At 43.4% G+C, this 60,948-nt stretch overlaps 4 protein-coding genes across 14 annotated transcripts; 3 read left to right on the top strand and 1 right to left on the bottom strand.

Annotated features, from left to right (window-relative positions):
- The first annotated feature begins 3,666 nt into the window (after nucleotides 1–3,666).
- Nucleotides 3,667–6,783, top strand: tmem129 (transmembrane protein 129, E3 ubiquitin protein ligase). The gene is given in 4 exon segments (NM_001173774.1): nucleotides 3,667–3,948; nucleotides 4,203–4,677; nucleotides 4,911–5,070; nucleotides 5,635–6,783. Coding segments are annotated over 4 exon segments (1,089 nt in total). The 5' UTR covers nucleotides 3,667–3,743; the 3' UTR covers nucleotides 5,884–6,783.
- A 1,591-nt stretch (nucleotides 6,784–8,374) lies between these two features.
- On the top strand, nucleotides 8,375–11,959 carry slbp (stem-loop histone mRNA binding protein). Of its 4 annotated transcripts, none has more exons than XM_014212672.2 (8): nucleotides 8,375–8,680; nucleotides 9,451–9,579; nucleotides 10,052–10,156; nucleotides 10,244–10,300; nucleotides 10,512–10,646; nucleotides 10,735–10,884; nucleotides 11,132–11,243; nucleotides 11,411–11,959. In XM_014212672.2, the coding sequence occupies exons 1-8, from the start codon at nucleotides 8,622–8,624 to the stop codon at nucleotides 11,477–11,479; spliced, it is 816 nt and encodes a 271-aa protein (XP_014068147.1). In that variant the 5' UTR covers nucleotides 8,375–8,621; the 3' UTR covers nucleotides 11,480–11,959. The 4 variants fall into 4 exon arrangements, with proteins under 4 accessions (XP_014068147.1, NP_001265953.1, XP_045579277.1 ...); NM_001279024.2 differs by having other exon boundaries at nucleotides 8,533–8,680; nucleotides 10,238–10,300; nucleotides 11,411–11,943; XM_045723321.1 differs by lacking the exon at nucleotides 8,375–8,680 and adding an exon at nucleotides 8,771–8,862.
- A 103-nt stretch (nucleotides 11,960–12,062) lies between these two features.
- On the top strand, nucleotides 12,063–18,587 carry ccdc142 (coiled-coil domain containing 142). 2 transcript variants are annotated; one of them, XM_014212766.2, is made up of 13 exons: nucleotides 12,063–12,631; nucleotides 13,179–13,239; nucleotides 13,366–13,427; nucleotides 13,544–13,598; nucleotides 13,729–15,327; nucleotides 15,407–15,493; nucleotides 15,644–15,808; nucleotides 16,148–16,311; nucleotides 16,555–16,674; nucleotides 16,802–16,916; nucleotides 17,066–17,243; nucleotides 17,495–17,706; nucleotides 17,884–18,587. In XM_014212766.2, the coding sequence occupies exons 5-13, from the start codon at nucleotides 13,842–13,844 to the stop codon at nucleotides 18,132–18,134; spliced, it is 2,778 nt and encodes a 925-aa protein (XP_014068241.2). In that variant the 5' UTR covers nucleotides 12,063–12,631; nucleotides 13,179–13,239; nucleotides 13,366–13,427; nucleotides 13,544–13,598; nucleotides 13,729–13,841; the 3' UTR covers nucleotides 18,135–18,587. The 2 variants fall into 2 exon arrangements, with proteins under 2 accessions (XP_014068241.2, XP_045580024.1); XM_045724068.1 differs by having other exon boundaries at nucleotides 13,102–13,239.
- On the bottom strand, nucleotides 18,397–25,993 carry al3a2 (Fatty aldehyde dehydrogenase). 7 transcript variants are annotated; one of them, XM_045723261.1, is made up of 11 exons: nucleotides 25,961–25,979; nucleotides 22,623–22,702; nucleotides 22,201–22,381; nucleotides 21,133–21,364; nucleotides 20,692–20,777; nucleotides 20,381–20,589; nucleotides 20,157–20,274; nucleotides 19,794–19,935; nucleotides 19,418–19,584; nucleotides 19,222–19,321; nucleotides 18,397–19,103 (listed from the first exon to the last, which is right to left on the bottom strand). In XM_045723261.1, the coding sequence occupies exons 3-11, from the start codon at nucleotides 22,366–22,368 to the stop codon at nucleotides 18,829–18,831; spliced, it is 1,497 nt and encodes a 498-aa protein (XP_045579217.1). In that variant the 5' UTR covers nucleotides 22,369–22,381; nucleotides 22,623–22,702; nucleotides 25,961–25,979; the 3' UTR covers nucleotides 18,397–18,828. The 7 variants fall into 7 exon arrangements, with proteins under 7 accessions (XP_045579217.1, XP_014068136.1, XP_045579216.1 ...); XM_014212661.2 differs by lacking the exon at nucleotides 25,961–25,979 and adding an exon at nucleotides 23,327–23,497; XM_045723260.1 differs by lacking the exon at nucleotides 25,961–25,979 and adding an exon at nucleotides 23,207–23,225.
- Nucleotides 25,994–60,948: the final 34,955 nt, after the last annotated feature.

Genomic DNA, 60,948 nt, shown 5'->3' with positions numbered 1-60,948 from the left:
CCAGGAGCCAGTTGCACAGGGCAGGGTTCAGACCCAGGGCCCCAAGCTTATTGATGAGTTGGATGGTACTATGGTGTTGAATGCTGAGCTATAGTCAATGAACAGCATTCTTACATAGGTATTCCTCTTGTCAGATGGGTTAGGGCAGTGTGCAGTGCGATGGTGATTGCATCGTCTGTGGATCTATTGGGGCGGTAAGCAAATTGAAGTGGGTCTAGTGTGTCAGGTAAGGTAGAGGTGATATGATCCTTAACTAGTCTCTCAAAGCATTTCATGATGACAGAAGTGAGTGCTAGGGGGCGCTAGTCATTTAGTTCAGTTACCTTTGTTTCTTGGGTACAGGAACAATGGTGGACATCTTGAAGCAAGTGGGGACAGCAGACTGGGATAGGGTGAGATTGAATATGTCCATAAACACTTCAGCCAGCTGGTCAGCACATGCTTTGAGTATGTGGCTAGGGATGCCGTCTGGGCTGGCAGCCTTGCGATGGTTAACACGCTTAAATGTCTTACTCACATCGGCCACAGAGAAGGAGAGTCCACAGTCCTTGGTTGCGGGCTGCGTCGGTGTCTCTGTGTTGTCCTCAAAGCGGGCGAAGAAGGTTTTTAGCTTGTCCGGAAGTCTCTCTCATGTAGGCCCCTTTCTGCCTGAAATGTGAATTTCATATTTGAAGGTATTACGAAATAGATCAGTTGGTTGGTACACACAAAGAAGTCCAAAAAAGATTTTGAACAAATACAGCCTTTCATGTAATCCAAGATATCTGTTTAATACATAAAAAATGTAGGCAGTGACCTTATATATAGACAGGCTTTAATGTTCTAAACATTTTCGGGAGCAAAGAGATCTAAACAGGCTTGGGCTCTTCTTTATTTTCTTTTTAACACAAAGGCCTCCAGTTGTTCCTGGGCAGAGTGCCAGCCGCTGAGCGACCTGCTGCTGCTTCCTCCTGATATTAAATTCCTCTGGCATGTACTCTGCCCTGGCTGACGCCAGGCCGCCACCAGGTCTCGAGTAAATATTTCCAGCTGGCACTGTTGCTGTGCTGCTCTGGTGAGGTAATTCATCGTTTTTTTGTAAGGATCGTACTGTTAAAATATAGTTTTCATCATACTCATTTGGAGGCACATCTGTTTTGTTAATTTCTTTTCCTCTTTCCAACAAATACTATATTAACTGTTACTTTGTCACATTACACTGGATTATCTTTTATTGGACTATTGTTGAACAGGAGTGGATCTTGAACCAGCATTACAAAGTGTCATAAAGGTCAAGATCACTTGGCAGACAGGTTGTAATAAACTTAAAGTAGACTATTCTGTCTCACTTTTTTGACCATGAGATTACCTTTTTAAAAATACATTATTTTTCATTTTACATACTGAAAGAATATATTGTGGCGTTTACGGGGTTATTAACCACTCAAAGTTGGCCTTAGTGCGGGAGTGACCTACTCTGGCCCGTGGTCTGCTCACCCTACCCCAGAAGGGTCACTACAATATTTATTCACCATAACGTTTATGAACGCAGATTGGTTCTTGGTTTGGTTTTGCTAATTTATAATGCTACAGCTGCAGTGATAGGTTGACTAGACTCAACAAAATAACCTGATAAGGCTCACGTGGTTGGGAAATTTACTTGAGAACAAACTATTCAAAAAGCAGCTGATTGGATTACCAATTTTAAAGAATCCATTTGATATATCCAAACTGGTGGAGAGAGTGCTGGGTAAAGTGAAGGCTGTGAGGATCACGAGAGGCGGGCTTGTTTAGATGTTTTGTTCTTCTGAGGATCAGAGGGAGCGTTACCTCAACATCAGAGTGTTGCCTCTCACCCGATTTGAGAAGTTTGATGTGTCCTGTGTGCCTCTTCGGAACAGGGCATCCCTCAAGTGGGTAATATCTTGCAGTCATGAAAAATATTCCTGGAGTAAATGATGCTTGTCGGATGAATCGTGTGGTGAATGAAGAAAAAGTGTAGACTATCTGTTCTTTTGTTTTTTAATATGGAGTCTCTCACTACTCAAGTGCATTTGGGATATATAAACTACCAAGCCAGAACATCTGTTCCAAGACCATCATTGTAAAGCTTTTGGATATGTTTCAAGTGTTTGCAGAATGGAGAAGCCGAGATGTTCAAGTTGTGGAAAAGATCAAATGTGTTTTAAAAGTGATGAAAATGTGACATGTTGCAATTGTGGTGGGAACCATGAAGCCATGTCTTTGGAATGCCCAACAAGGGTGAAAGAGAATGAGGTGTCCAAAGTCAGGGCTGTTCAGAGCGTTTCATATGCAGTGCCTGTTAAAAGGGTTGAGGGTTCAAATGGTTCTCCTGAAGAGTCCATGGTGGTGGATAGGCCTTCACTGAAGGCTGCAGGGGTTGCCCTTCAACAGCAGGACCCAGATATGTTCAAGGTTAAGCAGGTGGACTTTGTGGTATTTATAGCTATGGTGATTAATGGCACTGCCAAGGTGGAGAGAAAGTCCAGGAAAATAGATATTGTGGATGCGGCGGAACGGTTCCTGGCTCTGAAAGACTTCTCGGCGGAGGAGTTGCATGGAGTGTTGTCACAAGCCGTACCACCCTCTCAGGTCATAGAGCCTGAGAAGGAAGATATGGAGATTTGAAGGAAGGAAGAAATGGGAGTTTGGGGTTTTTGTTTTGTCAATGTGTTTTTTTGTTTTATTTGGGGTTGATTAAGTTACTTTTCCCTATCACACTTGGGTTTTATTTTACCATGGTTTTTTCAACCCAGTACACCTTTTTGGTTTGTAGTGTGCCATAAAATGTACAGAAGAACCCAGGCTGCCGTCCAAACTCATGGTTGTCAGCGCTAAACCCTCAGCCTTTGAATAACGTTTTACATCGTCACGTCCGAGTGTACCTTAAATGTCCCTTGCCGAAGCAATTAAAAAAAAAAAAGTAACCTTTATTTAGCTAGGCAAGTCAGTTAAGAACAAATTCTTATTTACAAGAACAGCCTACCCCGGCTAAAGGTTGGGCCAATTGGCCGCCGCCCTATGATACTCCCAATCACAGCCGGATGTGATGCAGCCTGGATTCAAACTAAGGACTGCAGCGACGCCTCTTGCTCTGAGACGCAGTGCCTTAGACCACTGTGCCACTAGGGAGCCCTTAAAGTAAGGGAGAGTGGTGATCAGAGAGGCAAGGTTCTTGGTGGAAATCTTGGAAGTTGAGCTTAAAAACAACCAACTTAAAACTATGAATGTAGCTAGCACCCGTGTCAGGCAGCTAGCTACAGTTACCCATAGCAGGCTAGCTAGTTTTTTAGTTTGGTCATTTATTCCAATACATTTTAGTATTCCTAAAAGCTAGCTAGGTTGATTAAATGCCACTTCGCGGCCACCGAAGTATGACGCTCAACTACAGTTTGCATTAAATTGTGGGTCATATCAACCACAAGTGGTCTAACTTCGTCACTCGCTCCCTTGAGCTAAATCGAGGGCCGTGGGGGCAAAGTTAGTGAATTGGACCTTCACTTAAGATGGAAATCAAACTGCATCCGGTTTCGACGGGGATTCCCCTAAATGAAAGGGTAGAAATAACTTGTTTGGACTGCAGCACCTGACTTTTATTTTGAAAATTCAGGGGATAGCGAAAGTCGTGGCACAGGATGTTGTCATTTTTTGGTCTGGTTTCTTCCTATTCAGTTCTAGCTACCTAATGTGTTAATAAAATTAGCTAGACTGTTAGCTTCACTAGATATAAATACATTGGTAACATGGATCGGCCAGAAGTAACGTTTTCTTTAGCCTACATAGTATTAGCGTTTTGCTTTGTATTTACACCAAATGAATTTCGATCAGCTGGTTTCACCGTGCAAAATCTGTTTTCAGGATGGCTCGGAAGTGAAGATATTGGTTTCATTCAATATCATGTGAGGAGAACGAGCGTCACTTTACTAGTTCATTCAACTTTGCCACTTGGTAAGTCACTTAGCTAGCAGCTAACTAGCTGTCAGGGGCCTAGTGAAAAATAGCTAATGACATGCAATACCCACATTAATCACTGTCCTGTCAAGTGATCATTCATACTAACTGATTTAATTGTTGTTTTTTTACTATAGTTTAGCTCGTCTCAATTTTATCTGTGATAAGTCTGCCTAGCTAGTAGCTAGCGACATCATTCAAACATCAATTCTATTGACATTTGAGCAAACTTTCTGTTCCGTATCCAACAGGTTACTACATGGGAATGTGCATAGCTGCTCCAGAAAAGTATCTGGCCTATGTTCACTTAATAAGTGATGGCTGGAGGGCTTTCTTTACATTGTCACTGGCTCTTCAGCTCTTTAGCTGGGTGCTCGTCATCTACTGGTCTCGGCACAAATGGGGAAATCATCCAATATCAAAGAACCTTAAAGCCCATGCATTGCCCCAGTCCGGCTGGGGGGCAGTTGCCTCCTCTGTCAACACAGAATTTCGCCGCATTGACAAGTTTGCAACGGGTGCTCCTGGTGCAAGGGTTCTCATCACTGACACCTGGATCATGAAGGTCACTACCTATTATGTACATATTGCACTGCAGCAAGACACTCACTTGACAGTCACAGACTCAAGGCAACACCAGCTCTCCCCTGACTCAGCTACTCCTGTTCAGATCCTGACACTCCGGGTCGCTAGCATCAACCCCAGCGTCAAGCCCTTTGACATAAGGTACAGTAGCTAACACGTGCTATAGGTTAAGTTATAGGCTAAGCTTGCTGTTGTCCTGTCAGCTCATTTGAGAAGTAAACCGTAAACGCCAACCCCTTTCAAAACCTTAAATAGAACTACCATATTTCTTTCACATCGTAACACCTGTTTAATGCAAATATTTTTTTTCTGATGCATAATGCTGTTGTACTATGTATGTGAAATACTCTGTTCTGAATTATGCACCTGTGTAGGCTCAATTCAACAGAATATGCAGAACTGCGAGAGAAGCTGCATGCACCAATCAGGAACGCTGCCAACGTGGTCATTCACCAGACTATGAGTGACCTCTTCTTGGAAACATTCAAATCCCAGGTGGAAATGAACCAAGTCTACCAGCTGACAAGCGGACAGGTGCACCCATGTTATATTGTCTATGGGTGAACCATTTAATGTATTCAACATTAAAGGTAGACTCAGCGATATGATGCAGAAACTAAACGACACAGCGTGAAGTGAACCTGTGCACATACTGTGTGTGGTAGCCTAGTGGTTAGAGCGTTGGGCCAGTTCCCGAAAGGTTGGTTGATCTTATCCCCGAGCTGACAAGGTAAATATCTGTTGTTCTGCTCCTGAGCAAGGCAGTTATCCCACTGTTCCTTGGGTGCCGAAGACGTGGATGTCGATTAAGGCAGCCCTCTGCACCTCTCTGATTCAGAGGGGTTGGGTTAAATGTGGAAGACACATTTCAGTTGAAGGCATTGTTGTACAACTGATTTGGTATCCCCCTTTGACTGTGTGAGCGCAAAGCGCTCACCTCAATCTCCGGTGTTGCTCGTGACAACATCATTTTGCTGAGTCTACCTTTAAATGAATTCTCCCAACATGCTTGATAAATGGTCATGAAAAAATGTGTTCTGCTCAGTGTAGTAGAAACTAGAAATATCATGCCCAATATTTCTCTGCCTCTGTTCTTAGGAGCTGGAGTCCTGCATTGGTTGCATGCAGGTCCCCGCCAACACCAAACTGTTACGGCTATGCCAGGAGGAGGGTGAAGGAGAGTGCCAGCAGTGCTACTGTAGACCCATGTGGTGTCTCACCTGTATGGGCAAATGGTTTGCCAGCCGCCAGGACCAGCAGAAACCTGAGACCTGGTTGGGCAACAGAGTGCCTTGCCCCACTTGTAGGGCCAAGTTCTGCATCCTGGATGTCTGCATTGTCCCCTGATCACTCAATACTGTTTTCTTCTCAGTCAATTCTAAAGATATGCATAGGAATCTGCTGGTGGCCTGGTGCGATGTGCATCAAATTGCCCTTGTGATTACTTTTCTAATTGTGCCTTGTCTCTGTTGCATCATTAGTGCCATTACTCTGCTATGGGAAACCTTGGCATATTGTAGTTTTGTTCCAACTTTGCTCTTCATGATTTTGATTTGATCAAATATTTTCCCCAGCACAATATGGCTACAACATGAACTTTGAAGCTGAGTAGATTGCTAAGTAGAGGTTAAATTTAGTCTCAGCAAAATGACATTGCCATGAGCAGCACCAAAGATATTGCGAGATGCAAGACTCGCACAGTATCTGTGCATGTGCACGTGTTCGGGTCACACTGTTAGAGTGGTAGCTACGGGACCAAAACAGCTGAGAAGTTTAGCCTCGCGAGTCAATGCTCGTAGTTTTGTGGAAATCATCCCACTATGGCGTTTACTTTGTGCACCTACGTCATATCGCTGAGTCACTTATGCCTAAATGTTTGTCTGCCCCTTGAGTTACCTTGTTGCCTTGTGTGGTTTTCAACATATTCCACTTGATCGTACTGATGAGAGTCAAATGGGGCAAAATTTAGTCGGATCTGGACAGTACGGCACAACATATCTTTACTCTGTTTTACTGTCTCTTTCAAGGGTGCTGTAATGGAAACATTTTGTTTACCTTTGTGTTATCAGTCTTTCATCGGTCTGTTATGCAATTATGGAACTTTGTCAATTAGGGCTATGAAAATATATTAAATGAAGTAGTCAGTTGATGAAATGGGGAAATCTGATGTGGTACATGGTATATAAAATTGCCATATCTAATTTCACAATAATTATGTTACCTTTATTAAAATATAGCTACCCTCTATTTGTTTTGTTTGTTGCTGAATGTCCACTGCGTGATACCACATTTCGATGAGGATTTGTCAACAGAAAATGAACTAACCTGACCTGGGAACAAAAAGGTTAAGAATTGTTGTGTGAGAATTGCCACAAAACATGTTTTTAACAATACCGAGAATGGATGACGAAATTACTGAACTACATTGATCAGTAGGCCTAGTGATCCACCATGATGGTCTTGGGTGCCTCTTTGTGGCAATCAACCGTAATGGCGCATTCACTAGGAACTTTGGGACAAATCACGACGTCAGTGATATTCAAGTCAGAAAGTCGGAGTACTAGAAAGATGCCGGAGTTTCCGACTTGGATGAACATTCAAAATGATTTTCTCAGTTGGTGCTCGTTTTTTTCGAGAGTTTCTAGTTGTCTTGAACGCACTGAAGTTGGAAGTGACAGATTTCCGAGTTCCCCGTTTTATTTGAACGCGGCACCATTTGGTTTTTGTCAACGAAATTTATAAGCACAACATGTGTTAGCGCCGCGTTTCTAACAATTTTGAACTCGGAAATGTCCGTCTTCAGTGTGTTCAAGACAACTGGGAGCTCGATTTAAAAAAACGAGCTCATACTGGGAAAAATATTTTTAACCATAGAGAATGATAGAGCCCTCTTGCGGACGAAGTGCAGTTATCAGCATGGGCAGCGCCATTGGTTCTTCCACCATTTTAATGTAGTCAACAGGGCGAGACATCCAACTTCATTGGCTAATCTCTCCTGGTGACCCTGCTGGAGTCATGTCCAATCGGGTCATCAGGAGGGATCAGCCAATCGTACAGAATACATGTTACTACTCATTGGCGCTTCCCATGCTGTCACAGATGCAAAGACGATTCAGCATTCACGTGGTACTCGGATTTAGAAAACTCTGAAATGTATGCATAAGTATCTAATTCCCAATTAAGTGGGAGTTTCATGTCGAAAACTCTGGCATTTCTGTAGACCTCTAACTTTCTGACCAGAAGATCACTGACATGATTTGACCCCGTTTTTTTCAGAGGTCCCAGTTGTCATGAATGCACCAATAGACAGTTGGGCCAATGCGGTTTCTGCATTATGACGTATTAACGACACTTCAACATTCTATGTTATGCCGCGACATTTCCGACTTGCTGATTTGTTGAACGCAGCACGTGTATAACTACTACCCGTTAAAAAGTTGGACATTTCGGAGTTTCCTAGTTCCGAATAACACATGGGCGTGGCGTTAGCTCCACATTAACAGTACATGGGGAAGAAAACATTTGTCTATAAAACTGAATGTCTAGAATGAGCATTATGACGCAGTTACATGACACTACAACATTCTATGGCAGCCATGTTAGCTCCCCATTACCATTACATGGGGAATATTTAAACAATGCGATGTAACAGAATGTATAAATTAGAACAATATTCAAAATTCTAAAAGTTTGCCTAGCTCCCTAAATATATGGCTATATTTATAACTAAACCACTCACTGTTCTATCTCCTAGCTTTGTTCTATCTGTGGTTTTGTAAACAAGCGAGACAAATCCCTCCCCTTCTGTCAGGTGACAGAATAACGTGAATAACGGGCATGTTCGTTTGCACATGGCACGGTGCCCCGGAACAGCAGAGGTTGCGAAATTAGACCATTCCATTGGTCCTTAAGCGATATCTCTACACTCCATGGGCACCGGGCCATGCGAAATGAATTCTCCAATTGTTGACTGACGTCAATGAAGCGCCATTCTTTAGCTTTGGCGCGTTTACATCAAAATCAAAAGATCTCTGCTTAAAGGAAGTAGCTACAAGTCCTTCGTTCCTCTGTAAGTATAGAAGAAAATGTCTTTTCGCCACAAATCCAGACGCACCGATGCTGAATATAACGGAGATGAAAATAGGTGAGTTGTCATGAATTTGTAAGTGTAATTTAAAAATATATTTAAAAATATATTTTGCTAGTTCGCTTTCTCGCGCCAGTCTTCTCCCGCGAAATCAGGAATTGTTGCTGCTCTGGTTAGCTAGCTGGCTAACTGTTTCTAGATACATTAGCTGGAAAAGCGTATGTTTCCTATCGTGTTAAGTATGTGAACATTTATTGCGTTGCTGGCTTATGCATGTTTGACTAGTTTTGCTACGTACAGTAACGTAGTGTTTGCTTTATTTTGATCAGATGTTAGCTAGCTAAGTTTACTGCTGGATAGCTAATCAGCTAACGTTAGCTTGCTAACTTGCCTTAACTAGTTACAGTAGCTAAATAGAAAGTGTAAACCATTTGTTTATCCAACTAACGTTAGCTAGCCAGCCAACTTTATAACTAATTTCCCTCAAAATGTAGCTAGCTAATGTAACTGGTTTGAACGCAACAGCTAACTAGCTACTAACGTTAGCTTGCTAACTATATTAACGTTGGTTGGCTAGCATATTTCGCGCTCATGCATTGTATGGCGCCGAAGCAGCTATTGTACTGTGCTTGAAATATCTCATAAATAGTCAACTAGTGTACCTACTAGTGTCTCCACTGAGTCTGTAGTGATTGACAATAATCAACTAAAACAAAGGGAACAAGGCATTTTTAATGCTGTTATAGTGTTAAGTTCTTCGGGAAAATGATGTTCTTGACAATGGTATGATCTTTCAGTCTTGTTGATCCATATATCATTGTTTCTAGGAATAGGGGCCCTTCAAGGTGGTCCAACTGCAGGAAACGGGGAGCTGATGGCAGTATGAGATCAAATGGGGACTTGGACTCGACCGGTACCAGTGATCTGAAGATTAACCCTAACCACAGACCTGTTAGGTAAGATAAGATTCAGACTGCTCACTTGGGAGTTATCAAACGAATATTTTAGGTTGATTTTCTGTTGAGCCCTTTCTTGCGTCCCAAATTGCACCCAATTCCCTACATAGTGCACTACTTTTGACCAGAGCCCTATTGTTTCTTTATAGTGCACTTTATAGGGACACGCCATTTGGGATGCAGACCTTGACAGCCATAAATGAGGTAGACTGTCCTGTGACACATGTAATTGAGCTGTAAATGAGGGAAGCGTTTGAGAACAATAGCTAGGTTGGCAGATGGTTGCTAAATGCAGATATACCACATGTATGTCACCCTGAATAATGCTGGTAAAAACAAGCAATGAAAATGTATTAAAATAGGTGGTGTTTAATGTCTTTTTCACACCATCAGCCATCTCCAATTTAAGGTGTTTTGAGACATCTTCTGGAGAGGAGGCTCATAATAACTGTACATTTCATTCCTCTTTCAGTTTTACCACTCCTGAAAGTGAAGGTCCAGTTCCCAGATGCGCGGATTGGGGGAGTGAAGTGGAGACTGACGAAAGGCGCTCAAGTGTCCGTCGTGATATGCAACGGTCAGCAGTCACTGCAGTTTCCCCTTTTAGTTAAATGTGCTTGTAAAAGCTTTCAATTGCATATGGTATTGTTTCTTTTAGTTACAGGCGGAGGATACTAACATCAGATTTTGGTCCAAGGGAACGAAAGAACTCTTCTGGAAGGTATATTTCAAAATTGATGTCTCATACTGTGTTTTGCATGAGAGCCTAGTCCCAGATTTTTGTGGTCTTGCCAACTCCATTGCTCGCTCATTGTCAAGCCAAACAAACAATGTGCATGACAAGGAGTTGGCATGATAGCACAGACAGACTGGCACTCAGACTACATCCATTCATTGCATTTCATTCATTAAGCTGTTTCCTGTTTCTTCAGCTCAGAGTCCAGAGACTCTCCTGTCCCTGGTGAGGTCATGGAGGAGGACGAGGAAGTCCTGATGAGGAGGCAGAAACAGATCACCTACGGGAAGAACACACTCGCCTACGACAGATATATCAAGGAAGTACCCAAGTGAGTAAAATAGTGTTGGTTTTCATTCAGCTACCACCCTAATAGATCAAAGCTAATATTACCCCATTTGTTTCCATTGTTTTGCCAGGCACTTGAGGCAGCCGGGAGTTCATCCTAAGACTCCCAACAAGTTTAAGAAGTACAGCCGGCGCTCATGGGACCAGCAGATTAAGCTGTGGAAGGTGAAGATTCACGCGTGGGATCCCCCAGCCCTGGAAGGCAGTGAGCTGCAGGCCATGTAAGCCCCTCAAATATCCTGCCATTTAAAACGATCGAGTAAAAAAAATATATTGAACTTGAACTTTATATATTGAACTTTATACTCCCTTTGCTATAGTCCTTCAATTGTAAGCACAAGTTGTTTTCCTAAAATTGGATTTTGGAAATGTGTTAAAGCCATCCTGTCGGAATTTTTTTTATCTAGCTAGTCTCTGGGTATATCCTGGTGGCTTACTCAAACCAAGTTTGTTTCATCTATCATTTAGAGAGGAGGTTGACTTGGACGATGTCATGGATATTGAGCTGGACTTCCCTGAGCTGGATTCAGACTCAAGCGCACAGCCTCTTAAAGTCAGCAAGGCCTCTTCGTCTCAACCGGTTTGTTCTTTAACCAGTCTTGGCATGTTTGAAGACAACTATTGGTCCATGTTCAAAAGCAATTTTGTGAAGCTCTGTTGGACTCTTACCAAACACAATTGGAGTGACTTTGTGCTGCATTTTGTCAGTATAAAACTAATCTTCATTTTTTTTTTTTTATGTTGTAGGAATCCTGCCAAGGAACTCCCAGCAAGATGATGAAAATAGATGCATCAGTTGATCTTGACATGGCCTAACTGTTGTGTATTGAAAGACAATCCATGGTTATCACCCCAGAAGGGAAAAAAATGATTGAATGCTTAATTAAAATTCCAGGATAAATTCATGATAGATTAAGTTCAAGTCAGTGACCTGAATTGTATATAGTTACAATTTTCTTACGTTGTGCTGTGAATGCTTGCATTTCATAATTGTTAATGCCTTTATATGTTAAGAAAACAAATTTATTGTGAGCAGTTGGGAGTGTGTAAATTTGACTGCGTTTAGACAGGCAGTCCAAATCAGATCTTGTTTTCTTCTCTATCAGATCAGCTCTGAAAAAGGTCTGATGTGGTTGGTAAAATGACCAATTAGAAAAAAATATCAAAATTGGGCTGCCTGTGTAAACTGTTTTGAAATACAATGTTGTACTGTATTTTGAAGGGTTATGTTGACATTGGGATTTGTATAGGCAGTTTTTAAAAATTAAACAAATGAGAAGTTATGCTTCAAGGTTATTTTAGTCTATGATCAGTTTTCTGTATATGCATTCTTAGCGTTCTGCCTGGCTGTAGCTGAGAAATGTATATGTTTTTCATAGTACATTAATGCTTACTACTTAAGAGAACATTTCGTTTATAATCGGTAGCTGTGATTGATAAATTGTGTAGGTCGGAAGCATGGATGAGCAATAGATATATCTGGACGAGCGCCATAGCTCCGCCCCGTATTAGGCATAACAACAAGGGACGCTCTCTTTTCATTGGCTGTTTGTATCTCATGACGGTTACCTAGCTTTGAGCTAGCAATGCTATTCGTGGACCAAGCCCGCTACTTTCGTGAGCACTAGGATTAAAACTCAAAATAGGATTGGCTAAATTACTAACAGTTGACTGCTGTAATCCTCACAGCAAGTGTTGATGTGAAACACGGAAGTATTCAAGTACAAATGTGATGTATTACCTTTAACGGTAGCTAGCAACAATGGATGCTAATTTCCTGTTTTGCCATAGCTTGTTAACTAGAAAATATTAGCTTTCTAGCTCGAGTCGTGGCAAGCAACTTGGAGTAAAAAGTAATGTTGATACATTAACTTGCCGACGCTAGGTGTCAAGAAGAGGAAGCAGATTTACGAGCCAGCTAAATGGGGTTCTCTTACTGGGCCTTTACGTCGGATACTGATTTCACAGGTATTGTGTTATTGCCGTTTTATTATGGCAGTAAATCGCCTATACTTTTCAGATGGCCAACGCGTCAGCTACCATGTTAGGGTGTGTGTCACTGTGGGATAGAGTTGCTATGAATCTCACTAGAGTTTGGCAATGACAAGCAACTGTGAAATCGTTTTCAAATAGACACCTGTACTAGTTATGTGAACGGTGGCTATTTTTGCTTTGCTATACGATAGTCCACTATCAGCGACCGCACATATGGAGTATTTGGTGTATATTTGGTGGCGACAGCTTGTAAAGGAATACTATCAGAAAACATCAGCAGGCGAGCTTGACCTCATCCCTAAAGTTTAAGAGCTAGACGTGACCTGAATATGAAATCTAAAGAGGGTGATCATGTTACCTTGAGTAACGTTAAAGTGCTGTTTCCTGGAAATGTGTTCATTTATTCTGACTATAAGGGCATTTAATAACTTTATTTCCAACAGCAATGTGAGCCATTTTGGGGAAGACCTCTGAATGCTGCGTCCTGTTTGATATGGCTCAGATTTTATGTACCCACCAGGAGACCCAGAATGGGACCGCTCTGGAAGTAGAGGGGCAGGGAGGTTTGGACAAGGCAGGAGGTAACCTTCTCTGTTCCCTAACGTCTACACTGACATTGTGAATAAGTAGTTTATTGTTACTTCGTGTTCTGTTTCAGAATAGAAACACTGTTGCGTGGTTTGATACTACTCTTTGTCTCCATCCAGATAAAACAGAGACATCCCCTGTGAATGAGAACCCAGAACCCTTTTCTTCTGAAGATGAACAGGTAAGTGACTAACATTCTCAATGAAATATTTTGTGGTAAGTCGATGTAAATTTTTTTAAAAAAAAAAGTAAGTTATGATTTTATTATTGACCATTCTCTGAACCATCTTATTTCAGAAGAGACTAAATACTTTGTCAGATGATGACTTTCTTTCAAAGGACAAGCTTGATGGTATGGGCAACGCCTTCTTTGTTACTGTTTTGATAGTTAACACCTGAGCTATGTAATTAGAAACAAATTGATAAGAGGACCATGCTGTTTGTGTGGCATTACAGTAGCACTATACTCCTGTCATCTTCAGCTTCTTGGTCCCAGAGTTGCCCCTTCACCAAGTCTCTGCAGAAGGCGGAGGCCCTGCTGAGGACTCGCTTCAACCCCAGCCTGAGGTGGCTACTGAGGCAGAAAAGTGATGATATGTGGGAATTTGAGAACCGGGATAACTTTGTAGCGTGCCAGAACCTCACCTCTCAGTCGTCTAGCAGGCTGCAGCGGCTAGACCAGGGCATGCTGGGTCTCAGTCCACAGTGCCAAGTGTTGCGGGGGCCACGGACAGGCCAGCTGCAGAGTTGCGTCAGGTGCCTCGCTACAGAGGGCAGTTTCTACCACCACCCTCCAGCCGCTACCCTCAGCCAGCACTATGGGCAGCTGCAGTACCTACTGGAACAGCGGGCTCAGCTCCTTTTCCTCCATGAGTATGCTCGGCGCACCAGAATCACCACTGTGTACGTTGACAAACTGACGAGCCTGCTGGAGCGGGAGCTAGGTTTGTTGATGGACAGGAGTCGAGTCCTGGAGCGACCAAACTCTGCCTGGAGCTTTGGGATGGGAGCCCTGTGCCAGGAACTACGTATCCACGTGAGCCATTGGGATGCTCTATGTGCCAAAGCCCAGTCTGACGTCTGGCTGAGAACTGTTCTGTTCCAGAGGACAGAGACCCTTGCTGTCATGCGGCAGACACTGAGAGTGCTGGGACTGCAGGCCCTGGTTCTGATGGAACGTTGTATCTATACAGCCCTCTCCGCTGTGGCCTCAGCTCAGCTGGCCAGGGTGCCTAGAGACGCCTTAGAGGACCTGCTGGCTGGGGCAGAGGTCTTTAACCAGGTACTGGAGGAGCAGAGAGTCCAGCATAGAGGCTCGCGGTGGAGGACTCAGACCCTACAGCTGTCTGACTGGCCTGGGCTGTCTAGTAGGCAGCCCACCCGGAGGGGTAGCCTTCCTGCACCGTTCCCAGTGGTTGAACTGATGAGGATACTGGCAGAGCATAGGGGGCAGATCGCGGCAGAGCAGCTGTACCAATGGGCTTCCCAACAGAGCTTCCTCCACTCCCAGGCCCTGCACACTGGAGCCCCAGCCCCTACGTGGGAGAAATTAGAACTGTTATTCCCACTGCTTTCCCCTCTACACCCATCAGAGCCCAGTCCTGATGGGCTCACACTGGATAACCTCCCTGGGCCCTCTTCAGATGAATCCAGGTTGGGAAAGCCCTGTCCCTGGTCCTCTGATCTCCCCTTTACAGCCTTCATCCGTCAGGACCGAAAGTCTCTAGAGATTCTCTTCCAGGCCCTGGTGTCCTCCACAGACCTGCTGGTTCCACACATCCCCAACAGACCCAGGCCGGAGTGGACCAACAACCCAGAACATTCTCCCAGGTGCTGTGAGGGAGAGTCCTCACCCACAGATGAGGCCAGGCAAGAGATAAAGAGACCCAAGTCAGTCCAGTCTGGGGCCTGTGTGGAGCTCTTTGGTCATTACAGGACAATGCTGTGGAGGGAGTTTGGCAAAGCCGTCATCCAGCGCTTCCACCAGCCACCAAAGAGAGACCCTTTGGGCAGTGTTAACCAGTGGAACGACCAGATGGTTTTCCAGCTTGTGATGTGGCTCAACCATGGCTGTAGAGGAGGTAACAAATGCTGCCTGTTTTTAATCAGTTGATGTGTGACTGTCACACTTTCAATAAATAATAGTTGAATGCCTTGCAGAGCTCGTCCCTGAGGAGTGTAGAGGAGTGGTTGATGACTTCAGCTTACAGCTCCTGTCCAACACTGCTTTTAGGCACTGGGATGAGGGTCAGTTTCTGTGTTTAAAACATCCTTAATCCAGTGTAATTTGACACCCATCTGCATCATGTAGTTGTAGTAATATAACAACACAATGTTTTTGGTTTCTGTTAAGGTATTGCCTCTAATCTTTGTGTGTGTTTTTTTTCTCTCTTGCAGTGATGTGTGCATCACTGGGCTCAGGACTGAAAGATAAATGTCTTCCAGGAGTTGAGCGTGAGAACTGCATGGTGATGACATGTACAATGGAGAGACTCCTGCAGCTGTCCCCTCCACTCCTCACAGTGCTGCAGTGTCTTCAAACTTCAGCCCACCTGGTCCAAGGTAACCCCTATATCAGCCCACCTGGTCCAAGGTAACCCCTATATCAGCCCACCTGGTCCAAGGTAACCCTATATCAGCCCACCTGGTCCAAGGTAACCCTATTCGCCTGTCATATTATCAGCCCACCTGGTCCAGGTACCCCTATATCAGCCCACCTGGTCCAAGGTAACCCATCACCATAACCCTATCATCCCCGGTCCGTAACCCTATATCCATATGATTTAAATGCTTATTAATCTGGAAATCACCTCCAAATATCCCTAGGTCATTCTCCTTCTCTACCTCTTAAACATTCTACCAGGCCACACGGTAGTCATCTTGCTTTTCATAATTCATCAGGTGACAGTAATGCTCGGACTATGAGGTCCCTTCACATAGGATCGCTGAGCAGAGCGGTGGCATCCGTCCGATCCTCTACCTTCTGGGTCATGAGAAAGGCCTACCAGTTCCTTTCCTCCTGGTCCCTCAACAAGTTCCTGCTCGTCACCCTAGGAGACCTCAAGGTGAGGATTCACTCTGACATGCTTCCCAAATGGCTTCCTACATAGTGCACTACTTTGAACTAGAGCTCTGGTCTAAAGCAGTGCACTATATAGGGAATAGGGTGACATCTGGGACACACTTCTTCTATTTCCCTATTGAATATATGTTGGCCTTGCTTCAGGTGGTCTCCATCTTGTCTTTAGTGAGAAATCCTATGTTGACATTGAGGGATGCACCTACATAAGTGTGTTCTGTGCTTTAAGGTGCTGAGAGCATCAGTGGTGAGGCTACTGCAGCATGTGGAGGCCCTGAGTGTGAATGAAAATCATTATCTCCTCAAGCTGCTGGCTGCACAGCTTACTCAGGGAGTCACAGATCTACAGGTGAGGGACAACATAATGGTTGATCTCCTGTTAATTTCTAGACCAATGTTCCACTTGTCTTCTCTTATAACCGATTAGAGTTTATTACTCAAATAAACTCAGTTCTATTATGTCTGCATTGTTGAAGGTATTCTCTGAACTGGTGCTCAGAATCTTCTCCATGGACTGTAAGAGGATGTCTGAGGAGATCTTTTTGCAGACCATGCCCTCAGCAAAGCACTGGAGAGTGAACTATAAAACAGGTAAATTACAGACTGATGGAACTGAAATATCCTATATTCTAAACATGAGAAACATGTCCACTATTTGAGTTTTTGTTCTGTTGTACTTTGTGTATGGCGCCAATGTAATTGATACTTGTTTTTTTTCCTTCATCTTATTGTATCTGCAGAGTTCCCCAGCAGCCCTAGTGATTACGCTGCTACTGCAGCTCAGAGTGTAATAGGACAGGTACTGGAGGGGGTGCAGCCCCTGCCTGAGGAGGCTCGGATCCCCGCCCTGACAGAGGCCATGACGGCCTTTATGGAGGCCTGGATGGAGCACATCCTCAAGCAGAAGATCAAGTTCAGGTATGTGTACAGTATTCTCTGATTTTAGATTAGCAAATACAACCGTGCTGAATACCATAGAAATACAATTACTAGAATGGGCATAGAATCTCTGACTTGGGAAGCCCATACTAGTGATTCTATTTCTGTGATTATACTGATTATCATTACTGTTCTCCTAACATGGCACTAGTAAGGGGAGTGATAGACACACCCACTCACCAACCATTCTGTTCCTCTCTCTCTCTGTCTCTCTCTCTCTCTCTCTGCAGTATCCAGGGGGCTCTACAGCTGAAGCAAGACTTTGACCTGATCCGGAACCTGATACGCTCGGAGGAATACAGCCTGTCAGAGGAGATCCACCAGAGGCTGCTCTCCCTCCGGGTCTTCCACCAGGTGGACAACGCCATCGTGTGCCTGCTGCAGCAGCCCATGGCCAAGCCCTACATGCCTTCGCGGGGCTGGGAGCCCTTCAGACGCTGCTGTAAGTGTCCACCAGGGGGGGTGCCTTCATCATTGATAACATGATGTTTAGTTCAATCCCATCATAGTGGAATTATAAAAGTAAGCCACACAGGCAAGTCAGACGTACCACAACACTTTACAGCATTGTATTTGGCCTGTTTCTCCTGTTGACAATCATGTGATTCCTACCCGTCAGGTCCAAGTAGTGCCAATATGGTGGACCAATCGTCTAGCAGTCTGAATAACTTTGAAAGCATGGACCTCCAGTCTGCGTGTCAACAGGCCCTGGCCCAGGCAGAGGGCTCTATGAGCCCTGATCTGCTGGCCTCCACCCCGCAGGAGTCCTACCTGGTCGTGGCACAGCAAGAGTGGCTGGACCTGCGCATACACAATGGAAACCGCTGGAAGCTCCCTGGGCTGCAGTGCCTGACAAGGTCAGAGCCCTAACCCTCAGGTATTCTATCTAGAAACTCATTCCTCCTCCAGACCAGACACTGGAAATTAACAGCCTTTTGGCCTAAAGGCTGTCCTACACGGCTGCTCATCTGGAAGCCATTTTGCTCGTTGAATTAATAAATGTGTCAATGCGCTAGGGCCAGACAGCAAAATGATGGATGGTTAGTTTACTAGGTTATGAAGTTACTAGGAACATTTGGATGTTACATTTCCTAGGACTTCATCTGAACAAATCAAAGCCATGTCAATAGACTATTATGGAAGTTATTTATGTTATCATTAGCTACAAAAGGTACAAAGCAATAACGTTACTGAAAAGTATTTTTGTTTCTTTTCAAAACAAAATTTCAAATATTGTGTGTATCCATGGCATGTGCATATACTTGAACATATTTTTGTAAATCCGTGCTGATGAAGTAATGGAAAGTAAAGATTTGTTTTTCATCTCTGGCTCCTGAGGGGTTTGTTTTGTTTACTTTTTAACCTCAGAAAAGGAAACATCTGGTCATACAATAGATGATCATGGTTGATCTATAGATGGTAAACCCTCTCATAGTAAGATTACAGAATTATCGACATAATACATTGATGATGATGATACATTACAATATAGCAACATCAAGAAGTGCATTTGATGCAAAAAAAAACATTTACAGTTGATAAGCTGAAGTAGTGAGAACTTGGACTACCTGGCACCCATGACTAGAATTACAATCAGGGCGACAAGGAGACCACAGGCTAAGATGGTGGCCAAGACTGCCCACACGAAGGTGGATTTGGATTGGTCACACAGGGAGCTCCTCATGGCTTGTCTGGCCCTGCGTGCCCGTGAGCGGTCCTGGGGTGGGTACCTGGCCATGTTAATGCATTCCATGCCCAAGGACTTGATCAGGCACGCACGGTGGTGGCTGAGCTGGTCGAAGGTGTGTTTCCCGTGGTACCTGCCCATTCCACTTTGACCTGTAGGGGTTCAGAGAGCAGCAAGTGAGGTCATTATAAGATAGGATATTAGACAAGGAAAATTCACTAATGTGCTGGCCAAAACTATTAAAATACTTGAGTTGGTTATCGGTCTTACCTACGCCGCCAAAAGGAAGGGAGTTGAGCACGTAGTGCATTATGACATCATTGACTACCACCCCGCCGCTGCTGGTCTCAGCAATCATTCGCTTTATCACCTCATTGGCAAAAATACAAACAAGAATAATATAGTCTGTGTGATCCTCCACACTCTCCTAATATGGAGTCCTATTGTTTCAACGGTAGTAGCTTACCTTCTTGTCAGAGGAAAAAACATACAGCGCTAAGGGCTTCTCTTTCCCATTGATGAAGCGAATTGCATCACCCACATCACCAACAGTCACTATCGGCAACAGAGGTCCGAAGATCTCGTCCTGCATAAGTCTGGTGTGAGGAGACACATCCGTTACCACTGTGGGAGCTGGAGGAGCAGATGGGGAAAAGGTCATTGTTATTGACAGACACACAGGAAGGTCACAGGGACGGTACAGTCAGTTACATCGGCACATCACAGCACTGACAAAAGTTCATCCCAGAATTGATTCAATATGGATTTGTATACCCATTGCACAAATAAAGAAGCTTGGCATGAGTCCAGCCAACCATCTCCCCCATAAGGATTCTCCCTACCAATATAACACTGCGATGGGTCGCTCTCTCCCCCTAGTGCCACACTGCACCCCTCCAGCAGACCCATCACTCGACTAAAGTGGCGCAGGTTGATGATGCGACCGTAGTCTGGGGAAGATTTGGGGTCCGGGCCGTAGAACTCCTGGAATTGTCAAAAGACAAGGATTAAATGCTTTCTAAAACATGGATTAAGTGCTGTCTAAAATGAGGATTAGATGCTGTCTAAAATGAGGATTAGATGCTGTCTAAAAAGAAGATGCTGTCTAAAACCATACACACAGTGTAATAGACAGATATAGAACCCTGATATATTGTCCATGGTAAAAGACTACTCTGCTGGGTGAAGACAGATCTGGAACAGACCTGTAGTGTATTCCGGATGCCCTCCACCACTTTGTTCTGAATGCTGGGCTCACACAGGATGTAGTCAGGGGCGATGCACGTCTGCCCAACGTTGAAAAACTTTCCCCATGTGATTCGGCTATAAAAACAAACAAATGACGTAGCAAGACATGTCTATATGAGCCATGTGACTATGGATAAAATGGGTTGCTGAGCAACGGTGTGAACTAGCAAATAGCTGTTACCGGCAGGCCACGATGAGGTCACAGTCCTTGTCAATGTAACAGGGGCTCTTGCCCCCTAGCTCCAGGGTGACAGGGGTCAGGTGTTTGGCCGCGGCCTCCATCACCACTTTCCCCACTGTGCTGTTCCCAGTGTAGAAGATGTGGTCGAATCGCTGCCTCAGCAACTCCTGGGTCTCTGAAACTCCACCTGTCACCACAGGATATAACTCCTGACAGGGAAAATAACCCAACATTAAAGTGATAGTTTACCCCAAAACCACAAATTTAGATTTTTTTGTTATTACTGATACAAGGTTAGCAAAATGTAAGACCTTGTCCAGATATTGAGGGAGCAGTGCTTTGAGGAGACTGGCTGAGTGCTCACTCAACTCAGAGGGTTTCACCACTGCTGCATTCCCTGTAGAGGAAGCATGAACAGCGTGTGAGAGGGTTGCTGAGAGAAAGTTAGAAAATGAAATATGCATCCATTACAGGATCAATGAGTTAGCCAGGTAACTTGACTAAATATTGGTATATAACCTTGTATTTTTAAAGATAAGCTTGAATTGGACATGGTCTAGTTGACTCAACAACCAAAAACACATCTCTAAGTTTAACTTCATTAATGAGCCAGCAAATAAGTGGTTGTTACTGGTTGTTTATCAACGTTAGGTGGCTAACTCATTGATCCTGCTTTGTAGTAAACCCCTCTGCTCCGCTTGTAGTGGGAACATTTTAAGGAATTTAATTCAACTAGGGCCTGGGGTATATACCAGCTGCGATGGCCCCGATCAGGGGCTGCAGAGTGAGGGCCCAGGGGTAGTTCCATGCCCCGATGATGAGCACCACTCCCAGGGGTTCAGGCAGGATGTACACCTGGTCTGTTAAGGTCATGATGTTCTTCTCCACATGGCGAGGGGCAGCCCACTGAGACAGCTTCCCCACCGCCAGGCTGATCTCATTCTCCAGACCAATCAGCTCAGAGAGGGCTGTGTCATACTGGCTCTGTAAAACGACAGGGCAGTGATGTCTGTTGTATCGAGGCTATATGGATCGTTATTATTCACTTATCAACACACTCTGTGCCTGGATTAGTCATTAAAATTAAGTCGGTGGTTGGACTTTGCTAATATGGTAAGGGGTATCTCCCTCTTTTTTCCCTCAAAGTTATGAAAACTCAGACATTCATTTTGTTACTTTTATGATTTGTGAAGCATCTATATAGGTCTTATAAATGCATAACGATTTACGAAGGCTTTATTACGTCTAAAAAGCTTGGTGTATATCTATATGCCCTTTGTTGATACATTTGAGTGTACAAAACATTTCGAATACCTGCTCTTTCCATGACATAGACTGACCAGGTGAATCCAGGTGAAAGCTATGATCCCTTATTGATGTCATTTGTTCAATTCACTTCAATCAGTGTATAGGAAATGGAGACAGGTTAAAGAAGGATTTTTAAGCCTTGAGACAATTGAGACATGGGTTGTATATGTGTGCCATTCCGAGGGTGAATGGGAAAAACAAAATAATTAAGTGCAATTGAACGGTTTATGGTAGTAGGTGCCAGGCGCAACGGTTTGGTCAAGAACTGCAACGCTGCTGGGTTTTTCACACTCAACAGTTTCCCGTGTGTATCAAGAATGGCCCACCACCCAAAGGACATTGAGCGAACTTGGCACAACTGTAGGAAGCATTGGAGTCAACATGGGCCAGCATCCCTGTGGAACGCTTTCGACACCTTGCAACTCAATATTAGGAAGGTGTTCTTATTATTTTGTACACTCAGTGTATGTCTATTTATCAAATATTTTTTTCAATGACTTCCAAACTCTCACCCTGTTGAGGTCCTGCTTGAGCGCTATGGCAATCTCTCCTTGTCTTTCTGTGATCAGCCTCTGAAGGGACTTTAACTGTTGAACTCTGAACTTCAGGGGTTGGGACCTCCCTGTGAGAAAAGCATCCCTGGCAAAGTCCACAGTCTGCTTCTCCATGTGTACGTCCATCTATCACAGACACCTGTAGCCCACAACCATAATCACAATGAGAAAGACGCTAAAATATGCACACCTACAGCAATAGACCTAATCCTTTTGGTTTGAAAATGTCCTAAAATATACTACATTTACTGTGATATGCCTGACCAACTAATCAAATCCAACTTTATTAAAAGTGCTTTTCAACATCATAATAATGCTATTTTTCTGATAGGCAGAGGGTTGAAAATTGAGCACAACATAGGGTAAAGTGCAATACTTACATGTGAATGAAAGCAGTAGCCTACACAAATCCTAATGTTGCATGTTGTGCTGTCATCAAACCCATAAATATAGAGATGGTCTGTAAAGAAATGTAAATCCCAAATCTATTCACTGTTCGATGAGTACTACAAAGGCTGCTGCATATCTATTGAGAGGAAGTTGTTATATAGGCTACCCAGGGTCATATAAAATCATTACCCAGTTCTAGTGAATATTCAATCAAATTGTATTAGTCACATACAACAGGTGTAGCCCTTACAGTGAAAAGCTTACTTACGAGCCCCTAACCAACAACGCAGTTGAAAAAAAAATAGGGATAAGTAATAAAAGTAACAGGTAATTAAATTGCAGCAGTAAAATAACAATAGCGAGACTATATACAGGTGGGTACCTTTACAGAGTCAATGTGCGGGGGCACCGGTTAGTTGAGGCAATATGTGAGTCACAAAAGAGCAGGACTCTACTAAAGCCTCGGGCTCACCGGACACTGCCTCTGATCCCCCCCGACCTAGGCAAGGTCATGGCGGCGATCATTAAGTCCGAACAGACTGTGCTGGCTAAGGTGGAGTCACTATCCACTGACCTATCCGCACAAATAGCCATTCTTGCCACCGAGGTCAACACAAAGATCGACTCCGTTAAAGACGACTTGGCGAAACATGACACCCGTCTGAATAGCTTGGAAGGCGGTGCAAATACTTACTCCGACAAAGTGGTGACACTGGAAGAGGAAATCACCCAGACTGGCTGCCTTAAGCAATCTTCGTGAGGTTCAACTCATTCCGTTACATATTTGCTGACAGTACATTTCGTTCTGATTCATTAACAGAAAATTATATATAGTCCATCCCTGCTTCCGTGAAGTTTTATCACTTCTGCAGATTATCATTAACCAGGGAGGGGGCAGAAACACATCGTTTTACTTTTCAACAGTAATGTGTTCATATCCAAGACTTGTGTGAAGATACATTTTTTTATTTAAATGTTAATTCATTAACTTTCATTTTATTTTACTCTTGAAAACCTTAATTGCACAATATCAAAACACCCTGTACTGTATGAGGTTCGTGATTGGACTTGGACTGCTACATATATGGCAAAGTTATAAAAGAATGATCAAGTTCTAGGGTATAATAACCTGACGCTTCTATGGAAGCTTCTTCCTGATACCTACCTCACTGACGTAACTTTGGGTGACACCGTGGACAATTGCCAGTTATTTTTACCGCTTGAGATATCAGAGGCAGCCTGTTAGTTTAATCATTACCTTAGCTCTCTAATAATTAGCACGTGCCATTGGGGGCATCAGTACCACTATAAGAATCTGGCCTTGCTGGACAATCCCAACATCATACCAGGAACCAGTGCTGGTCCACGGAGCAGAGGTTGAGAAACTCTGAGCTAGACTGTCTGTAGTCTCTTCAAAGCAGCTGTGAAGAGACTTGACTGGCTGCCTTAAGCAATCTTCGTGAGGTTCCACTCATTCCGTTACATATTTGCTGACAGTACATTTCGTTCTGATTCATTAACAGAAAATTATATATAGTCCATCCCTGCTTCCGTGAAGTCTTATCACTTCTGCAGATTCTTATTAACCAGGGAGGGGGCAGAAACACATCGTTTTACTTTTCAACAGTAATGTGTTCATATCCAAGACTTGTGTGAAGATACATTTTTTTATTTAAATGTTAATTCATTAACTTTCATTTTATTTTACTCTTGAAAACCTTAATTGCACAATATCAAAACACCCTGTACTGTATGAGGTTCGTGATTGGACTTGGACTGCTACATATATGGCAAAGTTATAAAAGAATGATCAAGTTCTAGGGTATAATAACCTGACGCTTCTATGGAAGCTTCTTCCTGATACCTACCTCACTGACGTAACTTTGGGTGATACCGTGGACAATTGCCAGTTATTTTTACCGCTTGAGATATCAGAGGCAGCCTGTTAGTTTAATCATTACCTTAGCTCTCTAATAATTAGCACGTGCCATTGGGGGCATCAGTACCACTATAAGAATCTGGCCTTGCTGGACAATCCCAACATCATACCAGGAACCAGTGCTGGTCCACGGAGCAGAGGTTGAGAAACTCTGAGCTAGACTGTCTGTAGTCTCTTCAAAGCAGCTGTGAAGAGACTTGACTGGCTGCCTTAAGCAATCGTTGGGAGGTCCAACTCATTCTGTTGCATATTTGCTGACAGTACATTTCGTTAGGATTTATTGACAGAAAATTCTATATCGTCCATCCCTGCTTCCATCAAATCAAATCAAAAGTATTTATAAAGCCCTTCTTACATCAGCTGATGTCATAAAGTGCTGTACAGAAACCCAGCCTAAAACCCCAAACAGCAAGCAATGCAGGTTTAGAAGCATAAACATTGCTTCCATGAAGTCTTATCACTTCTGCAAATTCAGATAAACCAGGGGAGGGGGAGGAAGCAATCTTCATTACTTGGTGTTCTAGTCCAACATACCACAGTACATTTGTTTTCAGTTTGGATATTGGTTTGATATTTGGAGTTTGTTAATAAATACCTCTTCGACAGAAGGTCCTAGGATGATTAGGGTGATATATCTAGAATCAGATGACGCTAGAGAGCAAGGTACAGCCTTTTTTTTCTTCTCTGTTCCGTTTTCAAAAAGTGACTTCAAATTGGTTTCAATGGGAGAATATTATGCATGGGGGACTGTCTTAAAGGGGCTGTCTTAAAAGTGCAATCAGCAAAACCTGGTGTTTACAGAAAAACTTTTTTTTGTCTCAATTAAATGATCTAGAGATCTTAAACCAACTTTATGTTTTTCCCCACAACAATTACATTTAAAAATGTTAACCTGTTTATATTTCATGGATTTTATATAAAAATATGAACTCAAAAAGAATAAATGGTGAGCAGCAAAATGTGAAGATGCATTTTCTCGGTGCTCCTGTCCAGGGCTAACAATTTACTATGAATACTTCACCAACATCTCCCCTACCATGTTAATTTTGTAACATTTTTGGCCTTTTGATTGTGAAATATCAAAACAACCACGGCCACGAGTCACAAAAGAGCAGGCCTCTACTAAAGCCTCGGGCTCACCGGACATGGGATGGGGGGGGGAGACCCAGACCCAGACCCAGACCCAGACCCAGACCTAGCCATGGTAATGGCGGTGATCATTAAGTTGAACAGACTGTGCTGGCTAAGGTGGAGTCACTATCCACTGACCTATCCGCACAAATAGCCATTCTCGCCACCGAGGTCAACACAAAGATCGACTCCGTTAAAGACGACTTGGCGAAACGTGACACTCGTCTGAATAGCTTGGAAGGCGGTGCAAATACTTACTCCGACAAAGTGGTGACACTGGAAGAGCAAGTCACCCGGCTTTCATCAGATGTCGTCAAACTAACTTCCAAGGTCGAAGACCTCGAGAATAGACAGCGCCTGGGGAACGGTCACATTTTTGGCGTGAGAGAGGAACTTGAGTCCGTAGGTGGATTGCGGCCTACCCTCTCCATAGCTAAATTGCAATTGGAAATTCCCGACCTTGATTACGCCCCACTCTTGACCGTGCGCACAGAAGCCTTCGAGTCTGCACTGAAGAATGGGGAGCTGCCCAGACCCAGCGTAGTTAAATTCCACTACCTTCAGAAGGAGAATGTCTTCCGAGTGACTCCCATCACCTACGACGGCCAGAATATTCACATTTACCCGGACTACACGGTGGCAGTCATGAAGAAGAGGTCAGCCTTCAACGAGGTGAGGGGGCTCCTACACTGCTGTCTGGGCACCAAGTTCAGCATTCTTTACCCAGCTGTACTGAAGATCACTATTCCCAAAGGACCACGTGTATTATTCTTTACTATTTGACTGGTTGGTCCGCCTTGGCGCTTAGTGGCAGCTGGCACGGGAGCGCAGGTTGTATAGCCGAGCGAACACTGCAGGACGGTTATTAATTACCATGCGTTTGGCAGTCATTTTTCGATGTTCTGGCTTGTTAGGATGTTCACCAGAGAGTTACATTTATTCCATTTTTGAATTATACTGGGTTTGTTTTCCTATTTACTTATTTCAATGTTTTTATATATATATATTTTTTTCGTTAGTCATCAAGTGGATGGGGTTGGTGGGGGGCACTGATAAGGGAATTTATATGTTTAAGGTAATGACTAAAGAATTCCACCCTGAAACGTAATTATTAGATTATGTAACATGTATTATGAATAATTAGACAAACGTAACTATTAGATTATGTAACATGTATAATGAATAATTCAAGTTAGAAACTTAAGTCCAATTGTAATGGCTGTCGTAGGAGAGAGAGGACCAAGGCGCAGCGGGTTGCGTGCTCATCATTATAATTTATTAAATAAACGTGAACACGGAAAACAAGAAAACAAAGAACGAAAGACCGACAGTTTCACAGGCTACAATAATAACAGCAGTGCGAAATACAACTACCCACAAACTACAAACAAAACACCTATATATAGGACTCTCAATCAGAGGCAACTAAAAACACCTGCCTCCAATTGAGAGTCCAACACCCAATTACCTAGACATAGAAATACAAAGTACTAGAAATAACATAGAAATACAGAAAAACATAGAACATAACCCAAAACCCGGAAATAATAAAACAAACACCCTTCTAATCAAACCACCACCCCGAACCAACCAAAACAAATACCCTCTGCCACGTCCTGACCAAACTACAATACAAATAATACATAAATACTGATCAGGACGTGACACCAATAAGGTTTGGTCGAGACCAGTAAGGGAGAGAAATGTGTGTGTGTGACTAAGAAAATACAGAGGACAATTAAACTATTCACGACCTGACCTGGTTGGAACTCTAAGAAACTTACAACAGGAAAGGGAGTCCTGTCAAGGTCCCTCTAATCTCGGGAGGATAGAACTGCCAGCCTGGTAGTGATAAACGTACTTTCCAAGTGATACTTACGTACTTTCTAAGATGGCATAGCAGTCAGACGTCCTTTGTCCTCCTCTTGTCGTGTCCCGTGTATATATATTTACATCTTTTCTTCGCATATCTTTTAATATATTTAAAAAAAAATCAACCTCAAAACACTCCTCCTCTGTTCCTCTGGTGATGTAGAGGTGAATCCAGGCCCTGCAGTGCCTAGCTCCACTCCTATTCCCCAAGCGCTCTCTTTTGATGACTTCTGTAACCGTAATAGCCTTGGTTTCATACATGTTGACATTAGAAGCCTCCTCCGTAAATTTGTTTTATTCACTGCTTTAGCACACTCTGCCAACCCGGATGTCCAAGCTGTGTCTGAATCCTGGTTTAGGAAGCCCACCAAAAACTCTGAAATCTTCATCCCTAACTACAACATTTTCAGACAAGATAGAACGGCCAAAGGGGGCGGTGTTGCAATCTACTGCAGAGATAGCCTGCAGAGTTCTGTCCTACTATCCACGTCTGTACCCAAACAATTTGAACTTCTACTTTTAAAAATCCATCTCTCTAAAAACAAGTCTCTCACCGTTGCCGCCTGCTATAGACCACCCTCTGCCCCCAGCTGTGCTCTGGACACCATATGTGAACTGATTGCCCCCCATCTATCTTCAGAGCTCGTGCTGCTAGGTGACCTAAACTGGGACATGCTTAACCTGTTAGGGCTAGGGGGCAGTATTTGCACGGCTGGATAAAAAAAATGTACCCGATTTAATCTGGTTACTAATCCTACCCAGTAACTAGAATATGCATATACTTATTATATATGGATAGAAAACACTCTAAAGTTTCTAAAACTGTTTGAATGGTGTCTGTGAGTATAACAGAACTCATTTGGCAGGCAAAACCCTGAGACATTTTCTGACAGGAAGTGGATACCTGATGTGTTGTATTACCTTTAAACCTATCCCATTGAAAAACACAGGGGCTGAGGAATATTTTGGCACTTCCTATTGCTTCCACTAGATGTAACCAGCCTTTACAAAGTGTTTTGAGTCTTCTGGAGGGAGATCTGACCGAACAAGAGCCATGGAACGATGATGTCCCATTAGACACCTGGCGCGCGAGTTCATGTTGGGTACCCTCGTTCCAATACGTTATAAAAGAGTATGCATTCGTCCACCTTGAATATTATTCATGTTCTGGTTAAAAAAGGTCCTAATGATTTATGCTATACAACGTTTGACATGTTTGAACGAACGTAAATATATTTTTTCCTCTCGTTCATGACGAGAAGTCCGGCTGGCTTAGATCATGTGCTAACAAGACGGAGATTTTTGGACATAAATGATGAGCTTTTTTGAACAAAACTACATTCGTTATGGACCTGTGATACCTGGAAGTGACATCTGATGAAGAGAATCAAAGGTAATGGATTATTTACATAGTATTTTCGATTTTAGATCTCCCCAACATGACGTCTAGTCTGTATCGCAACGCCGTATTTTTCTGGGCGCAGTGCTCAGATTATTGCAAAGTGTGATTTCCCAGTAAGGTTATTTTTAAATCTGGCAAGTTGATTGCGTTCAAGAGATGTAAATCTATAATTCTTTAAATGACAATATAATATTTTACCAATGTTTTCTAATTTTAATTATTTAATTTGTGACGCTGACTTGACTGCCGGTTATTGGAGGGAAACGATTTCCTCAACATCAATGCCATAGTAAAACGCTGTTTTTGGATATAAATATGAACTTGATAGAACTAAATAAACATCTCTTAAATAATTATGAATAGATCCACCATTGAGCACAAGGTGCTCTTAAAGGGAGTGCTCCTAATCTCAGTTTGTTACCTGTATAAAAAACACCTGTCCACAGAAGCAATCAATCAATCAGATTCCAAACTCTCCACTATGGCCAAGACCAAAGAGCTCTCCAAGGATGTCAGAGACAAGATTGTAGACCTACACAAGGCTGGAATGGGTTACAAGACCATCGCCAAGCAGCTTGATGAGAAGGTGCCAACAGTTGGTGCGATTATTCGCAAATGGAAGAAACACAAAAGGACTGTCAATCTCCCTCGGCCTGGGGCTCCATGCAAGATCTCACCTCGTGGAGTTGCAATGATCATGAGAACGGTGAGGAATCAGCCCAGATCTACACGGGAGGATCTTGTCAATGATCTCAAGGCAGCTGGGACCATAGTCACCAAGAAAACAATTGGTAACACACTACGCCGTGAAGGACTGAAATCCTGCAGTGCCCGCAAGGCCCGCATGTATCTGCTCAAGAAAGCACAGATACATGCCCGTCTGAAGTTTGCCAATGAACATCTGAATGATTCAGAGGACAACTGGTGAAAGTGTTGTGGTCAGATGAGACCAAAATGGAGCTCTTTGGCATCAACTCAACTCGCCGTGTTTGGAGGAGGAGGAATGCTGCCTATGACCCCAAGAACACCATCTCCACCGTCAAACATGGAGGTGGAAACATTATGCTTTGGGGGTGTTTTTCTGCTAAGGGGTCAGGACAACTTCACCGCATCAAAGGTACGATGGACGGGGCCATGTACCGTCAAATCTTGGGTGAGAACCTCCTTCCCTCAGCCAGGGCATTGAAAATGCATTGTGGATGGGTATTCCAGCATGACAATGACCCAAAACACACGGCCAAGGCAACAAAGGAGTGGCTCAAGAAGAAGCACATTAAGGTCCTGGAGTGGCCTAGCCAGTCTCCAGACCTTAATCCCATAGAAAATCTGTGGAGGGAGCTGAAGGTTCGAGTTGCCAAACGTCAGCCTCAAAACTTTAATGACTTGGAGAAGATCTGCAAAGAGGAGTGGGACAAAATCCCTCCTGAGATGTGTGCAAACCTGGTGGCCAACTACAAGAAACGTCTGACCTCTGTGATTGCCAACAAGGGTTTTGCCACCAAGTACTAAGTCATGTTTTGCAGAGGGGTCAAATACTTATTTCCCTCATTAAAATGCAAATCATTTTATAACATTTTTGACATGCGTTTTTCTGGATTGTTTTGTTGTTATTCTGTCTCTCACTGTTCAAATAAACCTACCATTAAAATTATAGACTGATCATTTTTGTCAGTGGGCAAACGTACAAAATCAGCAGGGGATCAAATACTTTTTTCCCTCACTGTAATAGTTATCGTGACGTTGTCCTCTGAGTACAGGGAGGACAGTTGACCCCCTCCCCTTGCACCATCCCCCAACCTACCTTCCCCCACCCAGTCCCTGTGTGAAGGAGTGGTAAAATTCCAGAGAAGAATCTCTGGCCACATGGCCCATAGAGAGACACAGGAAATTCTTCCAACTCACAGAATTGGGGAACCGAGTGACATTTGTGTTCTGGAGAAGGTATGGAAGATTGGTGAAGAATCCAGCTACGAACTGGTCCGCTTGGTACAATTTTGTGATACTCAGAAGAGACAATATAGCCATATTACCATAAAACGGTTTATATAATAGCCTCAGCTATGAGACTTGCATCCACATGGTTGTATAAAATGTATTAATAAGGATAAAGCTATTTGTAATACATTGAGATGCTATGTACTGATGTTAATGTGATAGAATTGTATTTCTGTACCAAGCTTAACTCAGTCATCGGCACGCCCCCAGGGACACAGACAGGACCAGGCGTCATGTGACAAGCCTGTTCTATGTTCACTATAAAACCATACCCTGATTTACTTTCTATCAGACCAGGCCTCCACTCCATTGCGAGTTGGCCAATAGGTTTGACCATCCAAGTACTCTACTGAAAGTGAACTATACCACGTGGTTAACTTTTTAGACTATTGATACCGACAGAATAAGAACAAGTCTTTGATATTAATTAATAGTCTGCAGCTAGAAATTATATCATTGAACGCGAAGACCAACGAAACATCCATTCTATAACGACATTAATGAATGTCGCTTTGAAAGATCCATTCTAACCGAGAGAGAGAGAACGCGGACAAAACTCTCCAACAGAACGACGCTTGCAATTTTTCCCGAATGAGTGAGCGTTCATGTGCAAAGGCTTAGCATGTCAATTGTTAATATTAATGAACTCTGTGTGTCTCCTCAGCTGAACATTTTATGACCCATTGTCTAACAGACCAGCCATGCCTGTTTTAGCCCACTAGGGCACATTACCCTACCAATTCTTTGTGATGATAATTACTGTTTGTATACTTTCTGTGAATGACTTAGTTTAGTAAATAAATGATTTTTAAGACAATTGATGTATGGATGACTCTTAGTAAAGGCTGGGTTCATGCAGATACAACAATTTACGACGTTTGGAATGAGACTGGATGCGAGGTAAAATACACCATTTAAACCAGAAGATAATCGGCCTATACTATAATAGAATATAATATATAATGTTATAATATAGGAAAGTTATATTAGGAAAATTATAACTTTGTAATCTGAATATTTTCCTTGGTGCCCCGATCTCCTAGTTAATTACAATTAAACGATTAATCAGTTTTATTGCATGATAATAATTACAGGGAGTTAATTGATAAACATGTCTTCAGTTTAATGGTACCCCAAAGACACGACATAGTGTCTAATAAAAAAGACGGCAATGTATGCAAAGCATGCATCTGTTTGAAGGTTATTGTGTGTGTGTGTGTGGTGCAGTTTCTCTTGATGTCCAATATTCTCCATCTCACATCAGGCCTTGTGGGTGTCTGATAGTGTCGAGGGTGTCTGAGGCTCCAGCCCCCAGAAAAAAGTATCCATAACTGTTATAGGGGTCTACTGTCCTCCCTCGGCTAACCTTTGTACACTCGAGGAGTTAACTAGTTTGTCTTCTTTTATTAAATCAGAAGTTATTATCCTGAGTGACCTAAACTATGATTCAGAAATGTAGGCTTCAGACAATCACCACCTTCCGGAGACACCTGAAACCCCACCTCTTTAAGGAATACCTAGGATAGGATAAAGTAATCCTTCTAACCCCCCCCTTAAAAGATTTAGATGCACTATTGTAAAGTGGTTGTTCCACTGGATATTATAAGGTGAATGCACCAATTTGTAAGTCGCTCTGGATAAGAGCGTCTGCTAAATGACTTAAATGTAAATGTAAATATGTAATGATCTAAACCTAACCCAGCTTGTGACTAAGCCTACGCGACCCAACCCTAAAGATCCTTTAAAGTCAATTCTGATTGATCTTATTTTAACGAATACAGATAAATATGTTTCTACTGGTGTCTTCGCACAAGACATTAGGGACTATTGCCCAGTTGTTTGTGTTAGAGATGTGAGACTACAAAAATCCAAGACTCGTGCCATCACAAAGAGGAACTTTAAAAACTTTAGTGAACAGGTTCAAAAAAAATACAAAAATTCCACACTGAAGATATCATCCACTAATAGAGGGTTAGTAAATGCCCAGTGCACTACTTTTGTGAAAAAATGTGAACTAAATGTATTTGAGTGTTTACCAGCATTTGTAATTTGAGTCTGTTAATTATACCCACACACAAGCATGAACCTTTCACCCAGAAACAGGCTCCAAACAGAACAACAGCCTTACCCCTGGTGTGCAGGATATAACACTTTGCTCTGTCTCCAGTTAAGCTAAGAGGAACCAGTTAGTTTCTGTCAGCTCTTGGCTGAGCACCCAGACATCATGGGGTCATGCTACACACACAGAACAGTTAGAAGAGGCCTATACTAATGCACACACACTTTTCTATCTTATATGATTTAGTTTCTTTAACAATCTCAAGCCCAATGCCTAGGCTTAAAGAATGATATTTTAGTACACAAGCATTATTCAGGTTTAACAGAAAATTCCCTCACATTCCCCACTTGATAAACTAAGTTTATTCTAAACTTTCAGTTAAACCCTTACAGCGTTAAAAATAATCATACAAACAATAAAGTTAAAATAAAAGAAAGAGCAATAAAACCCCTCTAGTGCTCGGCACTGCCATACATGGTAAATAACCTAAATAACCCATACATGGTAAATAATCCCTTTCTGCCATCAGCACAGTCTTCTCTACATCAAATAGTATTTACACACAAGTTTCATTAAAACACACAGGACAATCGTCATGCTGGCACCTGGCACAATGATAAGGGTCAGCATGGTGGAAATGACAATCAACTCTGGGACCACGTCTTCCTTTTGAACACCATCTGCAGTTTCCCCTCTTAGGACAACGTTTACAGACCAAATGGGCCATCAGGTCAATTTGAGCCCTGTGCTCAGGGTTTGGATCATTATCATCCTCAACGTAGCCTGGAATTGGGAATGGGTCAGGGAAATCAGACATGTACCCATCAGTGCTTTCCCGATCATTGTCAGGTTCCCCACCTTCCTCATCATCAGACTCCGCTTGGGCTCAGCCCCTCAATGATGGCGTGGTTAGTGTATTTGGTCCTAGAGCTGTACCAACCCATCGCACCAGAACAGCTTTCATGCATGTTATTACTATAGTGCAAGCACAAAACATGAGGCTTAAAACAATCCCAACTGGAAGGAGAATTTGGAGGAGCATAGTACCACATGGGCCTAATGTATTGTGGAACCATGATTTTGCCGAAGTCCCCGCACTCTCAGAGGGGGGCAAATGAGTGCACCAATGCCTCAAGCCTGTCCATTAATGCTGTTAAGTTATCATGTGGATCAGGCAGCAGAGTACAGCATGCTCCTCCTGTAAGGTTCAAAGCAGCACATTCCCGCCTTGCCTTGCCGGAATGTGGTCAAGTGCCATTTGATGCTGCAGCAACATCATTTGGTGGTTCTGCTGGGCGTTACTTAAAGCTTTAAATGTCTGTATAGTCAGGTTAGAGAACTGCCACATAGAGTAAGTGATATTGTCAATATGTTCAGCTAAGAACACAGTTCCATACCAAGGGACAATGCCGATGCCCCACTTCTCTCCAAGGGATGTACGCCAGTGGAAAAGTTGGAGGTCGTTAAACCATGCCATGTACTTTTTCAGTCTATGATGCCCCCCCCAGATTTGTTAATCAAGGAATTTAGTGGAAATATGGCCAAATCAGTGGTGAGTGTGGACAAATGACAGCAACCGGCATAATCACGAGGAATGAGAGTGTAAGCATCTTCCCCGCATATCCAATATTTCCCAGCTGGCGTTCCTAGTTCCAGCGTCATCCCAACTGTAATCATGTTGCTGTGGTCATGGTTTGTCATATTAATTTTAAAGCAGCAAGCTGTGGTGTTACACACTGGTTCACTAGCTATTTGCTTAGCACATACATACGTTCCTAAGTACATTCTTTTATCAGAAGTAGTAGTTTTACATTTAACCGCAGTCTGAGTACTGCCTCTACAAATACAGAAGGCCGGTTTCTTCCCTGGAATTACTTTAACGGTCTTGGTGCAGATAGCTATATCAGTAGAATTGTCTGGAAAAACCTAATCAAGGCTCCACTTTTTTTTTTTTTTACATTCGTTGGCACCAGTGGTTCGGGGAAGCAAATAGGGAAATACACTAAGGGTCGTTACTAGGCTCAAACAGGTGGTTTTGTTAATGGGTGTGGGATTCGGTAATCTCCCCTCGATTCATTTGGACATGAGGAGCAAAGCGCACCTGGTACTTGCATCCTCCTCTGGATTGTCATATAGAGTTAACATAGACGTATAGCTAGTGGGGGCAGGGAGACATGCTATGCATGTTTGCTTGTTCCTTTGCCTGACATGGAACGTCAACATATCATACCACAAATTGTTCGTCCACGAGCTTACAATGTTCAAGGCTTCAGAGTGATACCACCAGGGTGTTCAAATCAAATCAAATTTATTTATATAGCCCTTCGTACATCAGCTGATATCTCAAAGTGCTGTACAGAAACCCAGCCTAAAACCCCAAACAGCAAGCAATGCATGTGAAAGAAGCACGGTGGCTAGGAAAAACTCCCTAGGAAAAACTCCCTAGAAAGGCCAAAAACCTAGGAAGAAACCTAGAGAGGAACCAGGCTATGAGGGGTGGCCAGTCCTCTTCTGGCTGTGCAGGCTGGATATTATAACAGAACATGGTCAAGATGTTAAAATGTTCATAAATGACCAGCATGGTCAAATAATAATAATCATAGTAGTTGTCGAGGGTGCAACAAGCACGTCCGGTGAACAGGTCAGGGTTCCATAGCCGCAGGCAGAACAGTTGAAACTGGAGCAGCAGCACGGCCAGGTGGACTGGGGACAGCAAGGAGTCATCATACCAGGTAGTCCTGAGGCATGGTCCCAGGGCTCAGGTCCTCCGAGAGAAAGACAGAAAGAGAGAAAGAGAGAATTAGAGAGAGCATATTTAAATTAACACAGGACACCGGATAAGACAAGAGAAATACTCCAGATGTAACAGACTGACCCTAGCCCCCCGACAAATAAACTACTGCAGCATAAATACTGGAGGCTGAGACAGGAGGGATCAGAAGACACTGTGGCCCCATCCGATGATACCCCCGGACAGGGCCAAACAGGCAGGATATAACCCCTCCCATGGACGGCATGGAAGAACACCAGTAAGCCAGTGACTCAGCCCCTGTAAAAGGGTTAGAGGCAGAGAATCCCAGTGGATAGAGGGGAACTGGCAAGGCAGAGACAGCAAGGGCGGTTCGTTGCTCCAGCCTTTCCGTTCACCTTCACACTCCTGGGCCAGACTATACTTAATCATAGGACCTACTGAAGAGATAAGTCTTCAGTAAAGACTTAAAGGTTGAGACTGAGTCTGCGTCTCTCACATTGGTAGGCAGACCATTCCATAAAAATGGAGCTCTATAGGAGAAAGCCCTACCTCCAGCCGTTTGCTTAGAAATTCTAGGGACAATTAGGAGGCCTGCGTCTTGTGACCGTAGCGTACGTGTAGGTCTGTACGGCAGGACCAAATCGGAAAGATAGGTAGGAGCAAGCCCATGTAATGCTTTGTAGGTTAGCAGTAAAACCTTGAAATCAGCCCTTGCCTTAACAGGAAGCCAGTGTAGGGAGGCTAGCACTGGAGTAATATGATCAAATTTTTTGGTTCTAGTCAGGATTCTAGCAGCCGTATTTAGCACTAACTGAAGTTTGTTTAGTGCTTTATCCGGGTAGCCGGAAAGTAGAGCATTGCAGTAGTCCAACCTAGAAGTAACAAAAGCATGGATTAATTTTTTCTGCGTCATTTTTGGACAGAAAGTTTCTGATTTTTGCGATGTTACGTAGATGGAAAAAAGCTGTCCTTGAAACAGTCTTGATATGTTCTTCAAAAGAGAGATCAGGGTCCAGAGTAACGCCGAGGTCCTTCACAGTTTTATTTGAGACGACTGTACAACCATCCAGATTAATTGTCAGATTCAACAGAAGATCTCGTTGTTTCTTGGGACCTAGAACAAGCATCTCTGTTTTGTCCGAGTTTAAAAGTAGAAAGTTTGCAGCCATCCACTTCTTTATGTCTGAAACACAGGCTTCTAGCGAGGGCAATTTTGGGGCTTCACCATGTTTCATTGAAATGTACAGCTGTGTGTCATCCGCATAGCAGTGAAATGTAACATTATGTTTTCGAATGACATCCCCAAGAGGTAAAATATATAGTGAAAACAATAGTTGTCCTAAAACGGAACCTTGAGGAACACCGAAATGTACAATTGATTTGTCAGAGGACAAACCATTCACAGAGACAAACTGATATCTTTCCGACAGATAAGATCTAAACCAGGCCAGAACTTGTCCATGTAGACCAATTTGGGTTTCCAATCTCTCCAAAAGAATGTGGTGATCGATGGTATCAAAAGCGGCACTAAGATCTAGGAGCACGAGGACAGATGCAGAGCCTCGGTCTGACGTCATTAAAAGGTCATTTACCACCTTCACAAGTGCAGTCTCAGTGCTATGATGGGGTCTAAAACCAGACTGAAGCGTTTCGTATACATTGTTTGTCTTCAGGAAGGCAGTGAGTTGCTGTGCAACAGCTTTTTCAAAAAATGTTGAGAGGAATGGAAGATTCGATATAGGCCGATAGTTTTTTATAATTTCTGGATCAAGATTCGGCTTTTTCAAGAGAGGCTTTATTACTGCCACTTTTAGTGAGCTTCGTACACATCCGGTGGATAGAGAGCCGTTTATTATGTTCAACATAGGAGGGCCAAGCACAGGAAGCAGTAGTTTCAGTAGTTTAGTTGGAATAGGGTCCAGTATGCAGCTTGAGGGTTTGGAGGCCATGATTATTTTCATCATTGTGTCAAGAGATATAGTACTAAAACACTTTAGTATCTCCCTTGATCCTAGGTCCTGGCAGAGTTGTGTAGACTCAGGACAATGGAGCTTTGGAGGAATACCCAGATTTAAAGAGGAGTCTGTAATTTGCTTTCTAATGATCATGATCTTTTCCTCAAAGAAGTTCATAAATGTATTACTGCTGAAGTGAAAGCCATCCTCCATTTGCGAAGGCTGCTTTTTAGTTAGCTTTGCGACAGTATCAAAAAGAAATTTCGGATTGTTCTTATTTTCCTCAATTAAGTTGGAAAAATAGGATGATCGAGCAGCAGTAAGGGCTCTTCGATACTGCACGGTACTGTCTTTCCAAGCTAGTCGGAAGACTTCCAGTTTGGTGTGGCGCCATTTCCGTTCCAATTTTCTGGAAGCTTGCTTCAGAGCTCGTGTATTTTCTGTATACCAGGGAGCTAGTTTCTTATGACAGATGTTTTTAGTTTTTAGGGGTGCAACTGCATCTAGGGTATTGCGCAAGGTTAAATTGAGTTCCTCGGTTAGGTGGTTAACTTATTTTTGTCCTCTGACGTCCTTGGGTAGGCAGAGGGAGTCTGGAAGGGCATCAAGGAATCTTTGGGTTGTCTGAGAATTTATAGCACGACTTTTAATGCTCCTTGGTGGGTCTGAGCAGATTATTTGTTGCGATTGCAAACGTAATAAAATGGTGGTCCGATAGTCCAGGATTATGAGGAAAAACATTAAGATCCACAACATTTATTCCATGGGACAAAACTAGGTCCAGAGTATGACTGTGGCAGTGAGTAGGTCCAGAGACATGTTGGACAAAACCCACTGAGTCGATGATGGCTCCGAAAGCCTTTTGGAGGGGGTCTGTGGACTTTTCCATGTGAATGTTAAAGTCACCAAAAATTTGAATATTATCTGCTATGACTACAAGATCCGATAGGAATTCAGGGAACTCAGTGAGGAACACTGCATATGGCCCAGGAGGCCTGTAAACAGTAGCTATAAAAAGTGATTGAGTAGGCTGCATAGATTTCATGACTAGAAGCTCAAAAGACGAAAACGTCATTGTTTTTTTTTGTAAATTGAAATTTGCTATCGTAAATGTTAGCAACACCTCCGCCTTTGCCGGATGCACGGGGGGTATGGTCACTAGTGTAACCAGGGGGTGAGGCCTCATTTAACACAGTAAATTCATCAGGCTTAAGCCATCTTTCAGTCAGGCCAATCACATCAAGATTATGATCAGTGATTAGTTCATTGACTATAACTACCTTGGAAGTGAGGGATCTAACATTAAGTAACCCAATTTTGAGATGTGAGGTATCACAATCTCTTTCAATAATGGCAGGAATGGAGGAGGTCTTTATACTAGTGAGATTGCTAAAGCGAACACCGCCATTTTTAATTTTGCCCAACCTAGATCGAGGCACAGACACGGTCTCAATGGGGAAAGCTAAGCTGACTACGCTGACTGTGCTAGTGGCAGACTCCACTAAGCTGGCAGGCTGGCCAACAGCCTGCTGCCTGGCCTGCACCCTATTTCATTGTGAGCGCTTCCTCATGCTGAAGCGGCTATTTTTTACTGGACTCCTGTCCTGAGCCTGTCGTTGGATCGAGCTGGAGCGGCTGTTATTTAACCTGTCTAGGATAGGGGGCAGTATTGACACGGCTGGATAAAAAACATACCCGATTTAATCTGGTTACCACTCCTACCCAGTAACTAGAATATGCATATACTTATTACATATGGATAGAAAACACCCTAAATTTTCTAAAACTGTTTGAATGGTGTCTGTGAGTATAACAGAACTCAAATGGCAGGTCAAAACCTGAGAGATTCCTTTACAGGAAGTGGCCTGTCTGACCATTTCTTGAACTTCTTTTCCATCTCTATCATTTACTAAGGATCTCTGCTCTAACGTGACACTTCCCACATCGTCCATAGGCGCTCAGAGCCCGGGAAAAAACAGAATGTCGTCATTCCAGCCCCAGGCTGAAACACATTATCGCCTTTCTCAAGTGGCCGATCAAGGGACACTGGGCTTAGGCGCGTGACCCGACCGCCCCCGCCTTTGGGATTTTTTCCTCTGTTTGCCGAAAAGGAGATTCCCTGTCGGAATATTATCGCTTTTCTACGAGAAAAATGGCGTAAAAATTGATTTTAAACAGCGGTTGACATGCTTCGAAGTACGGTAATGGAATATTTAGAATTTTATTGTCCCGAATTGCGCCATGCGCGCGACACTTCTTTACTATTTCGGATAGTGTCTGGAACGCATCGAACAAAACGCCGCTATTCGGATATAACGATGGATTATTTTGGACCAAACCAACATTTGTTATTGAAGTAGCGGTCCTGGGTGTGCATTCTGACGAAGACAACAAAAGGTAATCAAACTTTTATAATAGTAAATATGATTATGGTGAGTGCTAAACTTGCCGGGTGTCTAAATAAGCGAGCCCGTGATGCCTGGGCTATGTACTTAGAATATTGCAAAATGTGCTTTCACCAAAAAGCTATTTTAAAATCGGACATATCGAGTGCATAGAGGAGGTCTGTATCTATAATTCTTAAAATAATTGTTATGCTTTTGTGAACGTTTATCGTGAGTAATTTAGTAAAATGTTAGCGAATTCCCCGGAAGTTTGCGGGGGTATGCTAGTTCTGAACGTCACATGCTAATGTAAAAAGCTGGTTTTTGATATAAATATGAACTTGATTGAACAAAACATGCATGTATTGTATAACATAATGTCCTAGGGTTGTCATCTGATGAAGATCATCAAAGGTGAGTGCTGCATTTAGCTGTCTTCTGGGTTTTGGTGACATTATATGCTGGCTTGAAAAATGGGTGTCTGATTATTTCTGGCTTGGTACTCTGCTGACATAATCTAATGTTTTGCTTTCGTTGTAAAGCCTTTTTGAAATCGGACAGTGTGGTTAGATTAACGAGAGTCTTGTCTTTAAATAGCTGTAAAATAGTCATATGTTTGAGAAATTGAAGTAATAGGATTTTTAAGGTTTTGAAAATCGCGCCACAGGCTGCCAGTGGCTGTTACGTAGGTGGGACGAATTCGTCCCGCCTAGCCCAGAGAGGTTAAGTCCCACTGTGGGACTATGCTGGTGTTTCTTTCGGCTGGACTGGTCTCATTTACTCCTCGACACGTCTCTGCTCCTCCCAGGGTCCATACCACAGCTGCGATGAGCAGACTGATCACAATGGCCCCCAGCATGATGCGTAGAGTCCGGTCCTGGTCCTCCCATAGCCCTCTAGGTCGCACCTGGTGGCGGCTCATCCTCCGGTACATCCTCAGCTGGATCGTGTGGCACCTTCCTGCAGTGACCGGCGTGGACCCATGTTAACCTCTCTGCGATCTTTACAGCAGTTGGAGTTATCAGGATTACCTGGAATGGCCCCGTCCAGTGCTTCTGACTCCAATGCTTCCGACTCCAATGCTTCCGGCGCAGGTCCTTCACCACCCCCCAGTCACCAGGCTGAAGTTTGTGTAGCCACCCCTCTTTAGGCTGAGACAGTGCTACTTTCACCCTGGGAAAGATAGCTTTCACAACATTCATTGTTTTAGAGCTGTACAGTCACTTACCATCTGGTCATCACAGCCCATCAGGGCCAACCTGTTCTGTGGGAAAGGGGTATCTATCATTCTCATAGGTCTACCAGTCAGTATCTCATGAGGGGCCAACTCTGTGGTCCTGTGGGCCCGCCCCCTCGTACATCAATGCCAATGGTATCACCGTCACACATGGGAGACCCGTTTCTGCCATACGTTTTACCATCTTAACCTTTAGGGTCTGGTTAGTGCGTTCCATGAGCCCGCCCGACTGGGGCCTGTAACTACACTGCACAAAAAAATAAAGGGAACACTTAAACAACACATTTTTTGTAAACATTTTTAGTCATTCAGCAGACGCTCTTATCCAGAGCGACTTACAGTAGTGAGTGCATAGATTTCATACATTTCTTTTCCCTATTTTTTTTTCCCCCCCGTTCTGGTCCCCCGTGGGAATCGAACCCTGGCGTTGCAAACACCATGCTCTACCAACTGAGCCACACGGGACCTATGTAACTCCAAGTCAATCACACTTCTGTGAAATCAAACTGTCCACTTAGGAAGCAACACTGATTGACAATAAATTTCACATGCTGTTGTGCAAATGGAATAGACAACAGGTGGAAATTATAGGCAATTAGCAAGACACCCCCAATAAAGGAGTGGTTCTGCAGGTGGGGACCACAGACCACTTCTCAGTTCCTATGCTTCCTGGCTGATGTTTTGGTCACTTTTGAATGCTGGCGGTGCTTTCACTCTAGTGGTAGCATGAGACGGAGTCTACAACCCACACAAGTGGCTCAGGTAGTGCAGCTCATCCAGGATGGCACATCAATGCGAGCTGTGGCAAGAAGGTTTGCTGTGTCTGTCAGCGTAGTGTCCAGAGCATGGAGGCTCTACCAGGAGACAGGCCAGTACATCAGGAGACGTGGAGGAGGCTGGAGGAGGGCAACAACCCAGCAGCAGGACCGCTACCTCCGCCTTTGTGCAAGGAGGAGCAGGAGGAGCACTGCCAGAGCCCTGCAAAATGACCTCCAGCAGGCCACAAATGTGCATGTGTCTGCTGAAACGGTCAGGAACAGACTCCATGAGGGTGGTATGAGGGCCCGACGTCCACAGGTGGGGGTTGTGCTTACAGCCCAACACTGTGCAGGACGTTTGGCATTTGCCAGAGAACACCAAGATTGGCAAATTCGCCACTGGCGCCCTGTGCTCTTCACAGATGAAAGCAGGTTCACACTGAGCACGTGACAGACGTGACAGAGTCTGGAGACGCCATGGAGAATGTTCTGCTGCCTGCAACATCCTCCAGCATGACCGGTTTGGCGGTGGGTCAGTCATGGTGTGGGGTGGTATTTCTTTGGGGGGACGCACAGCCCTCCATGTGCTCGCCAGAGGTAGCCTGACTGCCATTAGGTACCGAGATGAGATCCTCAGACCCCTTGTGAGACCATATGCTGGTGCGGTTGGCCCTGGGTTCCTCCTAATGCAAGACAATGCTAGACCTCATGTGGCTGGAGTGTGTCAGCAGTTCCTGCAAGAGGAAGGCATTGATGCTATGGACTGGCCCGCCCATTCTCCAGACCTGAATCCAATTGAGCACATCTGGGACATCATGTCTCGCTCCATCCACCAACGCCACGTTGCACCACAGACTGTCCAGGAGTTGGCGGATGCTTTAGTCCAGGTCTGGGAGGAGATCCCTCAGGAGAGCATCCGCCACCTCATCAGGAGCATGCCCAGGCGTTGTAGGGAGGTCATACAGGCACGTGGAGGCCACACACACTACTGAGCCTCATTTTGACTTGTTTGAAGGACATTACATCAAAGTTGGATCAGCCTGTAGTGTGGTTTTCCACTTTAATTTTGAGTGTGACTCCAAATCCAGACCTCCATGTGTTGATAAATTGGATTTCCATTGATTATTTTTGTGTGATTTTGTTGTCAGGACATTCAACTATGTAAAGAAAAAAGTACTTAATAAGATAATTTCTTTCATTCAGATCTAGGATGTGTTGTTTAAGTGTTCCCTTTATTTTTTGGAGCAGTATACAATGAGTTCTGAGGTCTATCTGCAGAGATTGTCGTGGAATATCTAATCAAAGGGAAGAGAGACTGCAGATTCTTTCAAACAACACTTTATTATAAGATTTGCAAAAATTGAGAATTAACTATCCACTCAACAGTGCATAGTTGAAAAGCTCAAACAGTGCCGGTTCAATGCTTTTATAGAGAAAATACATACAACCCCTTTCTGTATACGTGGCAGTCAGCAGATAGTGTGTAAAAGGTAATTTGTTGTCTGTTTAAACTTAAGATAGCACAAGGTTGATAGGCCTAGGGCTCAACAGTCTAACTGCATTCACAACAACAAACACTATATTGTACTCCTTCTGCAAGGTTCCATAGATGTGACTTTCTGTAGATAGTAAACCCACGGGATTTCACATGCTGCGGTTGCACACAAAAGTCTCTCAGCTGTAAGCCCAGTCTTATGACTAAGTCACACCAAGACAAGTTTGTATCAGGTTAGAAAAAACACTAGCATATAACAAGAGGCTATTCTTTAAGCATTAAAACACAGGATAGCATGACTAATTATGTTATTTCCCACAACATTTCCTCCCTTTTGAGACTAAGTCTCAACCTAATAGAAAATTACTTACAAGCATTTCCATTAAAACAAGCATTAACATGAGGGGAAATAAAATACTTTCTTACACTTAGTACATTACAATTGTAAATTACCTCTGTTGTCATTCAGTTTCAACCCTTCATATAGTGCAATTCACTCTCAGAAGGGGGAAAGGAACATATGAATTCAAACATCTGTCCATACTTTATCACTACACACAAGGCAATAGCTTTGTTGAGACTGTCCATATTGCCACAGGGTCACCATGATGGTGTTCCCTACCTTGGGAGCACCATTCACATAACCCCCGCTGTGAGCATGGCCTATGGACATGCTGCACCATTAACTCAATATGTGTACCTCTGTGTTATGGATTATCATAGTCTTCATCAGACATGTAATCAGGCATAGGAAATAAAATCAGCTAAATAGGGTTCTGAGGCATCTCCTTCAGGGGTCAGTAATGGCATGGCAAGAATAGTCTCAACGGCTTTGCAGCACAATTTCTAAACATCAGAATTATTGTAATAAAAAAAATAACTAAGCCATAAATCAACCAATGAAATATTGTAGTTCCCATAACACCAAATTATGACCTGAACCCATCCAAACAGATTCCAATCCCCACTGAGCTCTTTCAGATTTTCCACTACAATAGTGAAGTTACCCTCACCCTGGGGTATGAATGTACAGACAATATAATATTTTACCAATGTTTTCTAATTTTAATTATTTAATTTGTGACGCTGACTTGACTGCCGGTTATTGGAGGGAAACGATTTCCTCAACATCAATGCCATAGTAAAACGCTGTTTTTGGATATAAATATGAACTTGATAGAACTAAATAAACATCTCTTAAATAATTATGAATAGATCCACCATTGAGCACAAGGTGCTCTTAAAGGGAGTGCTCCTAATCTCAGTTTGTTACCTGTATAAAAAACACCTGTCCACAGAAGCAATCAATCAATCAGATTCCAAACTCTCCACTATGGCCAAGACCAAAGAGCTCTCCAAGGATGTCAGAGACAAGATTGTAGACCTACACAAGGCTGGAATGGGTTACAAGACCATCGCCAAGCAGCTTGATGAGAAGGTGCCAACAGTTGGTGCGATTATTCGCAAATGGAAGAAACACAAAAGGACTGTCAATCTCCCTCGGCCTGGGGCTCCATGCAAGATCTCACCTCGTGGAGTTGCAATGATCATGAGAACGGTGAGGAATCAGCCCAGATCTACACGGGAGGATCTTGTCAATGATCTCAAGGCAGCTGGGACCATAGTCACCAAGAAAACAATTGGTAACACACTACGCCGTGAAGGACTGAAATCCTGCAGTGCCCGCAAGGCCCGCATGTATCTGCTCAAGAAAGCACAGATACATGCCCGTCTGAAGTTTGCCAATGAACATCTGAATGATTCAGAGGACAACTGGTGAAAGTGTTGTGGTCAGATGAGACCAAAATGGAGCTCTTTGGCATCAACTCAACTCGCCGTGTTTGGAGGAGGAGGAATGCTGCCTATGACCCCAAGAACACCATCTCCACCGTCAAACATGGAGGTGGAAACATTATGCTTTGGGGGTGTTTTTTCTGCTAAGGGGTCAGGACAACTTCACCGCATCAAAGGTACGATGGACGGGGCCATGTACCGTCAAATCTTGGGTGAGAACCTCCTTCCCTCAGCCAGGGCATTGAAAATGCATTGTGGATGGGTATTCCAGCATGACAATGACCCAAAACACACGGCCAAGGCAACAAAGGAGTGGCTCAAGAAGAAGCACATTAAGGTCCTGGAGTGGCCTAGCCAGTCTCCAGACCTTAATCCCATAGAAAATCTGTGGAGGGAGCTGAAGGTTCGAGTTGCCAAACGTCAGCCTCAAAACTTTAATGACTTGGAGAAGATCTGCAAAGAGGAGTGGGACAAAATCCCTCCTGAGATGTGTGCAAACCTGGTGGCCAACTACAAGAAACGTCTGACCTCTGTGATTGCCAACAAGGGTTTTGCCACCAAGTACTAAGTCATGTTTTGCAGAGGGGTCAAATACTTATTTCCCTCATTAAAATGCAAATCATTTTATAACATTTTTGACATGCGTTTTTCTGGATTGTTTTGTTGTTATTCTGTCTCTCACTGTTCAAATAAACCTACCATTAAAATTATAGACTGATCATTTTTGTCAGTGGGCAAACGTACAAAATCAGCAGGGGATCAAATACTTTTTTCCCTCACTGTAATAGTTATCGTGACGTTGTCCTCTGAGTACAGGGAGGACAGTTGACCCCCTCCCCCTTGCACCATCCCCCAACCTACCTTCCCCCACCCAGTCCCTGTGTGAAGGAGTGGTAAAATTCCAGAGAAGAATCTCTGGCCACATGGCCCATAGAGAGACACAGGAAATTCTTCCAACTCACAGAATTGGGGAACCGAGTGACATTTGTGTTCTGGAGAAGGTATGGAAGATTGGTGAAGAATCCAGCTACGAACTGGTCCGCTTGGTACAATTTTGTGATACTCAGAAGAGACAATATAGCCATATTACCATAAAACGGTTTATATAATAGCCTCAGCTATGAGACTTGCATCCACATGGTTGTATAAAATGTATTAATAAGGATAAAGCTATTTGTAATACATTGAGACGCTATGTACTGATGTTAATGTGATAGAATTGTATTTCTGTACCAAGCTTAACTCAGTCATCGGCACGCCCCCAGGGACACAGACAGGACCAGGCGTCATGTGACAAGCCTGTTCTATGTTCACTATAAAACCATACCCTGATTTACTTTCTATCAGACCAGGCCTCCACTCCATTGCGAGTTGGCCAATAGGTTTGACCATCCAAGTACTCTACTGAAAGTGAACTATACCACGTGGTTAACTTTTAGACTATTGATACCGACAGAATAAGAACAAGTCTTTGATATTAATTAATAGTCTGCAGCTAGAAATTATATCATTGAACGCGAAGACCAACGAAACATCCATTCTATAACGACATTAATGAATGTCGCTTTGAAAGATCCATTCTAACCGAGAGAGAGAGAACGCGGACAAAACTCTCCAACAGAACGACGCTTGCAATTTTTCCCGAATGAGTGAGCGTTCATGTGCAAAGGCTTAGCATGTCAATTGTTAATATTAATGAACTCTGTGTGTCTCCTCAGCTGAACATTTTATGACCCATTGTCTAACAGACCAGCCATGCCTGTTTTAGCCCACTAGGGCACATTACCCTACCAATTCTTTGTGATGATAATTACTGTTTGTATACTTTCTGTGAATGACTTAGTTTAGTAAATAAATGATTTTTAAGACAATTGATGTATGGATGACTCTTAGTAAAGGCTGGGTTCATGCAGATACAACAATTTACGACGTTTGGAATGAGACTGGACGCGAGGTAAAATACACCATTTAAACCAGAAGATAATCGGCCTATACTATAATAGAATATAATATATAATGTTATAATATAGGAAAGTTATATTAGGAAAATTATAACTTTGTAATCTGAATATTTTCCTTGGTGCCCCGATCTCCTAGTTAATTACAATTAAACGATTAATCAGTTTTATTGCATGATAATAATTACAGGGAGTTAATTGATAAACATGTCTTCAGTTTAATGGTACCCCAAAGACACGACATAGTGTCTAATAAAAAAGACGGCAATGTATGCAAAGCATGCATCTGTTTGAAGGTTATTGTGTGTGTGTGTGTGGTGCAGTTTCTCTTGATGTCCAATATTCTCCATCTCACATCAGGCCTTGTGGGTGTCTGATAGTGTCGAGGGTGTCTGAGGCTCCAGCCCCCAGAAAAAAAGTATCCATAACTGTTATAGGGGTCTACTGTCCTCCCTCGGCTAACCTTTGTACACTCGAGGAGTTAACTAGTTTGTCTTCTTTTATTAAATCAGAAGTTATTATCCTGAGTGACCTAAACTATGATTCAGAAATGTAGGCTTCAGACAATCACCACCTTCCGGAGACACCTGAAACCCCACCTCTTTAAGGAATACCTAGGATAGGATAAAGTAATCCTTCTAACCCCCCCCCCCTTAAAAGATTTAGATGCACTATTGTAAAGTGGTTGTTCCACTGGATATTATAAGGTGAATGCACCAATTTGTAAGTCGCTCTGGATAAGAGCGTCTGCTAAATGACTTAAATGTAAATGTAAATATGTAATGATCTAAACCTAACCCAGCTTGTGACTAAGCCTACGCGACCCAACCCTAAAGATCCTTTAAAGTCAATTCTGATTGATCTTATTTTAACGAATACAGATAAATATGTTTCTACTGGTGTCTTCGCACAAGACATTAGGGACTATTGCCCAGTTGTTTGTGTTAGAGATGTGAGACTACAAAAATCCAAGACTCGTGCCATCACAAAGAGGAACTTTAAAAACTTTAGTGAACAGGTTCAAAAAAAATACAAAAATTCCACACTGAAGATATCATCCACTAATAGAGGCTTAGTAAATGCCCAGTGCACTACTTTTGTGAAAAAATGTGAACTAAATGTATTTGAGTGTTTACCAGCATTTGTAATTTGAGTCTGTTAATTATACCCACACACAAGCATGAACCTTTCACCCAGAAACAGGCTCCAAACAGAACAACAGCCTTACCCCTGGTGTGCAGGATATAACACTTTGCTCTGTCTCCAGTTAAGCTAAGAGGAACCAGTTAGTTTCTGTCAGCTCTTGGCTGAGCACCCAGACATCATGGGGTCATGCTACACACACAGAACAGTTAGAAGAGGCCTATACTAATGCACACACACTTTTCTATCTTATATGATTTAGTTTCTTTAACAATCTCAAGCCCAATGCCTAGGCTTAAAGAATGATATTTTAGTACACAAGCATTATTCAGGTTTAACAGAAAATTCCCTCACATTCCCCACTTGATAAACTAAGTTTATTCTAAACTTTCAGTTAAACCCTTACAGCGTTAAAAATAATCATACAAACAATAAAGTTAAAATAAAAGAAAGAGCAATAAAACCCCTCTAGTGCTCGGCACTGCCATACATGGTAAATAACCTAAATAACCCATACATGGTAAATAATCCCTTTCTGCCATCAGCACAGTCTTCTCTACATCAAATAGTATTTACACACAAGTTTCATTAAAACACACAGGACAATCGTCATGCTGGCACCTGGCACAATGATAAGGGTCAGCATGGTGGAAATGACAATCAACTCTGGGACCACGTCTTCCTTTTGAACACCATCTGCAGTTTCCCCTCTTAGGACAACGTTTACAGACCAAATGGGCCATCAGGTCAATTTGAGCCCTGTGCTCAGGGTTTGGATCATTATCATCCTCAACGTAGCCTGGAATTGGGAATGGGTCAGGGAAATCAGACATGTACCCATCAGTGCTTTCCCGATCATTGTCAGGTTCCCCACCTTCCTCATCATCAGACTCCGCTTGGGCTCAGCCCCTCAATGATGGCGTGGTTAGTGTATTTGGTCCTAGAGCTGTACCAACCCATCGCACCAGAACAGCTTTCATGCATGTTATTACTATAGTGCAAGCACAAAACATGAGGCTTAAAACAATCCCAACTGGAAGGAGAATTTGGAGGAGCATAGTACCACATGGGCCTAATGTATTGTGGAACCATGATTTTGCCGAAGTCCCCGCACTCTCAGAGGGGGCAAATGAGTGCACCAATGCCTCAAGCCTGTCCATTAATGCTGTTAAGTTATCATGTGGATCAGGCAGCAGAGTACAGCATGCTCCTCCTGTAAGGTTCAAAGCAGCACATTCCCGCCTTGCCTTGCCGGAATGTGGTCAAGTGCCATTTGATGCTGCAGCAACATCATTTGGTGGTTCTGCTGGGCGTTACTTAAAGCTTTAAATGTCTGTATAGTCAGGTTAGAGAACTGCCACATAGAGTAAGTGATATTGTCAATATGTTCAGCTAAGAACACAGTTCCATACCAAGGGACAATGCCGATGCCCCACTTCTCTCCAAGGGATGTACGCCAGTGGAAAAGTTGGAGGTCGTTAAACCATGCCATGTACTTTTTCAGTCTATGATGCCCCCCCCCAGATTTGTTAATCAAGGAATTTAGTGGAAATATGGCCAAATCAGTGGTGAGTGTGGACAAATGACAGCAACCGGCATAATCACGAGGAATGAGAGTGTAAGCATCTTCCCGCATATCCAATATTTCCCAGCTGGCGTTCCTAGTTCCAGCGTCATCCCAACTGTAATCATGTTGCTGTGGTCATGGTTTGTCATATTAATTTTAAAGCAGCAAGCTGTGGTGTTACACACTGGTTCACTAGCTATTTGCTTAGCACATACATACGTTCCTAAGTACATTCTTTTATCAGAAGTAGTAGTTTTACATTTAACCGCAGTCTGAGTACTGCCTCTACAAATACAGAAGGCCGGTTTCTTCCCTGGAATTACTTTAACGGTCTTGGTGCAGATAGCTATATCAGTAGAATTGTCTGGAAAAACCTAATCAAGGCTCCACTTTTTTTTTTTTTTTTACATTCGTTGGCACCAGTGGTTCGGGGAAGCAAATAGGGAAATACACTAAGGGTCGTTACTAGGCCCAAACAGGTGGTTTTGTTAATGGGTGTGGGATTCGGTAATCTCCCCTCGATTCATTTGGACATGAGGAGCAAAGCGCACCTGGTACTTGCATCCTCCTCTGGATTGTCATATAGAGTTAACATAGACGTATAGCTAGTGGGGGCAGGGAGACATGCTATGCATGTTTGCTTGTTCCTTTGCCTGACATGGAACGTCAACATATCATACCACAAATTGTTCGTCCACGAGCTTACAATGTTCAAGGCTTCAGAGTGATACCACCAGGGTGTTCAAATCAAATCAAATTTATTTATATAGCCCTTCGTACATCAGCTGATATCTCAAAGTGCTGTACAGAAACCCAGCCTAAAACCCCAAACAGCAAGCAATGCATGTGAAAGAAGCACGGTGGCTAGGAAAAACTCCCTAGGAAAAACTCCCTAGAAAGGCCAAAAACCTAGGAAGAAACCTAGAGAGGAACCAGGCTATGAGGGGTGGCCAGTCCTCTTCTGGCTGTGCAGGCTGGATATTATAACAGAACATGGTCAAGATGTTAAAATGTTCATAAATGACCAGCATGGTCAAATAATAATAATCATAGTAGTTGTCGAGGGTGCAACAAGCACGTCCGGTGAACAGGTCAGGGTTCCATAGCCGCAGGCAGAACAGTTGAAACTGGAGCAGCAGCACGGCCAGGTGGACTGGGGACAGCAAGGAGTCATCATACCAGGTAGTCCTGAGGCATGGTCCCAGGGCTCAGGTCCTCCGAGAGAAAGACAGAAAGAGAGAAAGAGAGAATTAGAGAGAGCATATTTAAATTAACACAGGACACCGGATAAGACAAGAGAAATACTCCAGATGTAACAGACTGACCCTAGCCCCCGACAAATAAACTACTGCAGCATAAATACTGGAGGCTGAGACAGGAGGGATCAGAAGACACTGTGGCCCCATCCGATGATACCCCGGACAGGGCCAAACAGGCAGGATATAACCCCTCCCATGGACGGCATGGAAGAACACCAGTAAGCCAGTGACTCAGCCCCTGTAAAAGGGTTAGAGGCAGAGAATCCCAGTGGATAGAGGGGAACTGGCAAGGCAGAGACAGCAAGGGCGGTTCGTTGCTCCAGCCTTTCCGTTCACCTTCACACTCCTGGGCCAGACTATACTTAATCATAGGACCTACTGAAGAGATAAGTCTTCAGTAAAGACTTAAAGGTTGAGACTGAGTCTGCGTCTCTCACATTGGTAGGCAGACCATTCCATAAAAATGGAGCTCTATAGGAGAAAGCCCTACCTCCAGCCGTTTGCTTAGAAATTCTAGGGACAATTAGGAGGCCTGCGTCTTGTGACCGTAGCGTACGTGTAGGTCTGTACGGCAGGACCAAATCGGAAAGATAGGTAGGAGCAAGCCCATGTAATGCTTTGTAGGTTAGCAGTAAAACCTTGAAATCAGCCCTTGCCTTAACAGGAAGCCAGTGTAGGGAGGCTAGCACTGGAGTAATATGATCAAATTTTTGGTTCTAGTCAGGATTCTAGCAGCCGTATTTAGCACTAACTGAAGTTTGTTTAGTGCTTTATCCGGGTAGCCGGAAAGTAGAGCATTGCAGTAGTCCAACCTAGAAGTAACAAAAGCATGGATTAATTTTTCTGCGTCATTTTTGGACAGAAAGTTTCTGATTTTTGCGATGTTACGTAGATGGAAAAAAGCTGTCCTTGAAACAGTCTTGATATGTTCTTCAAAAGAGAGATCAGGGTCCAGAGTAACGCCGAGGTCCTTCACAGTTTTATTTGAGACGACTGTACAACCATCCAGATTAATTGTCAGATTCAACAGAAGATCTCGTTGTTTCTTGGGACCTAGAACAAGCATCTCTGTTTTGTCCGAGTTTAAAAGTAGAAAGTTTGCAGCCATCCACTTCTTTATGTCTGAAACACAGGCTTCTAGCGAGGGCAATTTTGGGGCTTCACCATGTTTCATTGAAATGTACAGCTGTGTGTCATCCGCATAGCAGTGAAATGTAACATTATGTTTTCGAATGACATCCCCAAGAGGTAAAATATATAGTGAAAACAATAGTTGTCCTAAAACGGAACCTTGAGGAACACCGAAATGTACAATTGATTTGTCAGAGGACAAACCATTCACAGAGACAAACTGATATCTTTCCGACAGATAAGATCTAAACCAGGCCAGAACTTGTCCATGTAGACCAATTTGGGTTTCCAATCTCTCCAAAAGAATGTGGTGATCGATGGTATCAAAAGCGGCACTAAGATCTAGGAGCACGAGGACAGATGCAGAGCCTCGGTCTGACGTCATTAAAAGGTCATTTACCACCTTCACAAGTGCAGTCTCAGTGCTATGATGGGGTCTAAAACCAGACTGAAGCGTTTCGTATACATTGTTTGTCTTCAGGAAGGCAGTGAGTTGCTGTGCAACAGCTTTTTCAAAAAATGTTGAGAGGAATGGAAGATTCGATATAGGCCGATAGTTTTTTATAATTTCTGGATCAAGATTCGGCTTTTTTCAAGAGAGGCTTTATTACTGCCACTTTTAGTGAGCTTCGTACACATCCGGTGGATAGAGAGCCGTTTATTATGTTCAACATAGGAGGGCCAAGCACAGGAAGCAGTAGTTTCAGTAGTTTAGTTGGAATAGGGTCCAGTATGCAGCTTGAGGGTTTGGAGGCCATGATTATTTTCATCATTGTGTCAAGAGATATAGTACTAAAACACTTTAGTATCTCCCTTGATCCTAGGTCCTGGCAGAGTTGTGTAGACTCAGGACAATGGAGCTTTGGAGGAATACCCAGATTTAAAGAGGAGTCTGTAATTTGCTTTCTAATGATCATGATCTTTTCCTCAAAGAAGTTCATAAATGTATTACTGCTGAAGTGAAAGCCATCCTCCATTTGCGAAGGCTGCTTTTTAGTTAGCTTTGCGACAGTATCAAAAAGAAATTTCGGATTGTTCTTATTTTCCTCAATTAAGTTGGAAAAATAGGATGATCGAGCAGCAGTAAGGGCTCTTCGATACTGCACGGTACTGTCTTTCCAAGCTAGTCGGAAGACTTCCAGTTTGGTGTGGCGCCATTTCCGTTCCAATTTTCTGGAAGCTTGCTTCAGAGCTCGTGTATTTTCTGTATACCAGGGAGCTAGTTTCTTATGACAGATGTTTTTAGTTTTTAGGGGTGCAACTGCATCTAGGGTATTGCGCAAGGTTAAATTGAGTTCCTCGGTTAGGTGGTTAACTTATTTTTGTCCTCTGACGTCCTTGGGTAGGCAGAGGGAGTCTGGAAGGGCATCAAGGAATCTTTGGGTTGTCTGAGAATTTATAGCACGACTTTTAATGCTCCTTGGTGGGTCTGAGCAGATTATTTGTTGCGATTGCAAACGTAATAAAATGGTGGTCCGATAGTCCAGGATTATGAGGAAAAACATTAAGATCCACAACATTTATTCCATGGGACAAAACTAGGTCCAGAGTATGACTGTGGCAGTGAGTAGGTCCAGAGACATGTTGGACAAAACCCACTGAGTCGATGATGGCTCCGAAAGCCTTTTGGAGGGGGGTCTGTGGACTTTTCCATGTGAATGTTAAAGTCACCAAAAATTTGAATATTATCTGCTATGACTACAAGATCCGATAGGAATTCAGGGAACTCAGTGAGGAACACTGCATATGGCCCAGGAGGCCTGTAAACAGTAGCTATAAAAAGTGATTGAGTAGGCTGCATAGATTTCATGACTAGAAGCTCAAAAGACGAAAACGTCATTGTTTTTTTTTGTAAATTGAAATTTGCTATCGTAAATGTTAGCAACACCTCCGCCTTTGCCGGATGCACGGGGGGTATGGTCACTAGTGTAACCAGGGGGTGAGGCCTCATTTAACACAGTAAATTCATCAGGCTTAAGCCATGTTTCAGTCAGGCCAATCACATCAAGATTATGATCAGTGATTCGTTCATTGACTATAACTACCTTGGAAGTGAGGGATCTAACATTAAGTAACCCAATTTTGAGATGTGAGGTATCACAATCTCTTTCAATAATGGCAGGAATGGAGGAGGTCTTTATACTAGTGAGATTGCTAAAGCGAACACCGCCATTTTTAATTTTGCCCAACCTAGATCGAGGCACAGACACGGTCTCAATGGGGAAAGCTAAGCTGACTACGCTGACTGTGCTAGTGGCAGACTCCACTAAGCTGGCAGGCTGGCCAACAGCCTGCTGCCTGGCCTGCACCCTATTTCATTGTGAGCGCTTCCTCATGCTGAAGCGGCTATTTTTTACTGGACTCCTGTCCTGAGCCTGTCGTTGGATCGAGCTGGAGCGGCTGTTATTTAACCTGTTTAGGATAGGGGGCAGTATTGACACGGCTGGATAAAAAACATACCCGATTTAATCTGGTTACCACTCCTACCCAGTAACTAGAATATGCATATACTTATTACATATGGATAGAAAACACCCCAAATTTTCTAAAACTGTTTGAATGGTGTCTGTGAGTATAACAGAACTCAAATGGCAGGTCAAAACCTGAGAGATTCCTTTACAGGAAGTGGCCTGTCTGACCATTTCTTGAACTTCTTTTCCATCTCTATCATTTACTAAGGATCTCTGCTCTAACGTGACACTTCCCACATCGTCCATAGGCGCTCAGAGCCCGGGAAAAAACAGAATGTCGTCATTCCAGCCCCAGGCTGAAACACATTATCGCCTTTCTCAAGTGGCCGATCAAGGGACACTGGGCTTAGGCGCGTGACCCGACCGCCCCCGCCTTTGGGATTTTTTTCCTCTGTTTGCCGAAAAGGAGATTCCCTGTCGGAATATTATCGCTTTTCTACGAGAAAAATGGCGTAAAAATTGATTTTAAACAGCGGTTGACATGCTTCGAAGTACGGTAATGGAATATTTAGAATTTTATTGTCCCGAATTGCGCCATGCGCGCGACACTTCTTTACTATTTCGGATAGTGTCTGGAACGCACGAACAAAACGCCGCTATTCGGATATAACGATGGATTATTTTGGACCAAACCAACATTTGTTATTGAAGTAGCGGTCCTGGGTGTGCATTCTGACGAAGACAACAAAAGGTAATCAAACTTTTATAATAGTAAATATGATTATGGTGAGTGCTAAACTTGCCGGGTGTCTAAATAGCGAGCCCGTGATGCCTGGGCTATGTACTTAGAATATTGCAAAATGTGCTTTCACCAAAAGCTATTTTAAAATCGGACATATCGAGTGCATAGAGGAGGTCTGTATCTATAATTCTTAAAATAATTGTTATGCTTTTTGTGAACGTTTATCGTGAGTAATTTAGTAAAATGTTAGCGAATTCCCCGGAAGTTTGTGGGGGTATGCTAGTTCTGAACGTCACATGCTAATGTAAAAGCTGGTTTTTGATATAAATATGAACTTGATTGAACAAAACATGCATGTATTGTATAACATAATGTCCTAGGGTTGTCATCTGATGAAGATCATCAAAGGTGAGTGCTGCATTTAGCTGTCTTCTGGGTTTTGGTGACATTATATGCTGGCTTGAAAAATGGGTGTCTGATTATTTCTGGCTTGGTACTCTGCTGACATAATCTAATGTTTTGCTTTCGTTGTAAAGCCTTTTTGAAATCGGACAGTGTGGTTAGATTAACGAGAGTCTTGTCTTTAAATAGCTGTAAAATAGTCATATGTTTGAGAAATTGAAGTAATAGGATTTTTAAGGTTTTGAAAATCGCGCCACAGGCTGCCAGTGGCTGTTACGTAGGTGGGACGAATTCGTCCCGCCTAGCCCAGAGAGGTTAAGTCCCACTGTGGGACTATGCTGGTGTTTCTTTCGGCTGGACTGGTCTCATTTACTCCTCGACACGTCTCTGCTCCTCCCAGGGTCCATACCACAGCTGCGATGAGCAGACTGATCACAATGGCCCCCAGCATGATGCGTAGAGTCCGGTCCTGGTCCTCCCATAGCCCTCTAGGTCGCACCTGGTGGCGGCTCATCCTCCGGTACATCCTCAGCTGGATCGTGTGGCACCTTCCTGCAGTGACCGGCGTGGACCCATGTTAACCTCTCTGCGATCTTTACAGCAGTTGGAGTTATCAGGATTACCTGGAATGGCCCCGTCCAGTGCTTCTGACTCCAATGCTTCCGACTCCAATGCTTCCGGCGCAGGTCCTTCACCACCCCCCAGTCACCAGGCTGAAGTTTGTGTAGCCACCCCTCTTTAGGCTGAGACAGTGCTACTTTCACCCTGGGAAAGATAGCTTTCACAACATTCATTGTTTTAGAGCTGTACAGTCACTTACCATCTGGTCATCACAGCCCATCAGGGCCAACCTGTTCTGTGGGAAAGGGGTATCTATCATTCTCATAGGTCTACCAGTCAGTATCTCATGAGGGGCCAACTCTGTGGTCCTGTGGGCCCGCCCCCTCGTACATCAATGCCAATGGTATCACCGTCACACATGGGAGACCCGTTTCTGCCATACGTTTTACCATCTTAACCTTTAGGGTCTGGTTAGTGCGTTCCATGAGCCCGCCCGACTGGGGCCTGTAACTACACTGCACAAAAAAATAAAGGGAACACTTAAACAACACATTTTTGTAAACATTTTTAGTCATTCAGCAGACGCTCTTATCCAGAGCGACTTACAGTAGTGAGTGCATAGATTTCATACATTTCTTTTCCCTATTTTTTTTTCCCCCCCGTTCTGGTCCCCCGTGGGAATCGAACCCTGGCGTTGCAAACACCATGCTCTACCAACTGAGCCACACGGGACCTATGTAACTCCAAGTCAATCACACTTCTGTGAAATCAAACTGTCCACTTAGGAAGCAACACTGATTGACAATAAATTTCACATGCTGTTGTGCAAATGGAATAGACAACAGGTGGAAATTATAGGCAATTAGCAAGACACCCCCAATAAAGGAGTGGTTCTGCAGGTGGGGACCACAGACCACTTCTCAGTTCCTATGCTTCCTGGCTGATGTTTTGGTCACTTTTGAATGCTGGCGGTGCTTTCACTCTAGTGGTAGCATGAGACGGAGTCTACAACCCACACAAGTGGCTCAGGTAGTGCAGCTCATCCAGGATGGCACATCAATGCGAGCTGTGGCAAGAAGGTTTGCTGTGTCTGTCAGCGTAGTGTCCAGAGCATGGAGGCGCTACCAGGAGACAGGCCAGTACATCAGGAGACGTGGAGGAGGCTGGAGGAGGGCAACAACCCAGCAGCAGGACCGCTACCTCCGCCTTTGTGCAAGGAGGAGCAGGAGGAGCACTGCCAGAGCCCTGCAAAATGACCTCCAGCAGGCCACAAATGTGCATGTGTCTGCTGAAACGGTCAGGAACAGACTCCATGAGGGTGGTATGAGGGCCCGACGTCCACAGGTGGGGGTTGTGCTTACAGCCCAACACTGTGCAGGACGTTTGGCATTTGCCAGAGAACACCAAGATTGGCAAATTCGCCACTGGCGCCCTGTGCTCTTCACAGATGAAAGCAGGTTCACACTGAGCACGTGACAGACGTGACAGAGTCTGGAGACGCCATGGAGAATGTTCTGCTGCCTGCAACATCCTCCAGCATGACCGGTTTGGCGGTGGGTCAGTCATGGTGTGGGGTGGTATTTCTTTGGGGGGACGCACAGCCCTCCATGTGCTCGCCAGAGGTAGCCTGACTGCCATTAGGTACCGAGATGAGATCCTCAGACCCCTTGTGAGACCATATGCTGGTGCGGTTGGCCCTGGGTTCCTCCTAATGCAAGACAATGCTAGACCTCATGTGGCTGGAGTGTGTCAGCAGTTCCTGCAAGAGGAAGGCATTGATGCTATGGACTGGCCCGCCCATTCTCCAGACCTGAATCCAATTGAGCACATCTGGGACATCATGTCTCGCTCCATCCACCAACGCCACGTTGCACCACAGACTGTCCAGGAGTTGGCGGATGCTTTAGTCCAGGTCTGGGAGGAGATCCCTCAGGAGAGCATCCGCCACCTCATCAGGAGCATGCCCAGGCGTTGTAGGGAGGTCATACAGGCACGTGGAGGCCACACACACTACTGAGCCTCATTTTGACTTGTTTTAAGGACATTACATCAAAGTTGGATCAGCCTGTAGTGTGGTTTTCCACTTTAATTTTGAGTGTGACTCCAAATCCAGACCTCCATGTGTTGATAAATTGGATTTCCATTGATTATTTTTGTGTGATTTTGTTGTCAGGACATTCAACTATGTAAAGAAAAAAGTACTTAATAAGATAATTTCTTTCATTCAGATCTAGGATGTGTTGTTTAACCTGTTGGGTCTAGGGGGCAGCATTTGCACGTCTGGATAAAAAAAATGTACCCGATTTAATCTGGTTACTAATCCTACCCAGTAACTAGAATATGCATATACTTATTATATATGGATAGAAAACACTCTAAAGTTTCCAAAACTGTTTGAATGGTGTCTGTGAGTATAACAGAACTCATTTGGCAGGCAAAACCCTGAGACATTTTCTGACAGGAAGTGGATACCTGATGTGTTGTATTGACTTTAAACCTCTCCCATTGAAAAACACAGGGGTTTAGGAATATTTTGGCACTTCCTATTGCTTCCACTAGATGTCACCAGCCTTTACAAAGTGTTTTGAGTCTTCTGGAGGGAGATCTGACCGAACAAGAGCCATGGAACGGTGATGTCCCATTAGACACCTGGCGCGCTACTTCATGTTGGGTACCCTCGTTCCAATACGTTATAAAAGGCTATGCATTCGTCCACCTTGAATATTATTCATGTTCTGGTTAAAAAGGCCCTAATGATTTATGCTATACAACGTTTGACATGTTTGAACGAACGGAAATATATTTTTTCCCCTCGTTCATGACGAGAGTCCGGCTGGCTTACATCATGTGCTAACGAGACGGAGATTTTTGGACATAAATGATGAGCTTTTTTGAACAAAACTACATTCGTTATGGACCTGTGATACCTGGAAGTGACATCTGATGAAGAGAATCAAAGGTAATGGATTATTTACATAGTATTTTCGATTTTAGATCTCCCCAACATGACGTCTAGTCTGTATCGCAACGCGTATTTTTCTGGGCACAGTGCTCAGATTATTGCAAAGTGTGATTTCCCAGTAAGGTTATTTTTAAATCTGGCAAGTTGATTGCGTTCAAAAGATGTAAATCTATAATTCTTTAAATGACAATATAATATTTTACCAATGTTTTCTAATTTTAATTATTTAATTTGTGACGCTGACTTGACTGCCGGTTATTGGAGGGAAACGATTTCCTCAACATCAATGCCATAGTAAAACGCTGTTTTTGTATATAAATATGAACTTGATAGAACTAAAAATGCATGCATTGTCTAACATAATGTCCTAGGAGTGTCATCTGATGGAGATTGTAAAAGGTTAGTGTATCATTTTAGCTGGTTTTATGGTTTTGGTGACCCTGTCTTTGACTTGACAAAACATTACACACAACTCTTGTAAATGTACTGTCCTAACATACTCTAAATTTATGCTTTCGCCGTAAAACCTTTTTGAAATCGTAAAACGTGGTTAGATTAAGGAGATGTTTATCTTTCAAATGGTGTAACATAGTTGTATTTTTGAAAAATTTGAATTTTGACATTTATTTGGATTCAAATTTGCCGCTCTTGAAATGCACCTGCTGTTGATGGAGTGCACCACAGGTGGCACGCTAGCGTCCCACCTAGCCCCAAGAGGTTAAGTGTTCCCTTTATTTTTTGGAGCAGTATACAATGAGTTCTGAGGTCTATCTGCAGAGATTGTCGTGGAATATCTAATCAAAGGGAAGAGAGACTGCAGATTCTTTCAAACAACACTTTATTATAAGATTTGCAAAAATTGAGAATTAACTATCCACTCAACAGTGCATAGTTGAAAAGCTCAAACAGTGCCGGTTCAATGCTTTTATAGAGAAAATACATACAACCCCTTTCTGTATACGTGGCAGTCAGCAGATAGTGTGTAAAAGGTAATTTGTTGTCTGTTTAAACTTAAGATAGCACAAGGTTGATAGGCCTAGGGCTCAACAGTCTAACTGCATTCACAACAACAAACACTATATTGTACTCCTTCTGCAAGGTTCCATAGATGTGACTTTCTGTAGATAGTAAACCCACGGGATTTCACATGCTGCGGTTGCACACAAAAGTCTCTCAGCTGTAAGCCCAGTCTTATGACTAAGTCACACCAAGACAAGTTTGTATCAGGTTAGAAAAAACACTAGCATATAACAAGAGGCTATTCTTTAAGCATTAAAACACAGGATAGCATGACTAATTATGTTATTTCCCACAACATTTCCTCCCTTTTGAGACTAAGTCTCAACCTAATAGAAAATTACTTACAAGCATTTCCATTAAAACAAGCATTAACATGAGGGGAAATAA

Source organism: Salmo salar, chromosome ssa09 (assembly GCF_905237065.1).
Source record: "Salmo salar chromosome ssa09, Ssal_v3.1, whole genome shotgun sequence".
Classification (NCBI taxonomy): domain Eukaryota; kingdom Metazoa; phylum Chordata; class Actinopteri; order Salmoniformes; family Salmonidae; genus Salmo; species Salmo salar.
Note: the sequence above shows the minus strand (reverse complement) of the source record. Positions and strands in the feature narration are given on the sequence as shown.

Coding starts and splice junctions, on each gene's coding strand:
- al3a2 (XM_014212664.2), bottom strand. CDS start 22,368: ATGGACGTACACATGGAGAAGCAGACTGTGGACTTTGCCAGGGATGCT. Junction 20,275..20,380: donor GACCTCATCGTGGCCTGCCG/GTAACAGCTATT, acceptor TTGTTTTTATAG/CCGAATCACATGGGGAAAGT. Junction 19,322..19,417: donor TTTTTTCCTCTGACAAGAAG/GTAAGCTACTAC, acceptor TTTGCCAATGAG/GTGATAAAGCGAATGATTGC.
- ccdc142 (XM_045724068.1), top strand. CDS start 13,152: ATGGCTCAGATTTTATGTACCCACCAGGAGACCCAGAATGGGACCGCT. Junction 16,312..16,554: donor TCACCCTAGGAGACCTCAAG/GTGAGGATTCAC, acceptor CTGTGCTTTAAG/GTGCTGAGAGCATCAGTGGT. Junction 16,675..16,801: donor AGGGAGTCACAGATCTACAG/GTGAGGGACAAC, acceptor GCATTGTTGAAG/GTATTCTCTGAACTGGTGCT.
- slbp (NM_001279024.2), top strand. CDS start 8,622: ATGTCTTTTCGCCACAAATCCAGACGCACCGATGCTGAATATAACGGA. Junction 10,157..10,237: donor GTCCGTCGTGATATGCAACG/GTCAGCAGTCAC, acceptor TGTTTCTTTTAG/TTACAGGCGGAGGATACTAA. Junction 10,647..10,734: donor TATATCAAGGAAGTACCCAA/GTGAGTAAAATA, acceptor TTGTTTTGCCAG/GCACTTGAGGCAGCCGGGAG.